Raw genomic sequence first — 72,089 nt, 5'->3', positions numbered from 1 at the left:
CTAACATCACGAGGCACCGACTTCTATAAAATGCAGTCCTCAGGAGCACCAGTCTTCATTGGTTCCAGGATTAACTCCCGCGTTCATTGCTGTGCAAATGTTTCCATTGATCAAAAGCCTCCCTGAAGGAGGATGATCAACGTGGGGAGATACATGGTGCTTCTGGATTCTACTCCACTGCTCCTCCCTCTCAGACCATCCTGCACCCCTTCCACATTCCGAGGTGATTTTCAAGAACTGGGCCTCCTACCAGGGCCTGGCATCTCCAGTTCTTTTGTGTCCTTGTTTTGGTCCCTTGTCAATGGGGACCCTGCCATTGCCTGCTCTCATTTTACCCGTGTCCTTTGTGTCCCGAGTTGTGTGAAAACCTTTAGCCACACGGTGGCCAGGAGGAGCCCACCCAGTCAGGAAGACCTTGCCTGTGTGTGACCTTAGGGCCTGCTCAGGGCCCTATGTCCTGCGCTGCAGGTACAAGTAGCTCAACCTGCATTTTGTCACTTGGACCAGGACCCTGGAATGTCAGCCCAGCAGAACAGAAGTGCTGTATTTGGATCGCGAACAGGAGCACGCCTGGACCCCCAGAGGTCTCCAAGGCTGAGACCCTGCAGGGCAATCTGAAGAACTGAGGTAGAGGAAGAGCGTCCTGGGCTTCACAGGGCAAGCTGGGGACTCACATGACACCCCTGGAAACCACGGCTGCTGTAGGCCTGTGAGCCCCTCCTGGAATGTGCACACAGACCTGAGGGCCAGGGAGCGTCTGAATAGTCACCTCCAAAAGCTAATGCTAGCTGCTCTCATGGGGGATCCACAATTTTATCTCCCACCTGAAACAAAGAGAGCACCCTGGGCACTCCCATCCTCCAGTTGTTATTTAGCAAACTTGTCAATCAAATGTGTGTAGAAAGGGACCCATTTACTAACAAGGCTGAGGTCTCTTCTACATCTTCTGGCCCTGTATGCGTTTGCCTGTATACAACATTTAAATAAAAACTAATTAAATACACTAATCTATTTATTTCTAGTTTTTATTAGTGCATTGAATAAATCTTTCCCTATTCTGAATTCCAAAAGAAACTCAGTTATTTTTTTCTATGAGAAGATTGGCAGTTTTGTTTTTGCCATCATTAAATAAATACATTGGGAGCTGGTTTTGTCTATGGAGTGAGGTAGGGGTTCATTTTATTTTCCATTCTGCTTACCAACAGCCCCATTTTCTCCTATTTATTAAGGTGCTCCTCCTATCATAATCTGAAGCTTCATTTATATGAGTTTGCTTCTGGGATCCATATCTTATGTTCCCTCCCCCTCACCCCCGTGACTCCTTACCAGAATATTAGGACTTTCTGTAAAAGTGGAGGAAAACAAATCTGTTTCCTTTCCTCGTCCATCTCATTCAGAATCATCCTGGATTTCCTATACCTTTACTTTTCTGTATGAATCTTAGCATCATCTTAAAGTTCTATTAATATCCTTTTTAGGTATTTGGGGAAAGTGATTTGAATCTAAAGATCATATCACACTAGGAATGATTGACAGCTTTATGCTGGTAGATCTTCTTATCCACCAGATGGCATTTTTAAAAATAAGCCTTTATTTGAAAGCAGTGTTTTTTTAAAGAGAGAAAGGTAGAGAGATAGATAGAGTATCGGCAGGCACAACATCTTTGTTTGTATGTGGTGCTGAGGATTGAACCCGGGCTGCATGCATTCCAGGCGAGCGCGCTACCACTTGAGCCACATCCCTAGCCCCAGCAGTTTTAAAATTTATAGAAAAATTGTGATTTTAACATAGCTTTCCCTATTGCTAACATCTTATATGAGTGGGGCACGTGAATGACCATTAATAAACAAATATCAATGCTTGATTATTAAATTTTTCAACTCAGATTTCTTGAATTTTGTTGCTAAACCCTTCTATCATTTTTGTGCTGGTTGGTATTTTCAATATAAAACTGAACAGAAGTGTTGGCAGCTTTTATATCTCATTTTTTTCCCTACTTCAAGGGACTGTTTCTAAGCTGCTCCACCTTAGATTCATTTTTTCTGGGTATTTCTAGTTTTTTGTTGTTGTTTAATAAACATTCTTGTTTGGTAAAGATGCCCAGTTATCTTCTGAATTTAGGAAATGCTTTCTGACATAAAGAGGGGTTAACTTGTCCATGAACTTTTGAAGTCTGGCACCCACACAGAAGGGGGATTGGAACCTAGATGCACTGCTGCGTGACCCTCCACCAGCTGGATGCCCTCCTGCAGGAGTCAGCACTGAGGTCAGGACGATGCGGGTCCCTGCCTCCTGGGGAAGCCCACTTCTGCCCACTCCATGGGAGTTCTGCCTCTCTGTCCTTTGTGCCCTGAGGTTTCATCCAGCACGAGCAGCTGAGGTGCTTTGGGCATCGTAGGCGAGGGCTCTCCTGCTCCGAGCACTCCATTGTGCAATACACGGAGCGTGATGTTTCCTTTCCATTATTCATGGACATCTGGGATACTTCTAGCTCGAACATAGTGAATAATGCCGGTACAAGCTTTTGATGTATCTTTTGAAGAATCTACGTGTGCACGTCTTTGAGGTGCCAAAGGAGGAATGAAATTTCTTGTGTAAGATATGGGCTTGTTGAGCTGTGGAGAACTTCAGCAAAGATTCTCCCAAACAGGCTGTTCCCAGTGCATGCTCACCAGCAGCACATGAGCCTCATCCACTCCGCGGCTAGGTCAAGGCCTGCTCCTGCCCATCGTCCACATTTGGACCTCCTGGTGGACGTGCACTGGCTTTGAATGATGGCGTCATTTCATCCCTCTGATGACCAACGGAGTGCAGCAGACCCCCGTGTGTGTTTTCGACCATTTGGATGTTGGCTTTCATGAAGGGTCCCAGGTCGAGGACGTTCTGAGCCACCTGCACCTCTGACTGACTCACACACACTCCACCTAGGACCTGGGCACATGTGCCATGTGGATTCCACTCTTTCCTGCCTCACTGTGTGTGTGTCTTCCACCACATGAATGCGTCTTCTTGGGAATGGATGCTCTTAGCCGGGAAGTGGTCAGACCCAGCTCTTCTCTATCCTTCATGCTTCACGATTTTAGCACCAAGTATAAGGTTTTAGTTACTCAGAGCCCCATGAAGATGTCCTTCTAGGTTCTGGGTACCAGTGCATTGCTAACCTGGGATATTAATGGTAACGTCCCTCTTTGGCTGCCATTTGCATGTGGAGGGACGCACCACAGGAGCCACTTAGGGCTGCTACTAGACCATGCCATTTGCTCCCACTCTGCATGTGCAGTGTGTCTTTTGCTGTAGTCAGGTGGTTGCACAGGTGTGGGCTTGTCTGGAGAACCTCAGTTGTGGTCCTACTGCATCTGTCCAAACTGGCAGCCATGTCCTGTACAGCCTTTGATAAAGAGCTGTGCCTCCGTGGTGCAGGGAGGCCACTGTGGCTTCCCCCTGCCTAGGCTCTTCCCTGGGATCTGCATTTCCACATGACCTTCAGACTCAGGTCTCAATTTCTACACACTCAAATATGCTCTTGGAATTTTAACTTAAATTACATTCAATCTATTTATTAATTAAAGGAGGACTGTCATTTTTATATTAACAAATATGGATGTTTCCTTTTGTAAGTAGGACTCTTCTAAAAAAATCATAATTATTTTCAAACTGTCTGTGAAGGACCCACTTTGGTTTGGGTTTTTCTATTTCTAATTTAATGTGTTCGTGAAAGAAAATAAAACGTGGGAATGTTGAAATTTCCATAAAAGTTTCTATGTGCCTATAAAAATTTTATCTCACCATAACAGTTAACATTTTACCACCTGTGCTTTGTGTTGCATTATCATAAAGGTCATATACATCTTTCATTACATTAATTTCTAGGTATTTGTTTATTTGATGCTATCAGAAAATACATCAATTTAGTATTTTTGTCATGCATTTTTTGTTTCTGATACGCCAAGACATATTGAATTTTATTATTTGTTTTATATTATTCTTGCAATATTTATTTACTAATTCTGACTATTTGGACTCTTGGATTTCTAAACCCATAAATTATATCATCTGAAACAAAAATTTTGTATTCTCTTTTTAAGCTCCTTTGGGCCTTGTCACTTGTTTTCCTTGCCATATTGCACTGGCTGTGATCCACTTTGCATTGAGTTTGCATTGAGTTTGCTGCATGGTTGTAGATAGGTGTATTCTTGCTGTTGCCAAGGGCAACATTTCTCAGAGATCTCCTTGTCTATTTTAGGCTGTCTGCTCTGCTCTGACCCATGTTGATGAAGAAAGTTTGAGTTTCAGAGGTCTCAGCTTATGGGAAGCCAGCTCCATTGCTCTGGTCATGATGTGAGAAAAACTATCATGGAAGAAGGGTAGTTTGCAAGAAGCCTCTAAACTCATGGCTTCTATGAAGCAGAAAGAAAGGAGGACCAAGTGACAAAATATAATCTCCAAGGACATGCCCGCAGTGACCTCCTTCTTCCAGACACGCACATTCTCCATTTACCAACCAATGCAGCACTTCTTCCAAATTATGAATCCACCCAATAGATTCATTCATGGATTATGGCACCAAACTCATAATGTGATAATTTCACCTCTGATTATTCCCACATTGACTCACTTCAGCTTTTGAGGTACACTGAACTCCAAAATTTTACATGCCACCCATGATCCCCCAAAGCTATTAACATCTCACCCTGGAAAATGTGTGCAGTATATTTCCAGTAGATGCCCAAATCTAAATAGTTTTAGCATTGCCCCAAACTGCAAGTTCAGAGTCTCTTCTGGGACTCAAATTAGACTTTTGGTTTTCAGACCTTGTAGGAATCAAAATCAACTCATGTATAACTAAGGTACAGTGGCACAGAGTAGGTATTTCCATTTCAAAGGGAGAAATAGGCACACAGAAAGTAAAGCTGGCTATGATCAAAACCTAAATGTGGTTGGGCTAACAAGTCCTCTTTCTCCATGCTCAGCATCTGGGCACATGTTGTGGACAGTGGGCTCCAAAGGACTTGGGCAGCCCTGACCCATGTCCTCTCACATAGGCTAACTGTATCCTTAGCCAGAAATCTCCTGACATATAGTCCACATTGCCAGCATCTCTTAGTCCCCGGCGTCACTACTGAAGCTTCAACTTCCTTCTACAACTACACACATGATCCTCTCAGGGCCTACTTACATGAATTCTCACTTTGTTACACTTTGACCTTCCAGGCCGACTTTTGCAATCCTATGGAAGCCTTTATGACCATCTAACTCCAGGATTCTGCATTCCTTCAGAACCAGCACCACATGCTTGAAGCCAGTGTCTGTCCCCATCTCAAGCAGTAGCCAAGCCTCTGAGGACCATGGAAGGGGCAAGTTTTGTGTGGCTGAGTGAGCATGGAGAACAAACTTCCTAGTAGTTTCTCTTCTCAGTGGAATTTGTATATTCATAACTTGTGAACATGATTTGTGAATCTGGCCAATTCCTGAAATGACCTTAAGCTACTTCTCTACTGTGTCTGTGTAATTTTTTAGAATCTCTTTGGTGACTGTAATGCATTAACAACCACAATTCCTGAGGCCCAGAATTACTCCCCCTTTTCTGACCAAAATGAAAGCTTACACTCTTCCTTGTGCTCCACTTTCTCCATGAATAAAAGCTGCTAGAGACATCCATATCATTGCTTGAATTCTGTGCTTCCTTGACATTTCTTCCATCAGAGTAATGAGTATATCACCTCTAAATTTAACCACAGGAATGTGATAGGACATAAGCATAAAGTAGACAACATCTTTGCCAGAATGTAACATAAATGTCTTCTACTCCCTTTTCCAGCAGAATCCTCCTCCTGTGCAAACTCATGAGCACAGTGTTTCCTACCAACAATCCTATCAGCATTGTTGTTTAGAGCTTCCACCAGAATCATATGATAAGTTCACTAACAATGTTCAGAGCTTTTCCAGCTTACATCTCTAAACTATTCAAAGTATCTATCCCAATTACCAAAGTCCCCACAAGTTTCTGAACCAAATATTTAGGCAAGTCACTGCAAACAACTCACCTGTTGACACCTATTTCTATTCTAGGTGGCTTTTTTTTATCTGTATGAAAGAGATGACTAGAATAATTAGAGGAGGAAAAATTTATCTTTCTTGGATTCAAAGGTAATTCATAGTCAGCTGTGTTCCTAACTCTGGGCACAATATGAGGCCAAACATCCTGTCAGAAGAGTGTTGTTTAAGAAAGCAGCTCAGGAATGGCCACTTGGAAGCACAGAGGTGGCAATTCACCAGGCACAAAATGGAAACCCTAGGCATGTTCACATGGAACTACTACTTCTAGCCAATACCTACCAGCTTATACTGGTCTCTCATTTAATCCTATGCATGCATTAAAGCTCCTGTAACTCTATCCTTTCACCTCAAATATTTCTTGCATTGTCTCACACAGGAGCTTGTGTGGGACACCTCATATTGAAAACTGTAACACTTTATAGTGTCCTGTTCAAATACGATTTGTCCTGTGATGCAAAAAGTCCATTGAAATCATGCTGAGAGCAATAAGAATGGTCCCTTGAGTGAAACTATAGGAGGCCAGACTAATGGAAAGATTTTGAATAAAATGTGTCCTTTCACAAGTTTTTGCTTTTTGCTGGAATCTTGTGTCACTCTATATCCAAAAGCAAAGAGAGTTCAGCACCCCTGTGTTTGCCAACTAAGATAAATGGAAAAGACAAAGTTCTGACCTGGCACTCATATGGGTTATTTCTACTATGGACCAGTACAGGGACATGCTCCATGGGCCCTATTGCATGGTGTCTGTTGTCCCTGCTGCATGCTACATCACTGACACCCCCTCACAGCTCTGATCTCTACTGGGACTGCACTACAGTGACCTACATATTCTGCCCTCAGGGAGCATGAATGAGAGAAGGCAGGCTGAGGACCTTGAACTATACTACAGAGCAATAGTGACCCAAACAGCATGGTATTGGCATCAAAATCACCTCATAGACCAATGGTACAGAATAGAGGAGACAGGGAGTAACCTACATAATTACAGTTATTTTATATGAGACAAAGGCACCAAAAACATACATTGCAGACAAGATAGCCTCTTTGACAAATGGTGCTGTGAAAATTGGAAATCCATATGCCACAAAATGACATTGAACCCTTATCTCTCACCATGCAGAAAACTCAATGCAAAGTGGATCAAAATTAAACAGAGACTGCATCTACTAGAAGAAAAAGTAGGCAAAAATCTCCATCATGTTGGATTAAGCACCAGCTTCCCTCATAAGAAACTTATAGTGGAACAATTAAAATCATATAAAAGGGATCTATTGAGCTAAAAATCTTCTCAACAAAAGAAAAAAAAATCAGCAAGGTGAATAGAGAGCCTACATCTTGGGATCAAATTTTTACCAGTCACACATCAGATAGACTCCTAAACTCTACAGTATATAGAGAACCCAAAAAATGAAACACCAAAAAACCAAATAGCCCAATCAACAAATGGGCTAAGGAACTGAGGAGACACCTCTAAGAAGATGATATACAATCAATCAACACATGTATTTTAAAAAGTTCTACATCTTGACCAATTAGAGAAATGTAAGATTTATACTCACTCTAGTCAGAATGGCAGCTATTAAGAATACAAACAATAGGTGTTGGCAAGGATGTGGGAAAAAGGCACATTCCTACATTGTTCATGGGACTCCCAATTGGTGTAGCCAATATGGAAAGCAATATGGAGAATCCTTGGGAAAATGGGAATGAAATCACCATTTGATCCAGCTCTCCCACTCCTTGGTCTATGCCCAAAGGACTTAAAAGCATCATACTATAGGGACAGAGCCACATCAGATATTGTGAATTCTGCTGTTTCTAGCAGCAGAATTCACAATAGCTAAACTATGGAACAAACTCACATGCCTGTCAGGAGATGAATGGGTAAAGAAAATATGGTATTTGTACACAATGGAATACTACTCAACAACAAAAGAGAACAAAATCATGGCATTTTCAGGTGAATGGGTGGAGTTGGAGAATATAATGGTAAGTGAAGTTAGAAAATCCCCCCAAAACCAAATGCAAAATATATTCTCTGATATAAGGAGGCTGATTCATAGTGGGATTTGGAGGGGGAGCATGGGAGGATTAGATGAACTCAAGATTGGGCAGAGGGGTGGGAGGGGAAGAGAGGGAGCCTAAGAGTAAAAAAGATGGCATAACGAGATGGATATCATTACCCTAAGTACATGTATGAAGACACGAATGGTGTGGATATACTTTGTATACAACCAGAGATATGAAAAAATGTGCTCTCTATATATGTGTGATATGAGCTGTAATGCATTCTGCTGTCATGTATAAAAATTAGAATAAAAATAAAATAAAACCTGAAAAATAATCAAACAAAAAATACCTTCAATTGACCCCAAGTTTATTCAGAACAAGGTCAATGGCATTATGGCAAGCATTTACAGAGTGGCCTCTTTCTACTCCTTGTTTATGTTTCTACCTCTAGTTTTGCATTTTCTCCTCCTCTAACATATGTTATCAAATAGTATTTTGTTATCTTTTAAGCAACCTGAAATATTAGGGGGATGAGATGAGAGATAAATGTAATGTTTTTGAGAAATAGAAAGCTGCTCTACTCCAGGTTCTTCAATATAGAGAATGTGAAGCAAAGCAAAGCATAGTGTACAGAGTCATGGAAACCGGCACCTCAGGGTTCTCATGAGGACACACATCATGGAAGAGTTTCATGGTCAAAATCATGGTGCTATCAAACTGTTGACAACTTACATAACTTCATTGCTGCCCTGTTTCTGGCCTGGTCACGTTTCCTCCTGCAAAGCCCAATTCTGCTTTCTATGTAAACACAACATGCACTCATTCTTCATCAGTTCCAATCCACTGTGATTTATGCTTTATAGTCATTTTAGATGTTTTCTTTTCATTCTGCAGGATTTTCAAACTTAAGAATTCCAGAAGACTGTTAAGAGAATTTTTATAAGGCCTTTCCTAATTGATATAACCAATCTTATTGAACCAATCTTGTTGAGCAACAGCTTTTAAAGATTTTAATATATCATTAATGAGGGAGACAGGTCTATATTATAATAGTTGGAAGATTCATCTATACATGTGAATTATTGAAGTCACTGTATTTGAAAATGAATGCCAAACTTTTCTTCCTAGTGGGGGAGGGAAGACCCCTGAAACTTCCTGGACGAACTTTATTTCCTGTCTCTCCATGAGAGTTATTTGGAATTTCTAGGAGGAGTCACAGACTTTTCACATTTTTCCACATGTACTTTATCTTGCCTCTTTCCCTAATTACACTTTTCCCAACAGTTTGAGAAGAGTATGTGTGTCTCATACCCCTGTACACTTAATGCTTTACTCTGCTGTGAATTCTCCAGGACAGCACATTCTCTCCCATAACCCTGGAAAATTCCTACATTCAGGAAACTAACTTTGACACAATACTTTACTCCAGTCTATAGCCCAATTTCTTAGTTGTCCTGTTGTCATCCTCCATGCTTGATTGAAGTCCAGGCTCCCACAGTTCATACACTTACCACATCTCTTTAGTCTCCTTTATGGTTTTAGAAAATTTTCAAGTTTGCCTACTTCTGAAACTTAGAGGCAAAGACTGTGGCATTTCTGTGTGTGTGTGTGTGTGTGTGTGTGTGTATACACACATGTGCTGCTGCATTGGTAATTATGCCTTCAGCTATTATGTCAAAAGCCAACATTTGCAAAGCACATTTTACCTCAAAAGTAACATTGGGAAGAAATAGCAAGCAGAAATCAAATCCCAAATATGTGGCACCAGGCCTACAAAAATAGAAATAGCTGTCGACGTGTCTGCCATGCTTACCAAATTGAATCAGTCTAAGAACTTGGCAGGCAGGAGGTGACTAGAACATGACAGCCTTCGAAAAAGGAGTCGTATCCATGGGCTCTTCATTGGCAGCCTGGGAGGTTGGTGGTGCAGAGGCCCTCTGTGTCAGGGTGGAGGCCGGTAAGTGGACCTTCACTGGCAGCATGGTAACCATGGGTGCATTGGGAAGAGAGGCTCTTTGCTGTCCAGGAGGGTTACCAGATGTAGGCTGAGGGGTGGATGGTGGGACAAAGGAATGGGAAAAATTGAGGTTGGGTTGGGAGAACTGAAGGGTTGGGGGGCCTGGGAGGACTGGTCCCTTTGCTGGCTGCCTGTGCTGCCTACGGCCATGGACACTGCGGTGTGGGCCAGAGTTGTCACTGGACACAGAAGATTTGAAAATGACCACCATGGAAGGGGGGGTAGTGTCCATGGCCGTGTCTTCAGGCAGCACAGCGGGATTCTGGGAAAGGAGAGAAGATGACATGGCAATGAGGGTTGGAGGGGCGGAGTGTTGGCCCTGGGTATTGGGGTTGTGGGTGGAAGGGACAGGAGTGTATCTTAGGAAGGAATGAGGAGAAGGAGGAAGAGGGGCAGGAGGAGGACCAGCCAAAGGAAAGGGAACATTAGGAGGAGGAAGAGGAAGAGGAGGAGGAAAAGGAGATGGAGGAGGAGGAGGAGGAGGAGGAAGAGGGCCAGGATGAGAAAAGAGGAGGAGGAAAAGGAGGAGGAGGAGGAGGAGGAGGAGGGGAAGGAGGGAGAGGATGAGAAGAAAAAAGAAGATGTTGAAAAGGGAGAGTGGGAGGGGGAGGAGAAGGAATAGGAGAAAGAGGGGGAGGAGGAGAAGTAGTAAGAGTAGCAGAAAAAGGAGAAGAAGGGGAGGGGGCGGAGGAGGAAGGGGAGAAGGGGAAGGGGGAAGAGGGCGAGAGGGAGGAGGAAGAAATTGAGGAGGAGGAGGATAAAAAGGAGGACAAGGAGGGGGAGGAGGATAAAAAGGAGGAGGAGGAGGAGGAGGAGGAGGAGGAGGAAGAGAAGGAGTGGGAGGAGGAGGAGGAAAAAAGGAGAAGGAGGGGGAGGAGGAGGAGGATAAAGAGGAGGAGGAAAAAAGGAGGAGGAGGGGGAGGAGGAGGAGGAAAAAAGGAGGAGGAGGGGGAGGAGGAGGGGGAGGGGGAGGAGGAGGAGAAAGAGGAGGAGGGGGAGGAGGGGGAGGAGGAGGAGGAGAGGGAATAGGGAGAGGGTAAGGAGGGAGAGGAGGAGGAGGAGGATAAAAAGAAGAAAGGAGGAGAATCAATACACATGGGGGTTGGGGATTCAGTTCTGGAAGAGGTAGGATTGGAGGGGAAAGGGACCTGGGTATGAGGTATGGGGAGGTGGAAATTGGGAGGTATCACAGGTCTTGACAGTTGTGTGGTTGGGTGAAACACATTAGGGGTAACTCCAACTTGGGGACTGGGGCTGAAGGGAGAAGGAGGTTTAGTGGGAGGAGGCAGAGGAATGGAAGTTGGGATTTCCCCCTCATCTTTATTACATGAGGGGGAAGGTGGAGGGATGGGTAGGTTCAGGGGCCCAGCAGGCTGGAATTCCAACTGCCTGCTGGCAAGGATGGTTGCTGTGGGAAAGGGGTCAGTGGGTAGGGGGAGGGCGCCTGCATTCCAGGCAGGGCCTGCAGGTGGGGAGGATGAATGGACAGTGGTGGTGCAGTCCTCCAGATCCTCTCTTCTGCCCTGTGAGACCTCTGCCTCAGGCTCCACGTTGTTACTTCTGGCACTCTGAACCCTCCTCAGGGTGCCTTTTGAACATAAAAGTGGCCGCTTTGCAGGTGGGGGCAGCCCATCCTGATGCCAGGCAATCAGTGATGGCAGGGCCACTGGCATGAGCTTTTTTTCTTTTATTTGGCCTCCTGGAAGCAGCAGTTAGTGAGGGCCAAGTCTGGGATAGAACACAGGTCGGCTTTAGGCCCTGCTCTCCCTGGATGGATGCTTGGGAGGCTGGAGAGGTGGGCAGATCCAGTTCACCTACAAGCTCCTGGGCCCACTTGTCCAGTGTTAAGAAGCCCTCAGCTTTAAGCAGGACAAGCACTCCTTGAGCAGGGCGGTGGGAGCTGCAGGTGACAGGGCTCCCATATGTCAAGTTCTTGGGAGACACCTGGGCCCTCTCTGGAATACTGTTTCTCTCTGTGGGCCAAGAACTGGGCTCCAGGGCACTGAGGTCTCCCTGAGTGTCGAGCTCGTGCTCCTCCTGCTCCTCCTGCTCCTCCTGCTCCTGCTCCTCCTCCTCCTCCTCCTCCTCCTTCTCCTCCTTTTCCTCCTCCTCCTCCTTCCCCTCCTTCTCCTTTTCCTCCTCCTCCTCCTCCTTCCCCTCCTTCTCCTTTTCCCCCTCCTCCTCCTTCTCCTCCTCCTTCTCCTCCTCCTCCTCCTCCTCCTGGTGGATCTTGCCTTCTTCGAGCTGTTCCTGGGCCCTGAGCTCAGCATCCTTAGATGCACCAGCAGGGCATCGAGCAGCTCTCATGGGCCCCTCAGCTTGGTGGATGAGCTGAGGAACTGAAGGCAGGAGGAGTGGTCTGCGCCCAGGAGGGCGCATCCTTACTGCTATTTAGGGTCAGAACATCCGCAAGTTCTTCCAGGATAGCACTGGTTTTTTTTTTGCAGAAGGACCCCCAGGACACGGGCAGCAGGATCCCCCAAGAGAGGAGCGGGCCTCTGTCCCTGCCAGCAGCAGGAGGCCCCTGAGGTCGGGGATCCTGGAAGAAACTCCTGCTGGCAAGGCTGAGTGGAGAGACAGGTGCAGCGGGGTGGTCCCTGTGAGGAGAGGGAGCCTCACAGGCAAGGCGGAGGGGAGTCTGACGGCCCAAGAGAGCCCTGTAGCGTGGCCTGCAACCGCACTTGGTCAAAAGACTGCCCGCTGAGGGCACCTTTGGCTCATCACTAGGCAGAAGTCCACACTAGTCCAACGCTGGTCAGCACAAAGCAGCTTGGCTGAGAAGCCAGCTCCTCCTTCGACCAAAGGCTGAACTGGAGTTTAGCCTTTGTGACGTGTGGCTGGAACACATGACGCAGGAAGGACTTGGGCCAAGGCGGTTGGTCAAGGAAGGCTCCAGGGTGAAGAGACCCCCACCCCCAATTGGTCTGAGCTCAGGGTTCTCCCGACTCTGTGCTACTTCTTCTCCCACACCCACCATACAGTTATCGTCACCCTCCAGAGGGTCATTCTGAGGCTGCTTTCCTTTGGGTTACTTAGGCAGTCATTCCACTTGGCTCCAAATATATCTCCATGGTTCTACTGGACATGACTGTAGCCATCCAGAGTCAAACCACCATCAGTTGCCCCCAAATAGCTCTAGTCAATTTTTCCTCTATACTTTCCACCATACTATCAATTTAGAGAACCATTACAGTGGTCCCTGGAACTGTCCCACAGGATCCTTAAGCCAGTAAGTGCCTGACTCTGGTATTATTTCAGGTAAAATATGTGTATTTTGTTTGAGAGGAGTTCCCTCTCATCCTGACCAAAGCACATACATATCCTTCTCTCTACACCACATTGAAAGTGTTCAGTGTTCTTCCTGTTGCCTAGCGTTGCATTTTCCAGAGATCTCAGTCCATGTTTGGCTGACTGCATTGCTCTGGGGCTAAGGTGATGCAGAACATTTCATGTCTCAGAGGTGTCAGTTCATAGGCAGCCAGCTCCATGGCCCTGGGCCAGAGGTAAAGCAGAACAGTAGGATACAAGGACAGTTTGAAAGGCAGCTGCTCACCTCATGGGGGCCACAAAGCAGAGAGTTAAGAAGGAACACCTGGGTTTTAGTCTTGATTTGGTCCCATCTCTTTTTTCTATGTACCAATTTCTCCCTTTTGGAATGGGAGAGGCAGCACTTCCAAACTCATTCTATTAGGCCAATATTACCCTGTTTCCAAAACCAGGCAAAGACACAACAAAGAAAGAAAATTTTAGATCAATATCTCTAATGAATACAGATGCAAAATTCTCTATAAAATTCTGGCAAATCAAATACAAAAACATCAAAAAGATCCTGTACCATGATCAAATGGTATTCGTCCCAGGTATGCAAGGTTGGTTCAACATATGGAAATCAATAAACGTAATTCATCACATCAATAGACTCAAAGATATGAATCTTATGAAAAAGCAATTGTCAAAATATTGTCTCCAAGAGCATGCTACTAGTGGCCTCCATCTTCCAGCCACACCCCACCTTTCCACAGTTACAACCCAGTACAGTGGTCCTTGCCAATTATCAATCCACCCAAAGGACTTATCTATTGATTAGGTTACCATGCTTATAATGAAATCATTCACCTCTGAACATTCCTCCATTAACTCAAATGAGCTTTTCAGGCACACCTAATCTCAAACCATCACATGCCACGCCTGATCTAGCAAAGGTTATGTCCATCTCACTGTGCATAATACACTCATTGCATCTTAAAGAGTCCTCTTATCCTTAACAGTTCCATCATTGCCCAAGACTTCATGTCAAAAGACTCCTCTTGGTTGTGAGTTCTTGTCTCTCTCTCTATACACACACACACACACACACACACACACACACACACGTATGTAAGTATGATCTCCAGTATACATGGCACAGAATAAATATTCCCATTCCAAAAGGGAGAAATTGGCACATAGAAAGAAGAGATGGGACCAAATCAAGACTAAAACCCAAGTGGGCCAACAAGTCTTATATCTTCATGTCCTGTGTGGGCCACAGGGTTGTATCTTGTGTGTTCTAAAATATTTGGGCAGCCCTGTCCCATGGCCTCTCAGATTTGCTCTATCCTCAGCCAGCAACATTCCTTGGCTCATGATCCTCAGTACTGACATCTCTTAATCCCAGGGGTCTCTATGGCAGCTTCAGCTTCCATCTCACAGTTTCCCCACATTACCCACATCAGGGCCTCTTACAGGGATTCTGAACTTGTTATAAGTTGAACTGCCAGGCCTTTATTTTAAATCTTGGTGGAGGCTTCCTTGACCTCATCAATAGACTCAAAGATAAGAATCCTATGAAAAAGCATTTGTCAAAATACAGCACTCCTTGATGTTCAAAACACTAGAAAAACTAGGGATAAGAGGAATCTATGTCAACATCCTAAAGGCTATCTATGCTAAGCCCCAAGCCAACACCATTCTAAATAGAGAAAATTTGAAGGCATTCCCTTTTAAAACTGAAACAATTCGGGGATGCCCTCTTTTACCACTTCTATTCAACATAGTCCTTGAAACACTGGCCAGAGCAATTAGACAGACAAAATAAATTAAAGAGATACATGTAGGAAAAGACGAACTTAAATTAGCACTATTTGCTGACAGTATATACCTAGAAGACCCAAAACGATCCAGAGTACTTCTAGAACTAATAAACAAATTCAAAAAAGAGGCAGGTTATAAAATCAACACCCAGAAATCAAAGGCATTTCTGTGTATCAGTGATGAGTCCTCTGAGAAGGAAATGAGGAAAACTACCCCATTTACAGTAGCCTCAAAATAAAAGAAGATACTTGGTAATCAACTTAATGAAAGAGGTGAAACATCTGTACAATGAAAACTACAGAACCCTAAAGAAAGAAATCAAAGAATACCTTAGAAGATGGAAAGATCTACCTTGCTCTTGGATAGGCAGAATTAATATTATCAAAATGAGCATACTTCCAAATGCACTATACAGATTTAATGCAATTCTGATCAAAATCCCAATGGCATTTCTCATAGAAATAGTAAAAGCAATCATGAAATCGATCTGGAAAAATAAGAGACTCAGAATAGATAAAGGAATTCTTAGCAGGAAGAGTGAAGCAGGTGGCATCACTATATCAGACCTTAAACTCTTCTACAGAGCAATAGTCACAAAAACAGCATGGTACTGGCACCAAAACAGACTGGTAGACCTGTGGTACAGAATATAGGACACAGAGACCAATGCACAAATTATAATTATATAGACAAAGGCACCAAAAATATGCATTGGAGAAAAGATAGGCTCTTCAACCAATGGTGTTGGGAAAACTGGAAATCCATATGCAACAAAACGAAATTAAACCCCTATCTTTCACCATGCACAAAACTCAACTCAAAATGGATCAAGGATTAGGAATACAACCAGAGATGCTGCTTCTAATAGAAGAAAATTAGGCTCTCGTCTCCAACATGTGGGATTACTCCCCAACATCCTTAATAAGAGTCCTATAGCGCAAGAATTAAAATCAAGAATCAATACATGGAATGGACTCAAACTAAAAAGTTTCTTCTCAGCAAAAGAGACAATCTGTGAGGTGAATTGAGAGCCTACAATCCTGGGAGCAAATTTTTACCCCTCACACATATAGATAGAGCATTAATCTCTGGGGTGTATAAAGAACTCAAAAAACTAAGCACCAAAAAAACCTTACAAATATTCCAATCAGCAAATGGGCCAAGGACATGAACAGACACTTCTCAGAAGAGGATAATCCATCAGTCACCAAATATATGAAATAATTTTCACCATCTCTAGCAAATCAAAACTACTCTGAGATACCATCCATCTCAGTTCAATCAGAATGGCAGCTATTATGAAGACAAACAACAATAAGTTTTGTGAGGATGTGGGGGAAAAGGCACACTCATGCACTGCTTGTGGGACTTCAAATTGGTGCATCCAATATGGAAAGCAGTATGGAGATTCCTAGGAAATCGGGGAATGGAACCACCATTTGATCCAGCTATCCCTCTCAGTCTATACCCAAAGACTTGAAAACAGCATACTCCAGAGACACAGCCACATCAATGTTTATGGAAGCACAATTCACAATAGCTAAACTGTGGAGCCAACCTAGATACCCTTCAGTGGATAATGGATGAAAAACAAATGTGGCAAACATACACAATGGAGTTTTACTCAGCAATAAATGAGAATAAATTCATGGTTTTGCAGTTCAATGGATAGCATTGGAGAAGACAATGCTAAGTGAAACTAGCCAATCCCCCAAAACCAAATGCCAAATGTTTTCTCTGATATAAGGAGGCTGACATGTAGTGTGGTAGGGTGGGGGAACTTGGGAAGATTAGATGAATTCTAGATTGGGCAGAGGGGTAGGAGGGAAGGGGAGGGGTCAGGGGATTAGCAAGGATGGTGGAATGTGATAGGCCTCATTATCCAAAGTACATGTATGAATACATAAAAAAAAAATCAAACTGGGAATTAGATTTGATGGCATCAAATAAAGCAGTAAACAAAAGATGGACTATTGAAACATGATTATTGTATTAGAAAATCTGAAATGAAAGATCACCCTTCGTAGATCCCCAGAAATCCCAAGAACACTCCATAACTTCTATCCAAATTTGCTTCCCTAGAGAGAAAAGAAATGTACATTCTCCATAAGAAGATACTCTACTCTTAATACTGTCAGGACAATACATTATTGGCCAGCCTCCAAGCATGCTTCGGAAATTTTGTGGGTTTATATACATTGGTTTGAAAAATACTTCAAAATCCTTTCATGAAAGAGGTAGTCAATAAACCATGTTAAACGAACATGTCACTGAATCTGGGGATGGAAAAGAGGCTTCATTCCATGTCTAAACCCTGAAAGTTGCTATGGAAGCTTCTGGAAAGACCCTGTTAGACATTTTCACTTATATGCAATTTGGCCTCTTTGAGAGGAAAGGTTTTATTTTTAAACTCTAGAATTCATGATAGAATCTAAGAATCAAGCCTCTGCTACCTAAATTGCCAAATAGAATTAGTGTGACAACCTAAATTCTTGTGATTGTTTCATTTCAACTCTTCAGTTAAAATCCCAGATTATATTAGGATGGCATATTGAGTCCCACAAGCTTTATTTCTCACCACTTTTCGATATGAATGAAGAATCTTAAACATTTCAAACGTCTTGCACTGGAAAACAATGTTTCTCAGGAATTTTTTAAAGAAATTAAATATGCTGTGCTTGTGGGACTTAATTAAATTAACTTAAATTAATTAAATTAAATATGCTGAGCTTAGGAAAAAACACTCTTCCCTTATGGTAAGTATCCTAGGGAAAGCCACCAGCACATCTTTCCCCACTGGGCTACCTGCTTCCAGGCAACATCCCCATTGTACTAGGAATGGGCCCCTTTGAATAAGACTCTCCTACTGACCACCTCCCAATAGCTTTTTGCACTTTTGTAATGCAGGGTGATAACCTATCATGGTCTTCTCATGATACTTTATGAGCTGTCCTGGAACAATTAGCACCCCCCCCCCATTTCTTAATCTTGACCATTCATGTAGCTCCAGCCAAACTTTGTCCTGCTGTTTCCTCAACTGCAAATAAGTCAAGTTAATTCTGTCCTCAGAGAATTAACATTTTCTATGGCTTCCATTCAGACTGCTCTTACTTCAAAAATGGACTTTTCCCTCAATCTTTTTAGATCTTGTGTCAAATGTCCACCTGAGTTCTCAGCAATGTCACTGACCAACTTATCAAATGCCCTGTCTCTTCCTTTGTCCCTACCTTGCTTAACTTTTTATAGGACCTATTAGTATCTAACATTAGATTATATCTTTGTTCATTTTCAGTCTTCTTCAGCACAAGCAGCTGATTCATAAGAGGAAAGACTGTTTCTCTGTCCCCAAATGAAGGATTTACTCCTGCAGGAAGAATTCAGCCTCTGTGCAAAGACAGCCAACAGTGCAAGGTGTTTCTGGGAAACTAAGACAGCACATAGCTCTAGCCCCTAGGTCCAGGTTTTATAGAATCCTCTTAGAGGAAACAAGTGAATATAGGTTGTTACAGATTGCTTAATGTGAGAAATACACAAATGGGGAAAAGCCAGTTCCTGAAGGAGACCCTTGCTCTTTCACAATAAAAAATCCAGGGGTTTCACTACGAACCTCAAAATGCTTTGATAATACTTTCAATTTGTCATTACTTATTTCTATGCTTTTTACTTTCATAAAAAGCTTTTAAATAGAAAATTAATTTGTGAATATGTGAAAGTTATTGATTATCTCTTGAATGGAAATGGAATTAATGCACTTAAATCCCTTAGAAATTTTGAAGCGTCCTACAAAGCTGTGTTTGGCAAGGGGACGGGGTTGGACAACTGAAAATAGGACAACCCAGGGTTGATGTAATGTTCTAAAGGAAACCCTAAGGTCTGTGCTTCTCCTAGCCCATCATTCTAACATATTATTCCTCAAAAAGGTGATCTATGACCACTGAGCAGCCTGGAAACTTTTCAGGGAGTCCATAAGATTGCCATGGTAATTTCATGATATCACCAAAGTCTTGTTTACTTCTTTCATTGTTTTTGACATAAGCTTACACTGGCATTCACCAGAGGCTACTTGGTTTGTGAAATGTAGAAGCAGATATGAAAATGTAGGTATCTTCTATTCAGCCAAACGTTAGAGATATTTGCAAATATGAAAAACAATATCACTCTTCTCACTGAATAGTTTTGTCTTGGAAATGCAATTTTGGGGGAGTTTGTGTGGCTTGCACCCTAGTAATTGAACCCAGAACCTCACCCATGCTCAGTATGTGCTCCAAAACTGGGTTTTACCTTTAGCCCCAGAAAATGTACTTGTATTTAAAAAAAACATTAGTTGATAGACATATAATGAATATGTCATTGTCATTTTTAAATGAACTAATAATTAACAAATTACTTTCATATTTAACAACTTCTGAATTTTAATTTGTAATAAAATAAATATCTATAGATAATCTTCACATAAGCAAAGATTTGAGTGCTGAATAACTTTTAAAAGCAGAAGGAAGGTCACAAGTTTTAAGAACTACTGTTCCTAAGACATTAAGCGGTCAACAGATACACTCTTAGTGAATATTTTATAAATTAAACTTTAAAACAATGAAGACGTAGTGATACTTTGATAATTTTCATTAGCTGATTAATTTTAATTAGCTATATTTCTCTGGACTCCAAGATAATTGTGATTCATTTTTGTATTCATTATGTCTTCCTCTTTCAATAAAGGTTTTTACTATTTGACATTTGTTTCAGCTTGTCTGTACATTGGTATAATACTTGGCTGAAATTTGTTAGGTCAGCCCAACTTCCTTTGTTGTGCCAATGCTGTGCCTTGTCCTATACTGGAGAAAAAATATTTTATGTAGCATGCAGTTATTGTTTGCCTGGGACAAACTTTACCTTTTGGCTCTATCTTTATTGAAATGTATTTCATTTTCACATCTATTATGTCTATGGCTTCATAATGCTGGTTCTGGCTATCCTTTGCATTGTTACCATCTATGTGATATTGTGTGCACACACTTCTTGCTAAATGGGATTATAGGTGGCAGTGGACAAGTTTTCTCTCTGCTGAATCAACTTCAATCCCTGTTTACACGTATTCGCTTTACTAATATTTTTTTTTGAAACAAAGATGTATGGCTTACTTCAAACATTTTACTTTGGATACATGGTGGTATTTAGCACAGCCTTGGGGTAATGTGTGGAGCACTTGTTTACATAGGAACAAGGGCCTTTGTCCAAAAAAAAAAAAATCTATACTAATGTGAAAATTGATTAGAGGCACAAGAAAACCTGGAACTTTGGATCAATTTCTCTTTTATATGGGTAGAAGTCAGTGCTGTTTTCATCTAAACCCTGAAAGGAACTCAGAAAGGGAAATGGCCTTTCTGATAATAGGTGGCTCGTCCATGATCTCCACAAGTCAACAAAAGCACTCCTAATAGAACGAAAACCTCAGGCGGGACCACATGGTGGTCATATCCAAAACTATGTGGAGACTGACTCTGAGGCAACAGAAATTACTGAGCCAACCTTTTTCTTACCAGGCATTACCTACCCCAGGTTTGCCCAGAACAAGGGGAAATGGCCATTTAGGGAACAACCTCTTTCCCAACATGGACTGTGACTCTCCAGTAATCTTCCCACCCCTGAGACAAAAGTAGTTAAGATGCTCAATAACCAAGCTGCCTCACTTCTTGACCCTGTCCTGAATCACATCTTGGAGTCATTGAATAGAAGACAGAATCTTCTAAGGGTCACTGCTCCATGTTTCTTTCTGAAATGCTTCTGTGTGGCTGTGGAGCCACCAGAAATCTAGGTAAACTGACTCTGACCACAGGTGACAGCCTGGTGAGCTTCAATTGGTGGACATTAGCATCATGATCTTGTTTCTAATGTTGTTTGCCTCAGGTCCCAATATCTACTTTAAAATTCAGAACTTTTTTCAGCATCACAGATTACTCTGAACAGGTCTCTACATCCAGCTGACATTTTGCAAGAGATATGGAAGAAAGAGAAAGGAAGGTGTGTACAATATTCTAAATATGAATTAGCAAAATCCAGATGTGAGGACCTCCATGGGTCCCAGGGCCTGCCACTATAACAAAGAGACCAAGGAAAAGACACACAGGGCGGGGAACCTGCAAACCAAGAACTGCACAAAGACATACCAAGTGGTGCATGGGGTGTCTGTCTTAGCCCTTGAGCTTGTGTGCCCTGGTGCTGGTTACTTCTGGAGGGAGGAGGGACTAGGGCTAGGATGCAGCCATGTGGGATGCTGACAAGGTGCTGTTCTTGACTTGGTTCTAGGGTGTTCCACATAATTTTTCACTAAGTTACACTTTTTTCTCTGTGGTCCCCTCCCCTGCTTTGTACTTGCATTGGCTTCCATTACTGTGACAAATATATGAGGTAATCAGCTTAGAAAGACAAAGGTATATTCTGGCTGACTTTTGCAGGCTTCACTCCATGGTTGGTTGCCCTGTTGTTCTTGGACCTGGGGTGAAACCACATATCACCCTGGCAGTGCATGGTGGCAAGTGACTCACTTAATGGTGGCTGGGAAGCAGAGAGTGGGAAATTAAGAGACCAGAGTTCCTCAGTCCCCTGAAAGGAGGCCCTTAACAGGAAGCTCCCCACTAGCCTCCCCCTTAAAGATCCCACTTCCTCCCAATAGCACCTGTGGCTGTGATCAAAGCTTTCTCACCTGGGCCTGTAGGGATCATTCCAGATTCATACTTTAGTAGTGGCAGTGCTTCATTTAAAAAGGAAAGGATTGGAAGTATACCCTCCACTGGTCTTTTCCTACAGATAGAAATCTAGAGGTGGAGAAGCCAGGAGCCCACTGGGGTCATCCCAGCCATCAGGAGAGGCCACAGCTTGACCAGGGAGGCCAGAGCAATGGAGGCCTTGAGTGGAAGCCAGGTTCTGGATGCACTGGAAGTAAGAACCAGCACAGCTGCTGACTACTGAATGGAGCATAAAGAAAGAGAAGATGGCACCGGGGTGGAGCTCAGGGGCACAGTACTTGCCTGGCATGTGTGTGGCCCTGGATTCTATCCCATGCAGAACAAGAAAATTTTTTTGAAGAAATAAATAGGAGACACAAGGTCAGGCCTCTGTTTCTCCTTCCTTTGTTGCACAACCAGACAATACAAAACTCTTTCAGCTTAGGATATTATTGGTCACCACTGGGGAAAAACAGCAAAATGCAGGGAGATGTCAGAGAAATCTGCTTTGCAGCAATAACAGCCCCAGTTCCCCTGGCCTTCATTCTTGTCCCTGACAGGGGACTGTAACTTTGTTTCTGTTATCCCATTAGCTGAGGATGCCTGGCCAGGGCCCAGCAGGCAGCATTTACCTGGTCCAGGGAAACTGTCAGTCTAGATCCCAGAAGAGTCCTGGTTCCCCTGTGTCACCAGATCACCCACTGGGAAGGTGCTCTTGGAAGGAAGGCTGTCTGCAACTTCAGTTGTTACAGGGTGGGGACTGGGGAATCTGTAGCCACCTGCCCTGGGATTGAGGGAACTGATCCCAGTGACAAATGCAGATGCCTCCTCCCCCAACTCACATGGTTAGTTGATTGGTGAGACCAGAAATCTGCTGCTTTGGGAAAAGAGGGAAAGCGAAATCGTTTCTGCTTTAAGAAACTGCTGATTCCCAGTTATCTTATTTGTTATGAAAAGGGGATTTACTTTTCCATGTACTTCTGCATTTAAATCTACATTCAGAGCCAAGGAAAAGAGTAGCTCAGATGGGGATCTACACCTTATCCCAAAAGACTTGCCCCTGAGGTAGAAAATCTCCTGTCTTCAGCGGCAGTTGTCTTGGTTTTCCCAGCTCCAAGTAACATACTGTATGCACTCAATTAAAGTTAATTTTGCATGAGTCAATGAAGACTAATCCAATAATATTTCTGAAGCATCCTTAGTATCAATATGTAGCCTGTGCTTCATGATGCTTTCCTTACACAATCTCTCTTACTTGCAGGTCACCTGGCAGAATTCCTTATCTTTATTCACCAGATCCACATTTTAGAGTTGTAGTTAGTTTTGCATTCACTCACACAACCATTTATACTGTAACCACTATTTATTTGCCAACCACTGTTTCACAGTAGCTTATGATACATCAATAAACAAGAAAAATAGTCACCTGCCTTGTGGGTGCCATTCTGATGAAGAGAAGCAGACAACAAATAATAAATACAATAAATAATCCAGTAATTCAGAAAAAGTAGATCTATGGGGGTTCAGAGTATCACAAGGGATCTGATGCAGGGAGAGGGACTGACTGTGTCATCCTAACATCTTATCATAGGAACACAATTTCCAGAACCTGTCTTATATGTCTGCTGAAGAGCAACCTTGACTTTAATTTCATTTAACAGTGTGCCAAAATATATTAGATGAGAATACCAAAAGCCTAGAGAAAATACAGAAGTATTACTGAGCCTATGGAAAATGAAATAAAAATGAGAGTGCCTAGGATTCTCAGAAGTTATTTATTCATAAATAACTTTTTAATCATGTTTTGTTTACAAAACTTCAGAGAATATGGAAAATATTTTAAATTTGTCGCTAACTGATATATAAAATGTAAAAATTCTATGTATTTAGGAGTACCTTGTGATGATTTGATACACCAAATAAGGTACAATGTTTATATCAGGTTAAAGACACCTACCTCCTTAAACATTTCCCCTTTTTATATGGTGAAAACATCTGGGCTCTTTTCTTCCACCTTGTTGAAATATACCATATCTAACTGTTATCAATACTCACCACTTTACTGTGCAATAGCATTCCAGAAAATGTTTGCTATTGTTTTTCATTTATTTATTTATTTATTTGCCAATGAGCCTTAATTTTATTTATTTATTTAAATGTGGTTCTGAGATTTGAACCCAGTATTTCAAAGGAGCTAGGCAAGTGCTCTGCCACAGAGCTAGAACTGCAGCCCTGTTTGCTACTGTTCAGCTTTACTTAATTCTGCAGCACCAGGGACTGAACCCCAGGGCCTTTTGCACTGTGTAAGTGCTCCACCGTAGAGCTACACTCACAACCCAGCAGAAAGCATTTCTGGAAGGAGTGAGAGGATGGACTGAATCCTCTCCTGAAAGGAACAAAATTGGGCTACTTCAATTATTTTTTTCAACTTGGTCTCATGGCTTTTCAATTACAAAAGCCATGCATACTCTTTGTAAAAAAAAAAAACAAAGATACACACTGCATAGAGGTTTATCAATTAAGTCTAAATCCTCAGAGAACTGAGAAGAGTTCTCTTATTTTGACTTTCCAAAAGTATAAGTATGTTAATACATACCTATATTTGTTTCAAAAATATGGAAATGCGTATTTCCTTAACAGATATTAAATTCAGCACAATGGCCTATGGGCAGAGAAATGAAGGAGGTTCTCATTCTCGTATTTTTTGTTTGTATGTTGACATTGAGGACTTTACATGTGTATACTTAAAATCTGATTAAAATGAGAGATATGCAGTGATATTTTATAAACTATAAACTAACCAGTGCACACTATGATAGTTAACACCCAGTGAGCTAAATAGTAAGTACTAGTTTTCCCCTCCAAACTCATGAAAGAGTAGAGTTTGAAACCTAGTTTGAATATCCAACTAATTACCTGGGGATTGCCATTAGGAAAAATTCAGACTTCCTTCCTCTATCAATATGTCAAGAAGAAAGCACTTTTTCCTGATTCTACCCACCAGCCATTGGTCTAATGCATCTTCCATGGCATCTCACACAATGGTCCAACCCAACCCTAGCCAGGCTCTCCACCATCCCCAAGTCTTCACCTGTGGTGTCCTCAAGCTGGCTTTGGCCAGCTTATCAGTTAGAGACCACCAGATGCAGAGGCAGCACAGATACTAAATCACAGAACCAGAAGTGATTGCTCAATATTTACAGTCATGGTGGAGTCCTGTTCTGACAACTGATTTGATATGTGTCTCTCTCTCTCTGCTGCTTAGCCTTTTTCTAAAAATCTGGGTCCCTCTGAACAAAGCCCAGGTCTTTATTGGCTGAGGCAGAACAGCCTTAGCACAGCATTCATTAGGAGCAATATTTAAAGGAAATGTGTAATTTTTCCCTCATTAAAGACTAAGGAAATGTGCTGTGTCACAACAAGACAAATAACTGAATATGTGTTTCTACATCTCTCACTTCATGTGATATATTCATGATCCCCAGCTAGAGCACAGTGTGATCTGACAGTGACAACCGGATCCCAAGCAGAAATTGAAAAACTATTCAATTTTATGTTCTACTTCTGTTTTCCCTTCATTTTTTTAACTCTCCGAAATCCATCCAGAATTACTTGGTTTTAGTGTGCAGGATGTTGTTTTACTAAAATGAAGAAGTTTGATTGTGCATGTGTTTCCCTAGGAGGAATTGGTTTCTCTCCAGACTATCATTGCCTCCAACCCCTAGGTTTTCCTAACCATATGGTCATGAAGTTTTGGGTCATTTTTCAGACCAACTCTCAGCACCTTGCTAAGTGCTGTAAGGAAGAGGACACAAAATGAATGTGGTATGAGCTTGCAGTACACCACCATCTGCAAAAAGCACACTCACAGCCAGTAATAACAGGACCATGTGAAGAGGACACAGAGAGTGTTCTGGGGATTAGGAAAGGCCAGGCCCCTCTCCAAGAGCTCTGAACAATTAAGGCAAAGTCTAGAACATTCCCATCATAAAACAGGGCCTTCCAGCTAAATGGCAGCCAGTGAGTGTGTGAAGGAAGGAGATGAACTGATTGGGGGGAAGTCAGCACCATATGGATATGTCATCTATGTGAGCTGGAGACTCAGACTTGGCCTGCTGACTATGAAGCACTGGCTCTCATGGTTATAGGAGAAGCTTCAAGGGTCTCCAAACCTGTACTGAGTAAGCATAGAACTGTGTGTCTGACCTGGAGACAGGCAACCCACAGGGATCCCTGAAGTTCACAGGTTTCAGATATAAACTGTGCTAAATGTCTGTTTTTCTCACGTGGGGGCAAGCCCCAAATTCCTTAATAAGACACCTAAAGCACAAGAATCAAAAAATGGGATGAATTCAACCTAAAAAGTTTTTTTCTCAGCAAGAGAAATAATATGTAAGGAGAATAGGGAGCCTACATCCTGGAAACAAATTTTCACCCCTCACATCAGATAGAGCTCTAATCTCTAGAGTATAGGAAGAACTCAAACATTTAAACAACAACAACAAATAAATTAACCAACCAATCAACAAATGGGCCAAGGACCTGAAAAGATACTTCTGAGAAGAGGATATACAATCAATCAACAAATACATGAAAAATGCTCACCATCTCTAGCAAATAGAAAAATGCAAATCAAAACTACTCTAAGATACCATCTCATTTCAATAAGAATAACAGCCATTATGAAGTCAAGCAACAATAAGTGCTGGGGAGGATGTGGGAAAAAAGGTACACTCATGCATTGCTGGTGGAACTGCAAATTGGTGCAGCCAATTTGGAAAGCATTATGGAGATTCCTTGGAAAGCTGGGAATGGAAACACCATTTGACCAAGCTATTCCCCTTCTCGGACTATAGCCAAAAGACCTAAAAAGAGAATACTACAGGGACACAGCCACATCAATGTTTATAGCAGCACAATTCACAGTAGCTAGACTGTGGAACCAAACTAGATGCCCTTCAATAGATGAATGGATAAAAAAATGTGGCATTTATACACAATGGAATATTACTCAGCACTAAAAAATAACAGTATCATGGCATTTACAGGGAAATAGTTGGCATTAGAGCAGATTATGCTAAGTGAAGTTAGCCAATCCCTAAAAAACAAATGCCGGATGTCTTCTCTGATATAAGGGATGTGACTCAAAATGGGATAGGGAGGAAGAGCATTGAGAAGAAGGTTACCACTAAATAGGAAAGAGAGGTGGAAGGGAAAAAGAGGGAGAAGGGGAATTGCACGGAAGATGGAAGGAGACCCTCATCATTATACAGAATACATGTATGATGTTGAGAGGAGAAAAAAAAAGGAAGTATATCACATTAGATTGGGTAGAGAGATTTCAGGGGAGGGGGGGAAGGGGGGATAGGAAGGGCAGCAGAATAAAATAGACATTATTGCTGTATGTATATATAGGTGTATGACCAATGTGAGTCTGCAACCTGTACAATCAGAAAAATGAGAAATTATACCCCATTTGATTCAAATGTACGAATTGTCAAGAGAATTGTACTGTCATGTGTAACTAATAAAACAATGTCTGTTTTTATTACAGAAAAAGTAACAGCTTTATATTGCTCTGACTTCCCAGACAAAAACAAGGTGGTGCCTCATGAAATCGTCTGTGAATTTCCTCAACAATATTACAGTCCTCAGCACTGCAGTTATTAACAGACATACCGTCTTCTAAGTTTCACAGTAACATTGAGGTAGATATAGATGCTATGATTATCCTACAAACTTCATTAAGTGCCATGGAAGCAAGGACTTGGCCTATTCACTCTGTACTCCACACCTAGTATAGTGCCTAGCACACAGACATTGATCAAGCAAAGTGGTTAAAGGACCCAAAGAAATTTTCAGACACAATTAAGTTTAAAAAACCCAGAAAAGTATCCCAGGTTGTGTGGTGGCAAAAGTGTGCCTGAATCTAGAAGTCAGCACCAACATGCAGAGTAGACTCAACTCTAAGACACCATTAACACCGAAATGCAACAAGTAACCTCAGCTTAGCCACCACCCAGTGTGCAGGAGATAGTAGCTGGCTCAACAGACACCAGTGACCAGATAGCTGTCAGGTCCATGGTGAACTGGGATTCTTTTTCATAGTTTTAACTAATTTGTGCTTGGGCATAAATTTTAATGGAATTCATATTAAAATCCCAAAGACAATTCTTCACAGAACTAGAAAAAGCAACCATGAAATTCATGGGGAAAAATAAGAGATTCAGAATAGCCAAAGCAATACTTAGCAAGAAGAGTGAAGTAAGACACACCATAATAGTATAGCTTAAACTGTACTGCAGAGCCACGGTAACAAAAAACAGCATTGCATTGGCACCAAAACAACACAGAGACCAATGAACAGTACAGAACAGAAGACACAGAGACAAACTCACAAAATACCGTTATATCATACTAGACAAAGGCACCAAAAACATACATTAAATTTAAAAAGTCTATTCAACAAGTGGTGCAGGGAAAATTGTAAAGCCACATAAAACAAAAAAGAAAGTAAAGCCCTCTCTCTCACTCTTGACAAAACTCAATTGAAAATGAATCAAAATTTAGGCACTAGAACAGAGAACCTGTGCCTAATAGAAGAAAAAGTAGGCCCACATCTTGACTATGACAGCCTAAGACCTGACTTCCTTAAGGAGACTCCTACATTCCAAGAAGTAAATTCAAGAATTAATAAACAGGATAGATTCAAACTAAAAAGCATATTCTCAGCAAAGGACACAATCAATAATGTGAAGAGAGCCGACAGAATGGGAGAAAATCTTCCCCACATGCACCTCAGAGCATTAATCCCTAGGATATATGCAGAACTCAAAAAACCTAACACCAAAAAAACAAATAACCAAATCAATAAAGGGCTAAGGAACTGAACAGACACTTCACAGAAGAAGCAACAAATACATGAAAAAAATGTTCAACGTTTAGCCATCAGAGGAAAGCAAACCAAAACTACTCAAAGATTTCATCTCACCCCAGTCACAAACATGATTATCCAGAATGCAATCATCAAGTAACGATAAATGTTGGTGAGAATGTGGGGAAAAGGGTGCATGCTTCTGGGACTGCAAATTGGTGCAACTGTTATGGAAAGTAGTATGGAGGTACCTCAGAAAACTTGGAATGGAACCAATATCTGACACAGCTATCCCTTTCCTCATTTTATACACAAACAACTTAAAATCAACATATTACAATGGGTGTAATATTACATATTACAATGGGTGTAATATTAAAAGGGTGTAATATTAAAAGGGTGTAATATTAAAAGGGTGCATGCTTCTGGGACTGCAAATTGGTGCAACTATTATGGAAAGTAGTATGGAGGTACCTCAGAAAACTTGGAATGGAACCAATATCTGACACCGCTATCCCTTTCCTCATTTTATACACAAACAACTTAAAATCAACATATTACAATGACACAGCCACCTTATGTTTACAGCAGCTCAACTCATAACAGCTAAACTATGGAACTAACCTAGGTGTCTTTCAACAGATAAATGAATAAAGAAAATGTGGTGTGTATGAGTATACATATACGTGTGTGTCTGTGTGTGTGTATATATATATATATATATATATATACACAAAAAAACAATTTTACACACACATATATGATGGAATGAAATTATGACATTTGCTGGTAAATGCATGGAGCTTATCATGCTAAATGATAAGCTCATCCCAAAAAACAAAAGGTTGAAAATTTTCCCTGATATGCTTATGCTAATCAGTGTATGAGAAGGTGGGGGAGTAGGAAAGTATACACTTACTTTAGATTGCATAGAGGAGTGAAGAGAGGGGAAGGAGTATATTGGGTAGAATGGATAGTAGAATGAATCAGACATTATCATCCTAAGTACATATACAAATACATGACTAGTATGATGCTACATCCTGCAAAACCAGAAACATGAGAAATCATACTGTATTACGTATGATATGTCAAAGTGCATTCCATTGTCATGTAGAACTTAAAGTTGATTAAAGAAAATATACCAATTTGCAGAAAAATATGACTATAGTATCTGCCCATAAATGGATTCACCTGGAGACAATCATGCTAATGAAGCTAAACCAGTTTACAAAAAACAATGGACAAAGGTTTTTTTCTGATATGTGGAAGCTAACTCACAACAGGAGCAGTGATAGGAACAGAAGTACAGTAGATTAGATGATGGGGAAGGGAGGGAAAGGAGAGGGCATAAGCAAAGGAAAGACAGTGGAAAGACTGACACAGCTTTACCATGTATACATAAGGAAACAGTGAATCCCACCTCCATGTACATCCTAAGAATGCAACTCTAAAAAGATAAAGTATAATTATACAAATAGGGACTATATCAAAATGAGTTTTATGGGCCAGCGTTGTGGCTCAGTGGTAGAGCACTTGCCTAGTATGTGTGAGGAACTGGGTTTAATTCTCAGTACCGCATATAAATAAAATTAAACAGTCCATTAACAACTTTAAAAAACTTTAAAAACGGATTTTATAACTAAAACAACCAATAAGTAAAAATTAATAAAATGAAACATTTCCTCGGTCCCTTTAAACAGTTTAATAACACTCAAATCAACATCAAATAAATGGAAAGTAAAAGGGCTTTTAAGAGTGGGTATACTCTCTCCTACTTTTCTGCCAAATGACGACACAACTATTGGGACAGACTTTTTCTGGCTTCTTACCTCCAGAACTGTGGGAAGTAATATTCTATTCTTTATAAATCTCATAATTTTCACTATTGGAAATTAAAATTTACAAATTACAATATTTAGACTAATTATCTAAAATGTAACAATACCTTTGAAACCGGAGTTCGAAGACGAGGCTCCATGGCTTCTGCTGGCAGGTAGGCGCTGCCCGCGAGGGGCAGGGAGGCCTCTGTAGCAAAGAGGAGTCCTAGCTCTTCATGGCGGGCCATTCCATCCAGGGCTGCAGCAGACCCCAGCAGATCCTCAACCATTTCTTCTTTCGGCAGCCTCTACGAAGTCGAAGAACCATCTCCGGGAAAAAAAAGCACGCTGGAACTTCCTCGGGACTCCGGCGAGGCGAGGCTCCGGCGAGGCGAGGCCCCGGCGAGGCGAGGCCCCGGCGAGGCGAGGCCCCGGCGAGGCCCTGGCGAGGCCCCGGCTCCGGCTCGGCAAACCGAGGCTCCGGTGAGGCGAGGCCCCGGCGAGGCGAGGCCCCGGCGAGGCGAGGCCCCGGCGAGGCGAGGCCCCGGCGAGGCGAGGCCCCGGCGAGGCGAGGCGAGGCAAAGCGAGGCTCCGGTGAGGCGAGGCGAGGCCCCAGCGAGGCGAGGCCCCGGCTCGGGCTCCGGCGAGGCAAAGCGAGGCTCCGGCGAGGCGAGGCGAGGCCCCGGCAAGGCGAGGCCCCGGCTCGGGCTCCGGCGAGGCAAAGCGAGTCTCCAGCGAGGCGAGGCGAGGCGAGGCTCCGGCGAGGCGAGGCTCCGGCGAGGCGAGGCGAGGCTCCGGCGAGGCGAGGCGAGGCTCCGGCGAGGCGAGGCCCCGGCGAGGCGAGGCGAGGCCCCGGCGAGGCGAGGCTCTGGCGAGGCGAGGCTCCGGCAAGGCCCGGGCGAGGCAAAGCGAGGCCCCGGCGAGGCGAGGCCCCGGCAAGGCGAGGCCCCGGCGAGGCGAAACGAGGCCCCGGCGAGGCGAGGCGAGGCGAGGCTCCGGCGAGGCAAGGCGAGGCGAGGCGAGGCGAAGCTCCGGCGAGACGAGGCTCCGGCTCCGGCGAGACGAGGCTCCGGCTCCGGCGAGACGAGGCGAGGCTCCGGCGAGACGAGGCGAGGCTCCGGCGAGACGAGGCGAGGCTCTGGCGAGACGAGGCTCCGGCTCCGGCGACAGGAGGCTCCGGCTCCGGCGAGACGAGGCGAGGCTCCGGCGAGACGAGGCGAGGCTCCGGCGAGACGAGGCGAGGCTCCGGCGAGACGAGGCTCCGGCGAGACTCGAGGGCAGCAATCTGGACGGCCTCACAGCTTCTCTTCCCAGAACAACCTTCAAGGGGTTTATATAGCACTTGGTCCAATGCTATTGGTCCAAACTTATGCTAATTAGGACTTGAAGGAAGTACCAATGCTATTGGTCCAAACTTATGCTAATTAGGACTTGAAAAAAGTACCAATGCTATTGGTCCAAAGTTATGCTAATTGGGTTGGACACATACTAATGCCATTGGTCAGTCTCTTTTTAATATTCATAGTAGATTCATTCATAGAATCAGCCCCAAATTCCCACGCTAACAATGAATGAATGGCTGGGAAGCGATCAATGGCAAAGCCGCAAAGTGCTTGCCTCTCATTCCCAAAGCCATGGGTTTGATCCCTGTTCCAAAAATAAAAATGAAAAACAAATTACAGATAAATCTACATCAGCAAAAAGGAAATAAACAAACTATCAATACATAAATCTTATTCAAAAACATACCTGCTCTGAATTCTGCAGATCTCTGTCAAGTTTCGCCTTACCCTTTACCTCTTCAAAGCAATTTTTCCCAAAACTTGAGAGTCATGGACCATGTCTTAGTTATGTCTCTTTTGCACCTATGCCAGAGGCGACGTGGATGTGTGGGATGTAATCCTGCTGAGGATCAAGGTCTGATTTGGGGCCAGCTTGGGAAGCATTACTGGTGATATCAAATAATAGTTATTTATTAAAATTCAAATTCATGCATGAAAAAAGTGATATAGAACAAAAAGATCGTATGATTAAAGGTCAACAAGAAGCAAATAGGGCTGAGGTTGTGACTCAGTGATAGAACCTTTGTCTCCCACGTGTGAGGCACTGGGTTTGACTCTCAGTACCTTCTATGAACAAATGAATAAAATAAAGGTCCAGAGATACCCACCGGAGCTCAGGCCCTTCCCAGATGCACTGGAGCTGCAGTGGGATGCTCAGGCCCAGCCCAGAATGCTTCTACTCACCTGCAGACACCAACCAGAGCTCATGTACAGTCCAGATCTGCCCCCGCTGACCTGGGCAGGAGGCCAGACACAGGGTAGGCCAGTGTCCATCCCTCAACTGGGAGACCTGCACCGAGCTCAAGTCTGGCCCAGGACCACGTCCCCACACTGGCAGACACCTGTTGGAACTCAGGCTCTGCCCAGATCAGCCTCACAAACCTGCATGGAGCCCAGGAAAGGGTAGGTCCAGGTCCATCCTAACACTGGCTGACCCTTCCCAGAGCTGAGCCTTGGGCCATGACTGCCTCTGCCCACCAGCAGACCACTGCAGGAGCTCTGATCCAGTCCAGAGTCACCGTGAGGACCTGTGCAGGAGACGGGGCCCAGGGTAGCCCTAGTCCATCCACTCATCTTGAGACTGGCACCAAAGTTCAGGTTCTGCTCAGGACTGCCTCCACCCTCCAGCAGCTACCTCCAGAGCTCAGGTTTGGACCAGGACAGACTGCCCACCAACAAACCCTCGCTGGTGGCCAATCCTGGCCCATTTCAGCCTCAACGACCTGAGTGGTAGCTGAAGCCCAGAATAGGCCCTGGTCCATCCCACCACCAGCAGACCCCTGCTGTATCTCAGGCACCCACCAGATTAGCCTTGTAGATGGGCAAAGGAGCCCAGGAATAGGGTAGCCCTGGGAGCATATGTCCAACGCCACACCACCACCAGAGCTCAGACTCGGCTCGGGACTCACTCTGCCACAGGCAGAACCCTGCCAGAGCATATACAAGTCCCAGATCAGCCTCACTACCCTGCACAGGAGCCCAGGCAAGGGGAGGCCCTGTTGCAACCCGCCACCTGCAGAACCCCACCAGAGCTCCAGCTCTGCCCAGATCCAACTCAAAGACCTGGCAGGACAAAACCCGAGCCCAGGGTTGGCCTGTCCTTCCAGTCATCAAGAGGCTTGCATTGGAATTCAGGCTCTGCCCAGGACCGACTCTGCCCACTGACAGACAGCTGCAGAACTTCAGCCCCAACCAAGATCAGCCTCACTGACAGGCACGAGAGCCTAGTCCAAGGTAGACCTGGTACCAGCTGAAATAAGCAGGCCCCAAGAAGAGCTCAGGCCAGACACGGGACCACCTCCGATCAACAAGTGGAGCTCAAATTCGGCCAAAATTGGCCCCGCTGACCTGCTTGAAGGCAGAGGCAAAGATAGGCCCAATGTCATCTCGCCACATGCAAAACCCCACCAGACCTCCAGCTCTACCCAGATCCAACTCCATGATATGGCAGGAAATGAAGTCCTAGCCCAGGGTAGCCCAAGGCAATCCAGTAACCATAAGACTAGCAGTTTCTGCCCAAAGGCCTACCCTACCAAAAGTCATTTTGGCAGCCACCCAGATCAGCCTTGCTGACAGGTGCAGGAACCTGGCCCAAGGTAGGCCTGGACCCAAATGCCACAAGCAGGCTGTGAGCAGAGCTCAGGCCAGAAACAAGACAGTCTCTGCCCAAAGGCCCACCTCTGCCAGAGCTCATCTGTGCCCCAATCCAACTTGCTGATCCATTGAGAAGTCCTGACAGGGTAGATCCTGTTCCTCCTGCCAAACAGCTGACACCCTGCTGTATCTCAGCATCCAACCAGTTAACCCTTGCAGATGTGCACAGGAGCCCTGGCACAGGGTAACACTGGGAACATATGGCCACCACCAGACCTCCACCTCTGCTCAGGCTTGGCCCAGGACCGACTCTGCTCACAGGCAAGACACTCTCCAGAGCTCATTCCCAGCCCAGGTCTAGCTGGAGCATCTGCAGCAGAGCCAGGGAAAGGTTAGGAATGTTCCATTCCTCTACTGTCTGAGTCCTGCTGGAGCTCAGGCTTGGCCCAGGACCACCACCACCCTCATGCAGTCCCCTGCTGCTCATAAATAGCCCATATTTTCCTTGCTGACCTGCACAAGAGCCCAGGCAAGGGGAGGCTGAGCTCCATCCTGACAGCTGCAGACCACCACCAGAGCTCGAGCTCTGCCCAGATCCAAATCGACAACATTGTAGGAGACAGAGGCAGAGCCTAGGGTAGCCCAAGTCCATCAAGTCACCTTCAGACTGGTACCTGAGCTCAGGCTCCTCCCAGAAATGACTGTCCACTGTCAGACAGTCACCAAAGTTCAGCCCCAGTCCAGATCTCCCTCTGACAGGCAAGCAAGCCTGCCCCAAGTTAGGCCTTGGACCAATGCCACAAGCAGGCCCCAAGCAGCCCTAAGGCCAGACACAGGACCGTCTCTGCTCACAGGCAGAGCTCAAACATGGCCAAGATTGGCCTTGCTGACCTGCGCAGGATCCTGTGCAAGGGGAGGCCCAGTTCCACCCTGCCACCTGCAGAATCCCACCAGAGCTCCAGCTCTAACCAGATCCAACTCAGTGTCCTGGCAGGAGACAAAGCCAGAGCCCAGGGTAGCCCAAGTTGATCCAGTCATCATGAGACTGGCACCAAAGCTCAGGCTCTGCTCATGAATGACTCTACCCACTGACAATCAGTCACCCAAGTTCAACCCCACCCAGATCAGCAGTGCTGACAGGTGTGGGAGCCTGGTCCAAGCTAGGCCTGGGATCAACTGCCACAAGTAGGCCCCTGGTAGAGCTCAGGCCACAAGCTCTACAGCCTCACCCCACAGGCAGACACTTTCTGGAGCTCTGGTTCTTCTCTGATCAGCCTAGTCCACCTACTTGGGAGCCCACACATGGATAGACATAGTGCCATCCCCCCAGTGTCTGATCCCCGCTGGAGCTCAGACTCAGCCCAATACCACCTCTATCTATGGTCAGATGCACACCAGACTCAGGCCTGAGCCAGGACTGCCTCTGCTCACTTGCTGACTAATGTTGGAGCTTGGGCTCAGCCCAGATTATCCTAATACACCTGTGGGAGTCCAGTAGTAGGACTGAGATCATTTTTTCACTGCTAGATAGCAGGTGGAGCTTAGGCTTGGCTGAGGATTGCCTCTCCAACCTGCACGGGAACCTTGGCAAGTGTAGGACTGGTTCCATCCCACCACCTGCACACCTCACCTGGACCTCAAGCTCTGCCCAGGAGCCAGGCCCCAGGGAAAGCCCTGGTTCTACCTTCCACCACCTGACATCTGTGGTTCTTAGGCTCAGCCCGGTACTTCCTCCACTCATTTCCAGACATCTTTGGGAGCTCAGGATCACCCCAGATCTGTGAGGACGACCTGCAGTGGAATCCTGGGCACAGAATGGCCACAGGTCCATTCCCCCACCAGCCAACCACTGCAGGAGCTTATGCCTAGATCTAATCTGCCTGGCCAAACTCTCCTGAGCTCATGCTCAGGGTAAGCCTAGGAACATCCCGCCACTGGATGACCTCTTCTGGAGCTCAGGCTCTGTCCAGATCAGCCTATTGCAACCGTATGGGTGTCCTTACCTAGGGTAGGCCTGAGTCCAGAAGACCCTCACCAGATTTGAGGCTCATCCCAGGACTATCTCAGTCCACTGGCAGACACTTCCAGAACTCAGGCAAGGCCCAGGACTATATGCACCCATCAGCAGACTCCCAGTGGAGCTCAGGTAAGGCCAAATCTGCCTCATGGATCTGCATCGCTGCCAGAACCCTAATTAGATATGGATCAATCCCACCAGGGGAAACCCCCCAGGAACTGATGAATAAATAAATAGCCAAAACAATAAATAAATAAAGGAAGGAAGGAAAAAGAAAGAAAACTAGTTCATTCATATTCTTGATTTTATTCACATTTACTTTCAGTAGGACATCATGGATTGACTCTATTCTTCAATGCAAGAGACTTAGTTATATTACCTAAGCCTGATTTGGGTGACCCAAATGTTATCCATGTAAAAATTAAAAATGATTGTAAAATATTGAAGATTTCTTCCCTGAATTTCACCAATATCAATCATATTCACCAGAATACCCCATCTGAAAAATTTGATTTCACATCTGAAATTTGGAAATAGAACCAGAATTCCCAAGCTGGCAAAGGGCTCTCTGCATGAGGCAAAATTGTTCCCAGTTGGTAGAAATCAGTATTTTTGTGATGTTTCTTTGGGTTACTGAACAGTTCACTAGAGGTTAATCATATATGGAGCTCGTAAAATTCAAGAAAAAGAAACAAACACCTTAATAAAAATGGGAAAAGACAAATGTAGGCTGTTTATAAAATATCACATACCATACACTTGAGATGGCATTTCATGTCAATATGGTAATCCAAAGAATATATAAAGTACATTTGTGTGTGTGCATATCACATAAAAAGAATAAAGAGAATGAGAAAACTTAATGTTGACAGTGTTGGAAAATGGAATTGTCATGCTCTGATAATTGCAATGAAAAATTGTCATAACCCTTCTGCAGAGAAGTTTACCAAAATTTGAAGTGCACACTTTCCTTTAACCCAAGAATTCCAACTCAAATAACCTATGTATAGTTGTTGTGGCAAATTTTTAAATTTTACCATGAAATTGATCATTGTAATCAAGGTCCCCATTGGCTGGGGATCAGACCTCAGGTCCCTGGGGAAAGTCATTAGGCACCATTGCATTGCTCACACCCATGCCTTTCCTGGGGGTGGCTTACAATCATAAACAGATAGCCCTCCTTCCAGAGATGTCTCTCTCAGCTCTTGGGCCATAGTTTCACTGGATTGGTAACATTTTTCCCATTAAACTCTAGGACATTCTTATATATTTTGGAAATTCAGATTCAAGTGTTTTCTCACATCTACAGGTTGTCTCCTGCGCTGATTTTTGTCCCCTTCTGTAGTATGGGCAGATATTGTCCATTATCTATTCTTGCTTTTGTTGTCTGTGCTATAGATGTTGTATCAAGAAAGAAAGAAAGAGAGAGAGAGAAAGAGAAAGAGAGAAAAGATGGAAGGAAGGAAGGAAGGAAGAAAGGAAGAAAGGAAAAAAAGAAAGAAATCAAGACTAATGAGAATGACTGGACAATGAAGGCTTTTTTTCTCCTGTTTTTTTTTTCCAGGAAATTTGTAGCCATAGGTCTCACACAGGTCCACTTTGCCAACCTGCACAGGAGATGGTGCCCAGGGTAACACAGGGTCCATTCCTCCACCAACTGACCCCTGCTGGACCTAATGTTCTGCCTAGATCTACATTGCCAACATGCCCAAGAGCCAGGGGATAGGGCAGCCCAGGTCCATAAAACCTCTGTGAGATCTCCACCAGAGCTCAGATTTGGTCTGGACAACCTGCACCCACCAGCCAACCATGCTGGAGCTCAGGAATGCCTTTGCCCACTGGAACTCTCTCCAGAACTCAGGCATGAGGCATGACCCAGGATCTCCTCTGGCCACAGACAGACACCTGCTGGGGCCCAGATAAGAAGCACAGGGTAAGCCCTGGTCTTTCACACTACCTGCAGACCCCAGCAGGAGCTCAGTCTCTGCCCAGATTGACCATGCAGATTTGCAAGGGAGCCTCAGCACAGGTTAGGCCCAAGTTCATCCCGCCAATAGGATACACTGGCTGGAGCTTTGCATCCACCCAGGATCACCTCTGCCAACAGGAAGACATGTTCTGGAGCTCATACACAGCCCAGGTCCTCCTCAACAACCTGTGCAGGAGCAAGAGTTCAGTGTAGGCCCAGGGTTATCCCACCACCTGCCGAACCCCAAAGGAGCTCTTGCTCCTCCTAGATCTGACTTTCTGACATGCATGGGAGCCCATTGCACAGGATAGCCCTGGATCTATCCCGCCACCAGGAGATCCCCTGCAGGAACTCAGGAATGGTCCAGATCTTCTTTACCAACCTGCATGGCTGCCAGGGCTCAGATAAGGTGCAAGTCAATGCCTCCACCAGGAAAGTCCCCAGAAGCTCAACAAGAAACAGATAGCCTAGATAGATAGATAGATAGATAGATAGATAGATAGATAGATAGATGAATCTAGCTTATGCATATTCCTGATTTTATTTGCATTTCCTTTCAGTAGGACTTCATGGATTGACTCTATTTATTATTCAAGAGATTTATAGTACCTAATCCTGAATTTGGTGGGCCAAATGTTGTCCATGTAAAAATAAATCATGATTGAGAAATATTGAAATTATCTTCTCTGACTTGTCAACAATATCAACCATATTCACCAGAATATCTCATCTGAAAAACTTGATTTCACTCTGGAAACTTATAAGAAGAACCAGAATTTCCAAGCTGGCAAAGAGCTCTATACATGAGGCAAAACTGTTGACAGTTGCTTGAAAACAGAATTTTGGTGATGTTCATGTGGGTGTCTGCACAGCTCACTATACCTATTTTTGTTTCAAAAACATGGAAATGCATATCTCCTTAACAGATATTCAATTCAGCACAATGACCTATGGTCAGAGAAATGAAGGAGGTTTTCATTCTCTACTTTTTGTTTAAGTGTTGACATTGAGGACCTTACTGTGTATACTTAAAATCTGATTAAAATGTTAGATATGTGGTGATATTTTATAAACTAATCAGTGCACAGTATGATAGTTAACACCCAGTAAGCTGAATATTAAGTACTAGTTTTCCCCTCCAAACTCATGAAAGAGTAGAGTTTGAAACCTAGTTTGAATATCCAACTAATTACCTGGGGATTGCCATTAGGAAAAATTCAGACTTCCTTCCTCTATCAATATGTCAAGAAGAAAGCACTTTTTCCTGATTCTACCCACCAGCCATTGGTCTAATGCATCTTCCATGGTGTTTCACACAATCATCTAACCCAACCCCAGCCAGGCTCTCTACTATCCCCAAGTCTTCACCTGTGGTGTTCTCATGCAGGCCAATGTCAAAAGCCAGCTTATCAGTTAAAGACCACCAGGTGGAGAGGCAGCACAGATACCAAATCACAGAACCCAAAGTGATTGCTCAACATTTAATCCTATTCTGACAACTAATTTGATATGTATCTCTCTCTCTGCTGCTTAGCCTTTTTCTAAAAATCTGGATCCCTCTGAACAAAGCCCAGGTCTTTATTGGCTGTGGCAGAACAGCCCTAGCACAGCATTCATTAGGAGCAATATTTAAAGGAAATGTGTAATTTTTCCCCATAAAAGACTAAGGAAATGTGTCACAACAAGACAAGTAACTGGAGATGTGTTTCTACATCTCTCACTTCATGTGATATATTCATGATCCCCAGCTAGAGCACAGTGTGATCTGACAGTGAGAACCGGATCCCAAGCAGAAATTGAAAAACTATTCAATTTTATGTTATACTTCTATTTTCCCTTCATTTTTTTAACTCTCTGAAATCCATCCAGAATTACTTGGTTTTGGTGTGCAGGATGTCGTTTTACTAAAATGAAGTTTGATTGTGCATGTGTTTCCTTAGGAGGAATTGGTTTCTCTCCAGACTATCATTGCCACCAACCCCTAGGTTTTCCTAACTGTATGGTCATGAAGTTTGGGGTCATTTTTCAGACCAACTCTCAGCACCTTGTTAAGTGCTATAAGGAAGAGGACACAAAATGAATGTGGTATAAGTTCGCATCATGTTCATCTTTAAAGAAGCTGTTTGTGTTTTTAAACAAACAAATGACATAGCAGTAAATTTCATCTTTCTTGCAAGTATAGAGGTACAAATGAATTAGTACACAGATAGAAGGGTTTTGTTTGTTCTTACAGTGGCAAATTGTTGCTAAATGGTACAAAGGTCTGCTAAGTCTCTAAAAAGAAAATATATGCCTTTCAGTTTTTGGTTACCTGTAACCTAGGAAAGTTTCTAAATTCAAGATATGGGAATGGTGACAGTGTGCTCAAAGTTATATGTGTTAAAACATCTACATTGTACCCTAAGATAAACTTAACTATGCTGAATTGAACTGATAGTGGTCTGATAGGTGTGCTGAAAGATCAAGCCACACAACTCAACATGCTGTTTAATCAAACTTGTGATCAGATTTTTAAAGAAGTCCATTCTTCCTTACATGTATGTATAATATACATGTAAGCAACATGTCTGTATATACACCTGGTATTTATTTTCATTTATATTTCTAGGCTTTGTTCTAAGCCTTGTCATTAACAGCATATATTTGATTAAAGAAATATGTGGCTAGGTAAGTCCTATGAATGGTATATATTGAAATTCACATTGTCTTGATTTAAAAAGGCTAACTCAACAAGGATGCATACCTTAAGATGTCTGATATATGTCAATCAACAAACTATTGTTAGAAATTACATATGACACAAAAATTCTGAGTAAGTTTTAATGATTCCATTGTGATCACACCTATTTTTTCCATCTGCTACATATAAAAGTATGTACCATACGTTCTTACCACAGAAGCAAGTCAGGGTGGTATATGGCAAAATTATTCCAAGCTGCCAAAGGAGTAAAATACTTCACTGTTGTAGCTTTACTTTCCTACAGATCGGTCCATACAACGCTGTTTTCATTGTTGGGCTAAAATCGCTTTCTTAAATACTTACATCTTAAATAGCTACAATATATTTTTAAAAATCAAAAAAATCTTTTCTACTCCATTAGACCCGTACGAAAGGAAAGAATACACCGAGTCCTGATGCAATTCTTAGGTGATAGAGAAGTGGGAAAAGGCCAGAAGGTCTCAGAACAAGCAGGGAAGTCAGTGAAGCAGAAAGTAAATTCAAATATTTGGCCAATGACAAGTAAACTAGAAAGGAGACACGCCAGCCGTTCACCCTGGAAAGTTACCGAACATTTATTCTGATCCAAGTTTTATTTATTATTCGAAAAAGGAAAAAGTTTTCTATGGGGGTGGAATGTCTTACTCCTTATTGGATAAATAAGGAACTAAATTTCCCTGTAGATCGATATTGCCTTAGGGGTTGCGTCTACAGCCCCCTTTCTTCCTAGGAATAATAATGTAATCCCCATGTGCAAATGCTCTGGTGGGACCTCCGCCTTGGGGACATATCCCCCAGACACCTCTCCTCTAGCGGCTGTGGTGTGTCTCCTGTGCTCAGCCTTTGTAGTCCGGCCACACTGTTGGCAAACTCTCCTCTCAAACTCCATCTTCTGGAGCAGGGTAGTGAGCTGTGCCGCATCTTCTTTCTTGCTTGCTACCTCTGAGCAGCTGCGGATGGTGAGGCTTAGGCGGCCAACACAGGCAGCAAGTGGCGCTGGGCACTGAGCACCCAGCCAATGCTGTTGTGCCTCTTTCCTTCAGAAGGCGGCGGTGCAGAGCCCAAGCCCGAGGCCGAGCCCCAGCGGAGCAGGAGCAGGAGCTCCAGATCAAGCTGGAGTCCAAACCCCAGCCTGAGCCAGAGCCCAAGCCCCAACCGGCATTTGAGCCCGAGCCGAGCCCCAACGGGAGCCAGAGCAGGAGCCTGAGCCCGAGCCCGAGCCGAGCCCGAGCCTGAGCCCGAGCCCGAGCCCGAGCCGAGCCCGAGCCCGAGCCCGAGCCCCAGCCCGAGCCCCAACAGGAGCCGAGCCCAAGCCCCAACCGGAGTTTGATCCCGAGCCTTAGCCCCAACAAGACCCGGAGCCGGAGCCGGAGCCAGAGCGGGAGACCAAGCCCGAGCCCGGGCCCGCCTTTCTTGGAAGCCTTCTGAGTCCACAGGGTGACGTCGCTCGAGGCAAAGTAACTCACAACTAAGAAGCAGCCTCTGCTAAGTGAGCAGTGCTGTGGCTGTGGCCAGCCAGTGGCACAGAAGACCCTTTGGGCCCCGAGGTAGTTTGGTTTCTGTGAAGAGGAAAGAGGGTTGGCGGGCAGCTGTGGAGGCTCCGCCCTAAGCCTGGGAGGCCCAGTTTGCTACTCCCTGGTGGATTCCACAGCCACCCCCCTGCAGCTCTTTGCAAAGCTGCTAGAAAAGTCTCCTAAACTCCACAGGGATTTGGCGGCGGTGGCACTGCCTGCTTTTGTGGCGCTCTTGCTCTTCTCCTTTTGGCCACTTCTGGGGCCAGACCAAGGCCAGTTCTCTGCAGCTGAGTGTCGCTGGTGGCTTGCGGGTGGGTTGGGCGTCTGGCGCCCCGACGAATGACCCCAGCCCCGGGATTGTGCAATGTGGAGCTGGTTCCTTGTCTGGGCAGGGAGCAAGGATTTGGGGGAAATTTTCGTGGCCCTCTGAGGTGAGGTGGTCACAGAGTAGAAGAGATGACCTGGATTTTGTGCCACATGGGACGCGGGACACTGAGCTGGGCTGCACGTGGCAGAGATGACTTTGGTCTTTGCGACCCAGTGTTCTTCCCTGAGGCTCTCTCAGGGAGCAGGTTGGCACGACTGTGCTGTAGTGTATGGAGACGTTGCTTTTCTGGGGGAACTAGTGGCCTTGGTGTCCAGTGCAGGCTGCACTAGGTTAGTGGGGAAGAGAGAAAGAAAGAATAGTTAGGTTTCTGGGGACAACTGCTCTGTTGCTCGCGGTGCTGGCTTGTTGCTGTCTGCCACCAGAGTGTTCCAAAAATTCTCAGGGAAGCCATTGTCAGAAATGCTTGGCGCCCTTTGTCAGGTGCTTTTTGTCCTGACTCTTGTCCAACTACTTCCCCATCTCTCCCCTAGTCCCCATTCTCCTCTCCCAGTGCTGCATTGCTCCTGGGTTGGTCCTGTGGGTTCGGGCACTGCTTGGAATATGTGCTTGTTGGCAGAGTCTTTTAAGATGTTTTGATTCTAAGGATCTCTGCAGAATTGTCCTGTGCAGCCAGGCCTGGGCGCCTAGTCCCAGGATCCTGAGCCATCAGTGGGAGCCTGCTCTTCTGCAAAGCCAAGGAGAAGCTGGCTCTGCACCTCTCAGAGCCAGCCTGTTTGATGGTGGCTCTAAACAACTACTCTTCACTTGGGAACCTAAAAGAGGGATGAGAGTGGTCTTTCATATTAGCCCTTTGGGTTCTAAGGAAAGTCATTCAAATGAGTCCTTGACCTCTGTTTTCCTGGACCCGTCCTCTGTTCTCTGCCAGTTTTGTTATTCTTTCTATTGGTTGGTTGCTTCTATCCTTCTCTCCTCAGGGGGGTGGCGGCCCTGGAATTTCACCAGGTGGACGCTGGGGAGTGGGCTCCAGGGCACTTCTCTGCCTCCCACTGATTATGACAAGTTTTCTGGCTAACCCACTCAGCTCAGTTTGGCTGGTGGGTGCATCTGCTGCCTTGGTTCCAGGTGCAGATGGAAACGCAGCAGTGGCCAAGAGCTGATGGTGAAGAAGGGAAAAGTGACAGCCATGCTCCTGGCTGAGCCTAAAGGATACAGAGAAAGAACTTATTTTGTCCTTGACAATTTCTCTCATTGTTGTGGCTACCCGGTTTCCTGGAAATAAATTCACATTGTTTTCCAGAGCCATCATTTATTTACTTTCCGTCCTTCCCCCCAGTAGAAAAGGAGTAAGACCACAACCTGAGTCTGATCAAGTGGCAGCATGTACTGTCCACCCAGGCAGCGGTTCTGAAATGATAGCATGCAGAAGGAAAGCCATGTATATATTCGATGGGCATAGAGGGCAACATCTCTATGCAATAAGTGATCCGGTGGTTTAATTAAATTCTCTTTGGACTAAGGGTTACTGCATGCATCATTATTCAATGCCATGTTTGGAACCATGCTTGATGTGACTCATTATATGTGACTCATTATATGCAGGCAAGTTGGAGAGAACATTGATTTGTGCACACTGTTTGTCGCTCCACGGAGAGCCTAACTTGAATGGGCATGTAGTTTGTTAATTGAAAGTTTGAATTCTACCAGTTATATGATTAAACTCACATGTATTCAAGAGTTGTAACTTAATGCCCCAACAGCTGATGGACACTGTTTTGTAAAGAAACTTTTTAAAAGTGTTATTAATCCTTTCATGAACAAGTAAATATTAAACTTCCTCCAGCACAAAATGCAGATGTGCTTTTCTAATACCTGCAGGTTAGATTTCTCAAATGAACAACCAGATTCTTAGACCTTCAGTTCTAAGTGATTTAGCTAATATGACTGGATTTTCTTTAGTGGCAAAACATAACATTTGACTTTAAGTTAAATTTTATGCACAGAATGTACAGTCCTAACAAATGCAATTCTCACAGGATTTGCCAATACTATATACATATAGATCTGTATATGAGTTAAGCCTGTAGAAGGGTCATGGCAAATTTTCCTCATATTATAACTATGGAAAAAAATTAAATCACTTCTTTGGCCTTTAGTTCAACTGTTTATCCAGCTTTTTCATCTTTGTGTGGAGAATAAAATGCAGCTTTTAGATGCAGTCTTCTCAATGACCTAGAGAGGGACTATTGTCTCTTTAGTGTGATGCAAGTCTGGAAATGCAGCTCAAGATCAGCCTTAGATGCCAGTTCCTGGCTCGTCCCAATGCTGATCCCTGAGGACCTTGCAACTCATTTAAGCAGTGCCACTTCCCTTGTTCCTGACTCCTTGTTATCTCTGACACAAAATTAATTGCTCTTATGATTATTTCCTATTAGGGAGAGTCACTGTAGCTTGTTTGTTTTAAGGTTTGCCTTTTACTTTTCTGGTTTTGATTGGCCAGCATCCTTGGTGCCTCCATGCCTTCAAACTCCAAGTTCTAATCACTTGTAATGATATGTAACTGCACATTTCTGGGACTGGTTTTCCTCTCCCTAGTTCCCTTATATCTGACTGCTGATTTTCCTAGATTGTGAGATGTCATTTGTGTCTGGCCTCCCCAGATGGAAAGAGGCAGGTTGGGCTGCTCTTTGGGCATTGGCATGTGTGCAGTTGACAGCTCTTCTCTTTGTGAATTTGAAAAATAAGTCAACCCCTCTGCTACTCCACCCCTCTCCCACACTTCCTCCTACTCCTCTAGCAACAAAAAGTTCCACATACATCTATACAAACTTACAACTTTTGTGTTTTCTTTTGGAGCCAGATATATCTTAAAAATTGGCAATAGGACTGTAAACTACCCAAAGCGAATACCAATTCTCCCACCCAATTCATATGTTCAGCAGTGATGGTCAATTACATATTTTATAGTCTTAAATATGTAGTCATGCAGCATAATTTAATATAGAGGAAGTGTGTTGGTTCCTACTAATATTTTTGAAATGCATTGTACTAGTTTACTCCAGGTGTTATTAAAGAGAGTGAATCACACTAAATTTGGATCTGTGCTGTTCCCATTTCTCTTCTTCGCTCTTCATGAAGGTCAGGAAGAGGAATGTTGGAAGGTTGAAAACAGGAAACATCAAGGGATTTTACAGATTATCCTTACAGACAAAAGAAAGAGCACAGGGAATGTGTGTGTATATGTGTATTTTTGATCTCTTAATTTTTGTTAAGAGGGAAAAAAGTCCTATTTTTGACTTGTGTATTGGGATCAGCTTTTGCCTTTGTCAAAACAGATTTATTTCTTATTCTGTCAATGTAAAAATTTCCTCTGTGTATTCCTTTCAGACTCTCCCCTTTGATCATATGTATTTGGTCTGTGTTCTCTTATCAAATGATGTTTCTCTACCTAACAAGGTTGTAATTGCTTTTGAAACGGACTTGTTTTTTCATCAGAATTCATGCTGTTTGCCATAGTTACTGAAAAATAGTACAAGACATATCAATTTATGATATATCTTTAAATGGTATTTGATAACAAAGTGAATAATACATCAGACAGGCTACTTTTTATTTCAGCTGAAGTTAAAAGCAAATTCCACATCTATGAAATAATATTTTAATGTCATAGAATGTTTATTTGTTATGCTTACCTGTTTGTAAATGAAAGAGAGACTTTATGTTTCATTTTTTTAAATGGGAGTGGAAAACTAGAGTACTACATTGGCTGATTATTTTTGAAATAAGTGAAATAAATTACATTAAATGAAATAAGTTACATAAAACTACATTTTGGAAAACTTCTTTAAACTTTTTTTAATATTTACAGTGAATTCTGAGGTATATGTTAAAATGATACTTCATTTTAGTGCCAACGTGTTTTATGAAAACATTCTTAAGCAGTGTAGGTGCACTAAAAAGTCTTGTAAGTTCTGTGAAGACTTTGCTTTCAGATGTGTGTTTATTTTCCTCTTAGATTCTTGCAGCAATTCTTTTGATTTGCAGTTAATATTTTGGTAATAAAAACTGAATTTACATAATTAAAAACTTGGTTCTTTGAAGTTTTCCAGATTGTTGAGACCAGGCCTGGAATGTGAGGCTTGCATTGATTCTGTGGTGGAACATTGGCACTTCTCCACTTCACTCTGGTTGAACTTTTTGGTGCTCTTCTTTGTGTGTTGATAATCCATAAAAATTCCAAGTGGCTTATTTTGCCACATACAGTTGTTTTAGGAGCAAATTATGTCATCCTAAAGAAATTTTTTGTGTTTCTGCTTGAATTGTTGAGTTCTGTTAATAAAAATGATGTGGGCAGTGCTGAGTCAATTATTCAGGTGTCATTCTAGCAATTTTAATAAGAGAAATTTGGAAATAAACCCAATGATACAGCATATAGTTATTGCTTACATTTATTTTGTTGAGAAAACTGAAAATTGATTGTATTTTTAACAGTGATAGTATTTCATAGTCGCAAGTTCTAGGTTTGAAAGAAGTTACAGGCATTGAGGGATAGGATTCAAACTTTGTTCTTATATTATTGGGAATACTATGAAAAATAGCTCATTATTTTTCTATAGTTGGAGAAACTGAAATGGAAAATAAACTGTATAGAATCTATATAGTCATCCTTCCCTACCACAGTCTATATTCTGCTTTTTTTAAAAAAATTTTAGTTGTAAATGGACACAATATGTTTATTTTTCATTTATGTATTTTTATATGGTCCTGAAGATTGAATCCAGTGCCTCATTCATGCTAGGCGAGTGCTCTACCACTGAGCCACAACCCCAGGCCTATCCTCTGCGTTTTAATGAGAGAACAATCAATCTTCTTTCAGATTGGGATCTATTTATATAAAACCTTCCAAATTAATTCTATTCCTTAAGCAGTAGTTCAGGCTGATTCCCCAAACCCTGTTCAAGGCAGCAGCTGATCAGCCACAGAAATCCTCCTAATCCTAGCTGGACAGTGAGTGACCCAGCAGCTTCTTAGGTGGTGTTCTTCTCACAGCTTCCTGTAGTGATTTGCCTTGGGTCATTCAGCAAATTCAAAAGAAGAGAAGAAGCCTTTCTATGGTCCCTACTATCATCCAGGGAATGTTGGCTGACTGCATTATGGCCATTGGGTTCCTGCGCTGCAAAGTGCCCTAGGGTTTTGCTACTTGGAATTTGGTCATGGACCAACTGCAGTAGCAGCACCAGGGAACTTGTGATGATTTGTGATCAGAACCAATGCCAGACCTACTGGTCAGAATTTTTGTTTTAGTAAAAATCCTCGGGTGATGTTTTTGAATATTTAATTTAATTTTTTTATCAACAAGTTAAAGAATTTTTTTTTAAAAGAAATTATGTTTTGGGCTGGGGATATAGCTCAGTTGGTAGAGTACTTGCCTTGCATGCACAAGGCCCTGGGTTGAACATTTAATTTTGAGAATCACTGCTCTAGGACAATGTGAGCTTAAAAAGATGGCCACATGCACTTTGTTGTAGAACTGTAAGACTGTTGTGAAAGATAAATTATGACATGAAACAAATTTCCCTGTATTTATAGGTCTCATCAATGTTTACTTTATTATAATTTCACATTTCAGACACATCAGAACAATATCAGATAGGCTTTTTTAAAGAAACCTCAGACAATATGAAGTAAATATTTTCATAAGAAAAGAATAATAAGTCTAAGTAGTTTGGGTTATGAGTTTTTTGTATAAGAATGTTTAGAGTAACATACTATCTAAGGAACCAAATGAGCTATATGCAAATCATTTTTACTTAGCATAATGTTATGTTGGTACAGGAAAAAGCATTGCCTTTTGACATTGTTAAGTCTTTTGATTTATAATACTTTTTTTCTTCCAAGTATAATCTAAGGCCTTTTTAATAAGGAGTTGATTTATAGGAGAGTCAAATTTAATGAAAGAGCTAGTAGGTAGAATGCATTAAATATCATAGCATTATTTTTATTATCTTTTATGCTCGTATTTAAGTATAGGAATTCTTGTCAGTTTTCTCAAGAGAAAAATTATGATGTAATAGACACTATTCATATCAAAACACAATTTTGCTTGCATTTAATAGCTTTCTTTACCATTCTTTTAGAAAATGAATTTTCCCAGAAGACCTAATTGCCTTCTTATTAATGAGCCTGTAAGTGTTTTTTGTTATCCATGTCCTATTCTAAGTGTATCTACTTGTTCTAGCTGTTTCAGCAGGGAGATCTCTGATAAGTCACAATTGGTATATTTGTTTTTGCTATTCACTAGTGATTCAGAAAAATACTGGCAGAATGACATGGCTATTTCAGGGACTACTAAAAGGCAAGAAGTATAAATTAATGTTAACCCACAATAGTTGGTCACATTTTTACATAAGCTGAATTTGGGTGCAATATATGGCTGTATTCTCTGTATTTTTATACTATCATTGAAAATCTACTTACTTTGCACAAAATTCAAAGAACATAGTTTTTAGATTCATAAATAGTCAACATGACCCCTGTATTTACTTAATTCTAACACTCATGTTTGAAGAAAGAGGTCTCATTGAAGACAGATCACTAAAAGGGGAAAGTCACTTTCATACATCCCCAAGAGTTATAGTGTTCTGACTTGCTACTTTTTAAATTTTACTCCAAATTCTAGAGATTGTCCTTTTTACTGCCTCTACTTTTATTCCTGTCAACAATAATTAGGGTTATTTGTTCTTTCATGTGTTAAAGAGGACAGTTTTTCCCAAGGAGATTGCAGAAACAGTGATAGGAACTACCATTTATGGTGAGCCTGGGACCTGCCAACCCTTATCATCAATGCCTTACACATTTTCCATTCCTTACAATAAAACTTTCAGATCAGAATCATCTCCATTGCAGAAAAGGCTGATAGGGGGAAGTAATAGCTGGCCCTAATATGCTGTGTGAGGAATGGATCAAGTCAAGCTTCCATGCACAAATACTTTCATGTATACTGAAAGCAAAGTTTTATAGACTCCCAAAACTCTAGAGTGCAGAAGCACTTACTGCTGTACTTAATTGGTCTCTAGCACATCTTCCAGATTTATTTTAACTTTTCTTTTTATTGTTACCAGATTTATATTTAGATTAAAAAAGGCATGTGGAGCTGAAGATGGATCAGGCTTTGCTACTGTTGGGAACAAACTTGACTGTTTACTGGAAATCGAAACGCTGTTACGGTGTATGTATTGTGTTCAATCTCATAGTTTTGTTTTCCTTGGTGCTTATTTAGTATGATCCTTAATGCCCTCACATCTAAGGCCCTTTACAAGTTACTTTCAGTTTTTATAGGTAAGGAAACAGACAGGTTATAATAAGAAGTTAGAAGAAATGTAATCAAGGGAGAGTCATCTCTGAGGACAAGCATAGTGAGAACAGTAGGAAGGTGCAAGTTGAGGGAAAGAGCATTATTGCAGGTATCTGCCACTCTGAAAATAAAGATTTATGTATGTAGGTGTGTACTTATTTATTTATTTTTGTGTGTGTGATACTGGGATTGAACCCAGGACCTCATATATAGTAGGTCCTAGTCTACGACTAAGCCACATCCCTAGTTCTTTTTAAATTTTATTTTGAGAGAGGGTTTTCCTAAGTTTTCTAGGCTGGCCTTGAACTTGTGATCCTCCTCAGCTTCCCTGGTAACTAGGATTCAGGTATACACCACCATGCCCGACTGTAAACAGCTTTCCAGAACCAAAATCGTCAGTACAGGCATCAACTGAAAAGATGATGGAACACAGTACACAATACCCCTGTATTTGAAAAATATATGAAAAAAAAACCTGGAATAGTTAAAAACAAAAGTAGCTCAAGACAAAATTTATTAGCCAAGAGCTGTGTTGTGATGCAGTGGTAGAGTACTTGCCTAGCATGGGTAGGGCCCGGGGTCCTATCCCTAGCACTGGGAGAAAAAAGTTTATCAGCCTATAAAGAGCCTAAAAGGAACCTAAAAAAAGCTGAAATTATAGTGACAAGAAACATAATTCAGAGAATGGGCAAAATTTCTTCTAAAAGATTTTAAAAGTCTAAAGTTCCCATATTCAGAGTTTGGTGATGGGAAAATTAGGAAAGGGGGAGTTCTAATTGCATGAGTTAATCTACAAAGCGGCTTTCTTTTGTCACGGAGAAGGGGTCTCATATTACCAGTATAGTGGAAGGGGATGTCCTGACCTTTAGGCTTGCTTCCTTTTCCCACTGCCTAAGAGTCTATTTTCTGTGTGTGCCCATTTCTTTGATGGCTTTATGCTCTTTGTGAAAGTTGTATGATTCATTGCTAAATCTTTAAATGATAAAAGTTCAAAAAGTAAAGTATGTTACCCTTGAACTCACCACCCTTATTTAACCATTGTCAGCCCTTGTGGTGAATGTCTTTCTGGATATTTTCCTGTACCTATGAACCCAGATAGATATATGTATAGATAAAAGTGACCAAATATAAGTGCTGTTCTATATGCTGTATTTTTTCACCAAACAATATATGTTGTGAGCTTCTATGTCAATAAATATATCAGCATCTAAAAAAAAAAAAAAAAAAAAAAAAAAAAAAGTCTAAAGTTGGGCTGGGTTGTAGCTAAGTGGTAGAGCACTTGCCTAGTATGTGTGAGGCACTGGGTTGGATCCTCAGCACCATATATAAATAAATATAATAGAGGTTCATTGACAACTAAAAAAAATCAGAGAAAACAAGTTGTTGGTTGTGGGTTGGTGGGACTGTACTGTCAACATATGAGATGTAGGACAAGTAAGAGCATTATTAGAATAAAAAGTAGCCAGGCATGTTGGTGCATGCCTGTATTCGAAGTGACAGGAGAGGCTCAGGCAGGAGGATTGCAAGTACGAAGCCAGCTTCAGCAATTTAGCAAGGCCATAAGCAATTTAATGAGACTTTGTCTATAAATGAAAAATAAAAAGGGCTGAGGATGTTGCAAAGTGGCTAAGTGCCCCTGGATGCAATTCCTGTAAAGAAAACAAAACAAAACAAAAACATCAGTCTTACTGATACAAAACATTAAGTCAGGTGACAGATTAAAGAACCTAAAAAACAGAAGGGCTGGGATATAGCTCAGTGGTAGAGCAACGTGCCTGGTATGTGTGAGGCCCTGGATTTGATCCCCAGTACTGCACACACACACACAAATTAGTAATTTATTAAAAGGGCTTAGAGATCATTGTGTCTAAGGAAAATGTGTAAAGGAGTAGGACAGAGTTAATTATTATAGTAAGAGAATGTCCTGCAATTGAAAAAGAAACTTATGACCCTTTAAAGATTAAGCAACCAGAGAATGATATCTGTACTTAAACTGTTTTAAATTTGGAAATCTTTTTTTTGGGGGGAGGGGGTACTCGGGATTGAACTCAGGGGTGCTTGACCATTGAGCCGAAACCCCAGCCCTATTTTGTAATTTATTTAGAGACAGGGTCTCACTGAGTTGCTTATTACCTTGCTTTAACTGAGGCTGGCTGTGAACTCAAGATCTTCCTGCCTCACCTACAAAACTGCTGAGATTACAGGTGTGTGCTACCATGCCCAGCTAATAATTTGGTTATCTTTAAAAAAATATAGATCAAAGGAAAGATGTGTATTCAAAAGAATTCAAATTATTATAACTTCATATTTAGTAGCACAGATAATAAAAACCTGGGAATGATAGACACATATTTTTAAGATATTTAAAGGTGAAGGCTTGCCTTAGAGACCAATTACCTAGTTGAGAATTTTCTATACCCTTTTCTTTATCTCTCTTTCTTTAAAGTAGAAAGACTTTTATAGATCTATAAACATAGAAAAAATATGTAGATCAATTTTTACAGCTTAACAGGTCTTTTTATTTTTTATTTTTTTATTTATCTTTTGGTACAGGGGTGCTTAGCCACTGAGACACATCCTCAGTAATTTTTTTTTTAATTTTCTATTTTGAGACAAAATCTTGGTAAGTTGTTTAGGGCCTCACTAAGTTGCTGAGACTGGCTTTGAATTTGTGATATTCCTGCCTTGGCCTCCTGAGTCACTGAGATTACAGACATGTGCCAACATGCCTGGTGATGGACAGATTTAAGACATCAAGAAACAATTATATTGCCAAGTTCTTTTGACTAGATAACAAGATCTAAAGAAAGTTTGATATTGTATTGTTAGCAATGAACAACTATTATAATGGACTGAATTAAGATGTAACTGACAAAAAGACATTGAAAATTGCTTTTAAGGATACTAAACAATATTTCTTCTTAAGGGATCTGGAGGTAGAAGAATGGAAAAGAGGGAGTAGAAGAGGAATATAGAAATTCTGTGCTTTTATTGCATTGAGGGAATTCAAAGTGGTTATCTATTATTTTTGACTGATTATTATTTTCAAGCATAAACTAGAATAAATAACATTTTGTAAGTAGACATGCTATAAGTGTGATAAATATACATAAGGTTGCTGTATATTTAAAATATTTCTAAAGAAAGAAAAATATACAAAATAGAAAACATATAAATGGAAAAAGAATAAAAGCAGAGGAGGAAATTTGGGAGAATTAAAACTAGAATAATTATAACAAATGCAAATGTACTAACTTCTATAAAAATAAGACTTTCAAGGGTTGGGGGTGTAGCTCAGTGGTAGAGCCTAACATGCACAAGGCACGGGGTTCAATCCACAGCATTGACTGGAAAAAAAAAGACTCTCAGATTGTATTGAAAATCGTGTGGATGATTTAAAGTCACTTTTGGAAAGAGACAGTGAAACATACATAATATGTTAACCCTACATAAACAAATATTGATAAATAAAGTGTTAAAAACCAAAACATGATATTGTACTTATAAAGAATACATTGAAAACAGAAAGGAAATCATACTTTTTGATGAGGTAGATATTGGAGTAAAATGGAAAGTAACTGTAGGCAGAGGAAGTAGGTCCCTGGAGGCATGCCCTACATCTTGTTCCTGGCATCTCCCTGCTCCTTGGCTTCCCAACTGTACCTTCCCTCTGCCACCCACGTCCACCATGTTCTACCTCACCTCGGGTCCACAGCTATGGAGTCAGCTGACCATGGACTGACACTTCTGAAACCATGAGCCCGAAACACACTTCTTCTCTAAGTTATTCTTGTCAAGTATTTTGGACACAGCAATGGAAAGCTGACTAATGCACTCTCCCACCAGAACTGTTTGTGAATCATTTTCTGACCCTCCTTCTCCATGCCCCTCCACTTCTGAAAACACCTACTGGGCTTTCCATAAACAGGTCCTGCCTTTCCTACACCTTCACCTCACCCCATTTCCCACTTGCTGTGCATCCCAACAACATCGAAGTCTCATGTGAGGTCACCTCTCTGTGGCTGTGCCATGTGTTTTTCATGGGCTGCAACAGTCAGCAAACTTTTTTTTCTTGAAAAGAGGGCTGGGATATAGCTCAATGGTAAAGAGCCTTCCTTAGGAGCACAAAGCCCTGGGTGCAATCCCCAGTTAGAAAGAAAGGAAGGAAGGAAGGATGGAAGGAAGGAAGGAGGAAAGGAATGAAGGAGGGAAGGAGGGAAGGAAGGAAGGAAGTCAAAGCTTTAGCATTTACATAAGTGATAAAGAAATATTAATACTAAAATATGGATAGCCTAGATAAAATGTCTCCCAATTTATGCAAAAGCAAATAGAAAATAATTGTAGAAACTGTGAAACAAAGTTATAGAGACAAATGACAAGATACATTTATCAGACTGTGATAGAGCAAGCTGATTGGGTTTCTTTAAAAAGTATTTTTTAGTTGTCAATGGATATTTATTTTATTTATTCATTTATTATTATCATTGTCATTGTCATTGTAGTCCTTATTATTATTATTAGGTACTGTGCTTTGAACCCAAGGATGCTTTGCCACTGGGATACATCCCTAGCCCTTATTTTATATTTTGAGACAGGGTCTCATCTGACTAAATTGCTTAGGGCCTTGCTGAATTGCTATGGCTAGCCTTGAATATGTGATCCTCCTGCCTCAGCCTCCCAAGTTGCTGGTTTACAGGTGTGCACCACCATGCCTGGCCTCTGTCACATTATATGTGTGTGAATTTGAGTATGGCAGATACCTTCTCTGTGCCTCACTTTCTTTACTTGCAAACCTGAGGGTAAATTGAAACTTACTTATTTTTCCTTGTGAACATTTCATGACTTAGTGTATGTAAATTGAAGTAGAATAAGGCCTTTTTATCTAAGTGACTTATTGGCAATAAACAAGTGACACTTACCACAGGAATTAAATAGAAGAAAATAGATAACTCCAACAATATCTGTATTTATTTCACAGTAACATTGATTATGTGTGAGGTCAAATGAGATGAAATAGATAGCAAAAGGAGGGATTATATATGCCACATTCCTTTGCACAATAAAAGACAAACTAAGGAAATAAGGGATATAATACAAGTATTTCATTGAAAAATCTTTAGGCCAGCCCAAAGCAATTCTTAAAAAACATTATTCTGATTTTTTTTCAGGGGCTTACTGGGGATTGAACTCAGGTTTGCTTTACCACTGGGCTACATCTTCAGGCCTTTTCATTTTTTATTTTGAGGATCTTGCTAAATCATTAAGGACCTTGCTAAGGTGCTGAGGCTGTCCTCAAACTTGGAATCCTCTGTCCTAAACCTTCCAAATCCCTGGAATTACAGGTGTGTGCCACTGCACCTGGCTTACTTAAATATTTAAAATAATAAAGATGATGATAGCTACTGTTGACTGAAAGCTTACTCTGTTTTTTATATATCTCAGTTAATCCTCACAATAGTTGAATAGAGAGGATTTTACAAATGGTGATACTAAGATTAAGATACATACAGTGACTTTTTGTGTTGAGAGGCTTTATCATAATTCTGCTTTATTAACCAGAAGTATCAATTTCAAAGTTTTGGAAAGCAAACATCCAACACACACACAAAAGGAAAGAATAAAAGTAATAAGTATATAAATTAGAAATGAGAAGATTGAGAAGAGTCAAGAAATGTTAAAAACTGAAAAATCACAGAATTCATAAATTTAAAGGAACAATGGGAATTAAAAATATTAGAAATTACAATAAATTTGGGGAGGGTTGTGGCTCAGTGGTAGAGTGCTTGCCTCATATATGTGAGGCACTGGGTTCCATCCTCACCTAAAATAAATAAATAAAATAAAGGCATTGTGTTCATCTACAACTAAAAATATGTATTAAAAATCACAGCCTCCAGATAAAAAGAAGAAATGACAATAAATATATAATCTGAAATTTAAAATATTATGGTCTAACATTTTTTTCCAACAAATATTCAAAACAAAAAAAGCAGAATTTTTTTAACATGTTAACTTTAAGATTCAAAAATTTATTTTCTTATTCATGTATGGTGGTACATGCCTGTCATCCTATCTTCTCAGGAGGATTGTAAATTCCAGGCTATTCTGTGCAACATAGTAAGACTCTGTCTCCAAAAAAAGAAAGTAAAAGAAAAAAGAAAGAGAAGAAAAGAAAAAGAAAGGGATGAGAATGTAGCTCAGTGGAACAGTGATGGCAGGCTTGGAGATGATGGTACAGAGGTTCTGCCTCCTAGGAAGGAGGCCAGTGAATGTGACAGGGAATCCATGACAGGAAATGTAATGAGCAGAAAGGTGTTGCAGACAGGCTCTCCTTAGTTCCTCACAAGGGTTCTCAGATGTGGGCCGAAGAGTGTTTTCTGAGACAAAAAGATGTGGTTGGGTAGGGAGAGCTTGATGTAGTTGGGCCAGTAGAGACTCTTCCCTTTACCAGCTGCCTGTTCTGCCTGGGGCTCTGGACCTGGGGCAATGAGCAGGAGCTGCCATTATAGCCCAAGGAAGATCTGAAAATCACAACTCTAGAAAGGGAAATAGTGTCCATGGTAGTAACCTCAGCTGGACAGTTGGCTGCTGGGCCAAGTGCCCAGATACATTGTCTCTAATGGTGGGAGAGAAACTTGCCAGATTATTGGCTGGATGATATACTACTGGGGTTGCTGGTAGAAGTGACAATGAGAGGGCTGGTACAAGAAAGAGGAGAGGAAGAGGAGAATCTCTTCACTTATGTTTTTGGGATTTAATTCTGTGGAGTCAGACATGAAAGGAAAAGGCTGTAGGATAGGAGGAGTGGGGAGGTAGGAAGTGGGAGGTGCTGTGGTTCTTGCCAAGTAAGTAGAGTGTTGATATGCACTAACAAGAGCCCCTGTATCATGACTAGGCTAGTGGCCGGAGGTGGAGGATGACATCTAGGGATTCCCACTTCATCACTATTTGGTGTGGGAAAGGTAGAGGGACCCAGCCATCTGGTTCACAAATTTTGTGGTTGCAGGAATAGCTGGGATCTTGGAGGTGTCAATGGGTGGGGTCAGTGACTCTACAGACACTTAGGGTTGCGGGGGGAAAGATAGGTCAAGATGAGTGATGGAGAAGGCCACTGCATTCTCTGTTTTACCCTCCAAGGCCTTTGTATCATTCTCTAAGGCCCTGCTCTTCTTCAGAGTTAGAACCGTTTTTGGCAGAGTGCCTAAGTCTTCATTCTTAGAAACAAGAGGATGCTTAAATGGTGGAGGCAGCTCTCCTCTGTGCCACAGCAGCAGGAGTGTCATTGGCATGGGCCTCTTTCTTTTTGGGTGCCTCCTTCTAGTAGCTATAGGTGGAGGACAATTCCATGATGGGCAGATGATAGACTTTCACTCTGTCCCCCCTCTCTTGACTCCTAGGAGAGTGTAGAACTGGGATGATGGTGTTTGTCCAGTCCTTCCTTGGTTCACATTTCTGGCAGCTTGGAGCAAACTGGGCCTGGCTCAGGGAGCATAGGTTCCTATTTATCAGGCTGAGCCAGAGTCAGCCCACCTGCAGCAGGGCTGTGCTAGCTGTGGATGGTAGGGCCCACAGAGGAGAAGTTCATGGGAGACACCTAGGTCCAATCTTGCAAGGTATTTTGTTTCTGAGACTCAGGTGATGGCTCCGTGGTAATTGAGTCTCCCTGGGTCTCCAGAGCTTTGGAGGTACTAGTTATCAATTGCTTGGGGGCAGCTCTTTACTGATCCACCTGCCTGTCTTTGTGACACTCCTCTGAACCTCACACAGCATCAGTTGCTCCTGCTGCTCTTAGAACCTCACCTCTGTCTCCTTAAGATGAGGAAAATGGAAGTTGACCAAGTGTCATGGACTCCACAGCCTGGTCAACCTGTTCAGGACTGGACCTCCATAAATGGGATACTTGTGAACCCCATACCTCTGAAGAAGTGGAAATGGACTGAATGAGTCAAATAAGGTATCAGTCCCAAAGGGCATATTGATCATGACTGAAAAGGGAAAGACAGATTAGCCAAGGACTGGGAGTGGTGGTTGAGGATCTGCCTCCTCCCCACCAACACATGCGTATCTCCATGAGAGATTACACTCTGCTTTGGGGAATTAGTCAGAAAGCTATGGGAAGTGTAATAGAATGGGTATTATGGATTTGAGACACTGGTGCTGAAGATGTACTCTTTTAAAGGAATGAAATGTATAATATCACATCAGTCATCACACACCCTACTCTACAGCAATGTTTATATTCAGCTGTGAAAGAGGACCCTGCCCTCTTTATTGTCCTGGCTGTGAGATGCCTATAACAATGCATAGCACCCATGTGATGACAATTCATGGAAGAACTTTAAAAATTCCTAAGGAAGTTAGGGATGAATCAGTCCCTTCACGCAGCAATCTACACTGGTCCTGATAATGAACAGTTCCCAGCTGAAATGAAGGACCTTTCTCTAAGCAGCACCGAGGCAGGGTTATGGAGGTCTAGGGCCAATTCTGAACACTTGAGTGGGACTCCTTGTTTCTCAAGCCACACATGCTGTGGCTGTATGGGATCCACTGAAAAGATGAGGAAGTGAGGTTATACAGAATATATCTTAGAAGGTGGAAGAAGTAGAGGGCTAAGGAAATTCAACAGGTCTAGTGAGGAAAAGCAAGGACAATTTTCTTTCATATGTGAAGGGAACAATGGATTTTGTTCTTCCACAAGTGAATTTATGTAGCCTGATCCTATGTTATGGCATGGTGGGGGCAATTCTGACCTGAGAACAAATCCAAACCAGTGCAAATGTTTGATTATATCAATGATGTGGCATTAACTTGTGAGTATGTTTTTTACCTAGATATAGCAGCTCAAGCAGTTTTGGCACAGTTCCAAGATAGAGGATGGATATCAACTCCTACAAGTTGCAAATACCTGGACTGTCTGGCAAGTGTATGTGGGTTATCTGGGTGGGCCCTATGTTGTACATAGATTCCAAGGTTTCCCAACTCCCAGTCGCAAAATGTTGAGATGTTGGCATCACTCCATTCAACACTTAGGACTAATATTAAAACCATTGTATAATTTGGTAAGTGCTTGGTTGGCGGAACTGGGAACTTGAATATCTCAAGCCATTTTTCCAAAGTAGAAAGCATTGGAGAGTAACTACAAACTTTGGACATATTAGCCCAAGAATAGCCCTATGAATTGGGTGTTTTCAGGTCGCCTGATGGGTTTGAGTGGGCCCTATGACAAAAAAAACAGGGCAATAAATGAGCTCTTTAGTGCCTTGGTCAGAGCTATATAAGTGAGTTGCAGAATTAACTGCCACATTTGCAACTGACTATGTATCATGTGGCGGCCCACAACCAAGCTCTTCCATCAGGTAATCAGGAAGCAGACAACCTAAGTGAAGTTAGATGGCTGGAAATGTGCTAGCTAGAGATGTGGCTGTTGAACTCTATAGAAAGACAGGTCATAAGAAAAAGTCTCCACCCAGAAAACAAAGAATAAAGAGCTCACTTGATAGCCAAACAATATATACGTGTTTGAGGCTTCCTCTGCCTGTTGCTAAAGGCAGCTATGACCTGGCCTCACATGATGGGAGGGCAAGTCAAGGGAGGCAACCTGTCCAACAGTGGCAGGTGGACTTTACCCAGACCTTTCCCTTATCAAAACTTTTAAGTTTAGCCAGGTGTGGTGGAGCACTTCTGTAATCCCTGTGGCTCAGGAAGCTGAGACAGGAGGATCACGAGTTCAAAGCCAGCCTCAGCAACTTAGTGAGGCCCTAAGCAACTCAGTGAGACTCTGTCTCTAAATGAAATTCAAAAAATGGGTGGGGATGTGGCTCAGTGGTCCAGTGCCCCTGAGTTCAATCCTTGCTATGAAGAAAAACAAAGTTTGCTCTAAGTTTTGTGGATACACACACTGAGCTGCCATAGTCAAGTACTTGCTGAAGGGCCTCACTGTAGGCTAACATACAAGCATTTACTTGCTTGGCATTGTTTATGTTGCTCCTGTGGACATAGAAATTGTGTGAGTTAGTCCAACAGAAATGGACAAGGGACTCTACAGGCTTCATGGTTCAGTAAGGAGCTGAGAATTCAGACCTACATTGGCATCTTCACTGACCTTATAACTCATCTTCAGTAAATTAATTTCATGAGTGAATGCCCACCAAAATATCAGCTAAACATGGAAGATGTTTGGCAGGGTGAACCAAGTGCCTAAGGATGGCTCTGAGGATATCCATGAATGAATATGACTGTAGCACAAGCCCCAGTGCCTGTCTGATATTCACACAAGAACCTGAGGAGATGTGGATTCAAAGGTGCATGCTTGAAAAGAACACCTGCATTGCACACAAGGGAACACAGGGCCAATTGCTGTTGATGCTGACACAGGACCTGCCACAGGGCCCTGTAGACTCTGTTGGTCATGGGAATGGCAAAAGGGCCTTGATGGTGTGGGTTCCTAGGTTCAAGGTCAAAAGGAGTAGACCACGATATAGAAATAGAAAAAAGTACCACACAGGAAATTTCATCTCTGAGTGAGAATGTCTCATTTCATTATGTTCTGTAAGAATCTCACTGTTTTCATACATTTCTTTGCCAAATCCACAGGGACCACTAGTACCACAAATATGGGATTGTAAACCTGGTGATGGGACACAGGCTGATACTATCAAGTCCAGAAGAACAGGTTACTTATGTATTGCTGAATAATCCAATTTGTATGTCTTAACACCTGTTATATTTTATCTTTAGAACTCATCTGCTTGTATAATAGACAAGGAATATCACAGAGATGCAGAATAAAATGATTCCTGGTTATGCAGGGAGCTGCCCCTCTCTATTCCTCCACTCAAATGCTTTGGCACCTTCTCTCAGCCACCTTGGCACAATGGAAGCAAATGTTGAAGGGAGAGCAAGAGCTGCAGCCCATGGACACCTAGCTGGACAGCTACCTTATGGACTAGAATGTAAATTTACCTTCCTTTAAAGAAACCCAAACAACATGGCTTCCATTTAATGTGGAAATTAATAACTATAACTACAACACCTTTGCTGGGATATACCATGTTTGACATCTTGGGGTGACTGGGTGCAACTCTGGTACAAATGAGAAGGAAAGTTCAAAATGAGAAGGAAAGTTCCTCCATGTATAGAAAGAAATAATGCAGTCACACCTCTCTATCCTCTGTAAGAGTGGACTCTAGCCTTGTTCAACAATGTAATTTAACCACTGTCCTCACAGACACTGACTACTTAGCATGGCAAAGTCAACAGTATCTGTGGGATTGTGTGATGCCCTTGAAAACAACTTAAATTCATATGAACACTCCCACCATGTCTCCAACACCCACTAGTTGCAATGTGACAAATGCTTGGCACAAAGTGACCTAAGCTGGCCTGCTGGCTTTACCTAAATGGTATGCCTTCTACTCATCGAGCAAGGATTGACAATGAGTTCCAGGTCAGTGTTCAAGCATCTGGTTGCCGTCTTCCATAATCCAAACCAAGATTGCTTAATAAAGAAACTATGCAAATGTGGAAGGCAGGACTTCAGAGTAGAATAATGCTCACTGCAGCATGGCAGGCACCTGTGCCTCATCAATGCAGAATGTTGGCATGTTTCTCTGATGAGTAGCATTAAGTGTCTTTGGCTCCACAAAGCTGTGAACCCATGTTAATGCCATTGGTAAACTTGGTATTGGTCCTGTTTCTACTTGCTTACAATGTTTCCCTGCATCTGGATATATGTTGTATTGTATTCAGTCTTCCTGCTCTTATCACATTCTGCTGCTCTGTGAATTGCTCTTGTGGCATTTGGTTACATGGTGCATCCTAATGTGCTGCCTGAGGGACATTGCGTAAGATAGGCGGGATAAGATTGTAAGGGCATACAAGCACATGGGGTGTGGAGTATATGCCATCTTCCCTAAAAACTAGTGGGACAATAAAATACCTTGTCCCCAAATTTCCCCTTTTCATTCCCAATGACATAACCATGTTAAGGACACAGTGAGATCAGGCCTGGGACAGAAAATCCAGATACATGTCTTGAAGGACACTGGCTTTCTCTTATGCACACTAGGACGAGGGCAAGTTACAGTTACTGTTGAAAGCTACTTTCTTTTACAGATGCTGGGACAGTTGCTCCTTGGGGTGTTGGCCATACAAGCAAACTAAGTAAGCTAATGCCGATGATGTCACTGCTTCTATGGCCTAAGATGTAAGCCTCCCCCTGAGTGGTGATGGGTAGGGAACTGAGGGCACTGAGGAAAAGGTACTTGCCACTTGTCTAGCCAGCTGCCACTAGACACAGACAGCCCCATGAGGGATGGAGGTGCTGCTTGGCAAAGCACTGGGAGGAAAGGAGGTGCTACCTGTCAGCCTATCACCACTGAATTCTTCTTGGTGCAGTCCCTGGTCTCTTGTAAGCTTCCCCCAATAAATCATATGTCTGCAACACTGTCTCTGTGCACTTTATTTGGCTTTCTCATAAGATTTCCCACAGCTCTGGAACAGCTGTGCTATGGATAGGACAGGTGGGAAGAGGAAAGAGTGGAAGGAAATGGAGGGAGAAGGCTGGTATAGCAGTGGGTACCTGTAATCCCAGCAATCTTTGAGACTGAGGCAGGAGGATCACATGTTCTAGGCCTACCTCAGCAATTTAGAGAGGATCTGAGCATCCTAGTGTCAAACGATGAAAAGCACTGGGAATGGGGATGTAGCTCAGTAATAAATCACACTGAGTTTCAATACCAACATACTCACACACACACAAAAAAAAATTCCAACAAAACCACAGAAGATGGAGGAAGGAAGGGAATGAAAATAATTTGCATCAACATTACCTTGCTGTTCTGAGATTGAGCCTGGCCATATGAAAACTCAAAGTGGGCAGCAGCATCTAATCATCAACCCTCCATTCATTTGGTGACTTTTCTCATATGCCAACTCTTTTGTCATTTAAAACATGTTACAAAGAAAAATGTAGAGATGAATTTGTTTCACTTTCTGGTAGGAAAGTGAGTGTAGTACATGTGCCACTTTTGAATCATTTATAAGCAATTCTCAAAGGTTATTTCTACTTTGAAAGATCTTGTTTTCAACCATCAAAATCTGCTTAATCAAAACTTGATTAGATCACGATTGTATTTGAAAAAGTTCTCTATTCGAATTTTTCCTACTCAATAGATTCAACATGAGTCACCTTGTCCTGTTATCTGTTTCTAAAGTGCCTCTTTTTATCCCTTCTCCTAGGCACTTACTGTATTACCATCCTTAACACATCTCACCAGGCCTGCTGCTAGATCCTGAATTACTTTCTGTCCCCATCTCTCCTAATTATTTCTTTAGCTGTTATGAGGACTATGTGAAAATGGTGATAAATCATGACTTTTTTTCTTCCATAACATTTCATGGTATAATTTCTTTTCATAATGCACTTTATACCACCTGGCAAACATCCAAGCTCTTTTATCAGTCCCTCTCCAACACCTTCCAAGCCTCGACTTCTCCTGCACACCCACTGTGCATTATATTTCTGTACCATTGTGTTCTACAGGATGCACCAGGGCTGTCACATTTCTTTACCATTGTTCTTGTTCCTTCCTCCTATGAAAAGTCCTTACTAAGTTTCTAAGTTTGTTTTCATTAAGAACATGTCACAACTGTTGTTTAGTAGACAGGTTAAGCATTATGCATTTGGAAAAAGATTTACTGGAAACACTACCTCACTACAAATTCCCCTCTATGACATTTTGGGTGTGTTCCCAGCTAAGGGTAATTGTCCTTTTCTCTATCTTCCATGTGGAGTAAGTGCACACATGAGAGATGGAGAAAGAATTACCCTCCAGTCAAAGTCCATTCAGAGATGTAATTTAGTCTTCAAACAACTATATAGGGTAAAGAAATGTCTATTGGCTTATGCAATTGAAAACTCAGTACCTGAGCTGCCTGAATACAGTATGAAGCTGATGTCCTTAGGTATCTACCTCTCAGTTATTTCTTGGTTCTGATTTCCTCCATATTAATTTCACTTTCAAGCAACCCCTCCACTAATGCATGGTGGAAAACTAGTTCTCAGGAGCCCCAGATTTTCACAGTGTGTTTAGTTCTTGATCTCAGAAAGAAAGAAATTCTCTTTCATAGCCTTCAGCCATAGCAGGACTTGCAATGTTTGGGTTTGGAGTATGTCTCCACCTTGAGCCCCTAGTTATTTTGGGGAAGTTTGAGTTCTCTGATTGGCCAGTTTAGGTGGTAAGCTCATTCTTATGTCAAAGGAGTAAAGTAATTTTTGTTCATTGTATTCTCTATTGGGTTCTTGCCCCATTAGAGCTAACTATTCATGGATATTCTGTGCTTTAATTCTAAGCTTGTTGAGAGCAAATATTAACAAATGTTCAACAAACCTTGTCTGAATTCAACAATGGTGAGCTGATTGAAGAACCTTCAGGAGATGATGAGTGAAACAGCAACCAAGGCCAGCATTATTAAACTTAAATTCTTTTAGACCCTTTCACAGGTTCACTAATGAACCTTGATATTTTTCAGTAACTTAGGAAAATTGAAGTTCTCTAAAATGATAGACAAGGTCAGTGCTTATGATGGGATCAGAAAAGAAGGGACAGTGTGAGTATTCAACATGCAATCAACTTCTTTGAAATAGCAGACCCAAAATGCAGTTTTAATTTGAATAACAACAATTATGAATTAAAAATTTTACTCAGAAAAAATTATTTAGTAAGAAAATGTTGGTGTACTATTTTGCTATTGCTGAACACAAACAGAACTTAAAGCTTGCATTTTCAAATTTATCACAAGTTGTCAGTGAAGTTTCTTCTATAGGCTTTAAGAAGTATGGGCCAAATAAGTACCATGTGCTAACCCACTGCACCACTGGAGCTTCATGGGCCTTGCCAAGAGTTTCAAAATCCTCAAAAGAAATTATTAACATGTAGTTCCTTTTCTTTTCTTAGTAACTTTAGATTTTCTGTGAGAAAAATCCCTGCTTTGCCTTTTTTTGTGCTAAATAGTTGACATGATTTATTTCTGCTAGTTATTTCATTGGCACGGTGCTCACAACCAGTTGGCATGTGTGGACACCACATGGATGGTACATATTGAGACCTGTCAATTAGTGATTTTTCCTTCAGAAACCTCTTAATAAAGCAGTCTCTAAGCTTGTTTTCATCATGACCATGTTGTAGAGCTTGTTTAGTACACAGGTTAAGGGGGGAAGAGGGGCCTGAGGAGCCTCATGCTTTTTCTCACACTCAGGAGGCACAGAGGCTGTCACTGTAACATATTCCAGGAGAGGAGAGGCTCTGGGCCCAGGGAGTCCTGTTTCCTCCCTCAACTCCTCTGCTGGGCATGCTTGCTGGGCATTGGAGGGCACCAGTCTGAGAACCATCCCTGTGTCAAGCTTTGGGAGTGAGCAGGATGGCTACATGTGCCTCAGCCCCAGAAGGCCTTGGCCTCACTTCTCAATGAACTGCTCATGCGCCACAACACAGCTCTGGTCCTCCAGGCCCAGGTCCTGTGCAGCTAGTGAAACTCCTGCTCCAGGGGCAATTTCAATGTCAGGGACTTCCTCACCTAAGCGACAGTAGTGAAGTCATGCATTTTGGTAGCCTACAATTCTTGGGTGTGCAGGCACAATATCTCAAGGTTACTTTCTGCCTTATTTTTCTTTTACCTGGTCATATGTGGTCACTTTCTGCAAAAGTTTTGAAGCCAAACAGGAAGACTTGGACCCTCCTGACACTGTTTGTAGATCTGATGGTTGATCTCCACTGGGCTGAGATTGGACCCATTTTCTTCCAGAGGCTAGACCTCCAGTGCTGAGTGTGAGCTCATTATGGCATTTTGGTTGGGGCAGGAGCTCATTCAGTTGGTCTACGGCTTCTGGTCAGATCTGTTTTTAGAGGTTTAGGGGTAAGGTTTCTCTGCAGACTCTCAGGCTTGGGCATGGAGGAAAATAATTCTCCATGGGCCACTGGGGTTTAAAAAGGGACTGTGCTCCCTTAGATGCACTGGAGTCCTTCCTCTGATAGTCCTGCTTCTCCATGACTACCGGGCTGCTTGTACTCAGACATTCCTTTCCTCCTGTTTCTGGTGGCTCTGAACATAATGTTCCCCATGCAGGTATCTTTGGTACAGCTGGATGATACAGTATGCAAAAGTTAACTGCCTGCTCTTGGGTCAGTCAATTTTCTCCTAAAACTGGCTGATCTGCACGACATCTTAGAGTTCTGAGCAGACAATACCAGCTTCATCTGATGAGATTAGCAGATGGAGGCAAGAACCCCCAGAATGGAGGACAGTGTCGGTAGGTTCTGGAAATCAGCCACTGGAGACACTTTGACTAGTGTCAAAGTTCATGTAAGCTTTCCGTATACCTGTAGGATGACCTGCATGTGGATCCCAGACCAGTTGAAAGCTGTGTGTTCCCAGGAAGCCAAGGGAATTAGGCAGGCACAGTGATTGGGCTTATGGCAGTTTAGCTCTTCTGACACTTCTGTGGCCTTTAGAGCTGGGGCCAAGGTGAATCACGAAGTTTGCTCAGTGACAATCCCATAGTCTTTGAGTATTTCTTGAATGAACCTTGTCATTAGTTTTGGTTGTTCTGGGAATAATAATAAAGGCCCCAAACCATTTCACAGCCTAAATAGAGTTAGTATTTTCCACAGCACAAATGCCCAAGGAAACCTGAAATTTTCCCTTAACTTTACCCTAGGGTCCTGTCATTCACTTTCTTAGAGTATTAAGTTAAAAAACTCAAAAATATAAATCCTTTTTCTGCTCCTAAACAATGTAAACTTTCAAGTCTGAAAGCCAGAAATATCTTTCTAAAAGCTCCGGGGGACGTCCCTTGGAAGTACACTCATGGAGGAAATCAGTAGTCCTGTCTCCCAGTGACTATGGTCCATGAGAGACTAACTTCAGTGGCACCAGTTAGTGAACAGATGGCCATGGCCTATCACAGAGAGAAACACTTGCCAATTCATGAAGAGATCAATGTGCTAGACACACACAGCATGGACTCACCTCTGTCCACACATCCTCTGTTGCTTCTGCACTGGCTCCCATTTGTGCGTGTGAACACTCCTGCTTGGTTTCAGTGCAGAGGAGCTCAGACTGGACTCTAGCCTAGTCCCCTATGGCAATAGTCTTTATTCACTTCTATTCCTTGTCTTTTTCACTTGTCCATTCCAAGTTTGACTTTGCATCAACAAAGGGAAAAATCAGAAGCCTTACAAACCATACAGAACCTTTCCCCCTATAGTTTTTATATTATAGTTTCACTATGGTGTTACATAAGTGTAATTTGAAACCACATTCTTAAACCAAGGTATAATTTTTGAATTTGATGTCAAATGCATATCAGACAATCAAAGAGGAGAAAATACAGTTATCACCTTTCCCCAGATAATTACCATTTTAGTTGCTCTTCTTTTACTTCTGAAGACCATCTCCCCATTCCAAAACAGCCTGATAATTTCCATTCACCGTTTTTTGTGGTGTCTCTTTGTGGGATCTGGTTCCCACTTCTCCTAGTTTCCTTCCCTCTTCACCAGCCTATGAATTGGTATGTTTTTTTCTTTTAAAATCCTTCATTTATTGCTTTAAAAACATTTTACTTGATTTTTTAAAAGAATAAATGACAGCGGAATGCATTATAATTTTTAATACACCTATAGTGCACAATTTTCATATCTCTGGTTGTATACAATGAATATTCACACCAATTCGTGTCTTCATACATATTCTTTGGATAATGAAGTCCATCACTTTCCAACATCTTTGCTAACTCCCTGCCCCCTCCCTTCTCCTCCCACCCCTCTACCCTATCTAGAGTTCATCTATTCCTCCCATGGTTTCCCTCCCTACCCCACTATGAATCAGTCTCCTTATATCAGAGAAAACATTTGGTACTTTTTTTTAATTGGCTAACTTCATTTAACATTATCTTCTCTAACTCCATCCATTTAGTTGCAAATGCCATGATCTTATTCTCTTTTATTGCTGAGTAAAATTCCATTGTGTATATATGCCATATCCCACATTTTTTATCCATTCATCTGCTGAAGAGCATCTAGGTTCGTTCCAACAGTTTAGCTATTGTGAATTGTGCTGTCATAAACATTGATGTGGCTGTGTCCCTGTAGTATGCTCTTTTTAAGTCCTGTGAGTATAGAACAAGGAGAGAGATAGCTGGGTCAAATGATGGTTCCATTCCCAGATTTCCAAGGAATCTCCATACTGCCTTCCACATTGGCTACACCAATTTGCATCCATCAGCAATGTATGAGTGTGCCTTTTTTCTTACATGCTCGCCAACATTTATTGTTGTTTGTCTTCATAATAGCTGCCATTCTGAATGGAGTGAGATGATATCTTGGAGTATTCTTGATTTGCGTTTCTCCAATTGGTAGAGATGATGAACACTTTTTCATATATTTGTTGACTGAATGAATATTCTTTTCTGAGAAGTGTCTGTTCATGTCTTTGGCTTTTTGAGTTCCTTATATACCCTGGAGATTAGTGCTCTATCTGATGTGTGATGGGTAAAAATTTGCTTTCAGGATGTAGGCTCCCTCATGGGTCTCTTTTTGAGACTACTCATGTGACTTGAGCACCCTATCTTGCCTGGAGCTTTCCCAGTTCCTCTTCTCTCTGTTAGGTTCCAAACTTTAGCCCCATCTCCCTCTCCTTTAGCAGTTCCCAGTTGTGGGACCTCTCACACCAGGGCTCCCATGGGCAGTGCTATGGTCACCTGCACACCTGTCCAACTGACAGCTGTTTTATGTTGGAAAAGTACTGTTACCACCTCTGGGGAGACAGGGAGTTGGAAACCTGGTACCTGGCCAGATGAAGATGGCGGGAAAGGTGAGCCAAGATGGATATACAGTCTGGTTTCCAGCACTGGGGAGTCTGGTAAAATTGGGGGAGCCAGGGGATTGTGTTGTGCTGTGGGTAGGTAGCAGCTGAGTAACCTGCATAGGAGCAGAGTGAAGTGTGGGAGTTTTGCAGAGGTTTGATGAGTGATTCTGTTAAGGTGCTTGTGAGCCCTGCATGGGTTAGAACTTTGGGCTTTGGGTGTAGGGAGCCAGGAGTCCAGAGTCCTACTTGAACGCTGAGCCCAGGAGCCCTGCACAGGGGGCTGGGGACTTCTGTGGAAAGCAGCTCTACAAGGGTCCTCTAACCCTCTCAGTATTCTGACTAGGTAAGATCTGGATATGGAGAAACACAGAATGCTGCCTCCCTCTGGCCCGCCATCTTCTAGCCCCAAATTGGTATTTCTTTCATTCCTTCAGGGTGTCTGTGCTGCAGCTGGTATCCTGGATCCATTGCTCTTTCCTTTCAATACTTACAGAGTATTTTTTCCAATTTCCTTTGTTTTTCTAGTATCACTACACACATGGATAATATATTTGTAGTTGGAATCTAATTGAACTTGCACTTCATATACTTGCTGTTTATCTGAATTTATTGTAGAAATATGACCACAACAAAAAAGTACACCTTTGGCCATATTTTAAGGCCCAAGTGTGCATAGAGTAACTCATCCTGAAAATGATCACATGCTTGCCCTGTTCTTTCATCTCTGTATGGTTGGCTGGTCCTAGAGTACTAGCCTTGGATTTTGACCAGGGTCACAGCCTTTGCAGAGCAGTCCCTGTAACCGGAAGCAATAATTAGTTCCTCTGGAAAAAAAAAAAAAAAACAGCCAAGAAGAAGACCGCAAGCCAGCAGAACTGAAGTCCTGAGCTTTCGACTCTTTCCCTTCTAAATCTCAGTTTGTTTGGGGAAATAGATGTTCTCTCTCGTTTTCCAGAACATCTATTTTTTTTAACCTGCACATACCACAAAACCTCAAATACTCAGAATATAACTTTTATATTACCTAGTGACCTAGTGAAGGCTTAAAGTGAAATGTAAAGATACAATTCATTTCCATTGCCTTTGGTGTTCAGAGGTGGCTTTTAAAAACCATGTATGCTGGGACATTCATCAAAACCATTTTCTAGGAAAGCTTCGTGAACTGCACTGTTTTGGGGGGTCGGTGAATATTAGTGTGGGGAAGAGGGGATGAGGGCAGCAGGGACAGACAGGTCATTGAAGGACATTTGTGGCTATGGGGAGAAGGTTCTAAGCACTACCTTATCCTTCTAACCCAGGGGATTTATTCTGAGAAGTGCATGTGAAGATGGTGGCCACTGTTATATCTAGATTGACAAGGTGTTAATTACTCTGTAGGTTGTAATTTTAAAAATAAATTATTTAAGGTTATGCTGCACCAGTATTCCTTAGAGGAAATTGTCCTTAAATCTAGGAAAGAGAGTAGGCATGTTTTTGCTAAGGCTGTTAAGTACAAGCATTGGAGTCTCTTATGCTAATAGTATAAGTGTTAAGACTGCTTTTCTTTGTTTGCATGATTATGCATACTTAGAGCACTGTATATTCTATGTCATTTGTAAAAGAAACTAGCTTCCTCCTTTCAAGTGTCTGTTAACTATCAGAGGTATATACTTTAGTCATTTGTATATCTCTTTATACTATAGTGGTTTCTCCTTTTGTATTGACTGATACAGTATCCTGATTACAAGGTTATATTGCCTTGTCTTAATTCATTGTATATAATAAAAACTGGTGAAATATAAAATCAAAGTACCATGTAATAAAGTACCAAGTGATGTTTTGATGTACACATATCTTGTATAATGATGATTATTGTAATCAAGCTAATTAACATATACACTTATGTGTGTGTGTGTGTGTGTGTATGTGTGTGTGTGTGTGTGTGTGTGTGTGTGTGTATGTGTCTCTGTGTGTGGTGAGAACACTTAGGAGCACCACATTCTAAGCATACAACAGAGTGTTACTCACTGTAGAGCTTGGCTGTAGGTTAGATGTCCAGAATTAACTCATCCTGCATCACTGAAACTTGTACTCTTTGGGTAACAACTCCTGTTTTCCTAAACCCCAAGCACCTGGCAAACACCATCCTGCTCTCTCCTTCTAGAGAGCAACTGGCTTTGATTCCACAATTAATGTCATATAGCACTACCTTCTACATTTGCATAATGCACTTAGAACATTGTCTCCTAATCTCATTAGGGTTTCAAATGACAAGATTGCCTGCATTTTGAAGGCTGAATAATGCTCTGAGTGTCAAATGGTTGGCATGTTTTGTACGTGGACATAATCCTCAAATACCAGTTAAGAAAATTAATGAGATTTTTTTTCAGAAGTGATTTACAAAACAACATTACATTTATTTATTTTAGTACAAAGATTAAACTCAGCGTTGGTTACTACTGAGCCCTATCCCAGCCCTTTTTGTTTGTTTATTTATTTATTTTTATTTTGAGACAGGGTCTCCCTAAGTTGTTTAGGGACTTGCTAAATTGCTGATACTGGCGTTGAACTTACAATCCTCCTACTTCAAACTGCAAAGCTCTGGAAAGCAGTATAGAAATTCTTCAGAAGACTTGGAATGGAAGCAACATTTCACCTAGTTATCCCACTCTTTGACATATACCCAAAGTACTTAAAATTGGCATATCATACTGATGCAGTCACATCCATATTTATAGCAGCTCAATTCACAATAGCTAGGCCATGGAATCAACCTAGGTGCTATTCAACAGATAAATAAAGAAAAATTTTTATACACACACGAATATTACTCATCCATAAAGAGTGAAATTATGACCTTTACTGGTAAATGGATGCCACTGGAGACTATCAAACAAAATGAGATAAGCCAATTCCCAAAAAACAAAGGTTGAATGTTCTCTGATATGCAAGTGCTGATACACAATAAGGGGGTTAGGAAAAAATAGAAGATCATTGGATTAGACAAAGGGTAATGAAGGTAAGGGAGAAAGGATGGGAAAAGGAAAGAGTAGAATGTATCAGGCATACCTTTCCTATGTTCACATATGAATACATGACCAATGTTAATCCACATCATG

General features: G+C 42.3%; 1 long non-coding RNA gene across 2 annotated transcripts; it reads left to right on the top strand.

The window, feature by feature from the left end:
* Nucleotides 1–42,001: 42,001 nt before the first annotated feature.
* LOC144372466 (uncharacterized) lies at nucleotides 42,002–62,569 on the top strand. Of its 2 annotated transcripts, XR_013432470.1 has the most exons (6): nucleotides 42,002–42,481; nucleotides 48,911–48,958; nucleotides 49,895–50,001; nucleotides 57,895–58,081; nucleotides 58,959–59,050; nucleotides 60,865–62,569. It is a non-coding gene; the product is annotated as an uncharacterized LOC144372466 (long non-coding RNA). The 2 variants fall into 2 exon arrangements; XR_013432469.1 differs by having other exon boundaries at nucleotides 58,959–62,569.
* Nucleotides 62,570–72,089: the final 9,520 nt, after the last annotated feature.

This window comes from Ictidomys tridecemlineatus, unplaced genomic scaffold (assembly GCF_052094955.1).
Source record: "Ictidomys tridecemlineatus isolate mIctTri1 unplaced genomic scaffold, mIctTri1.hap1 Scaffold_108, whole genome shotgun sequence".
NCBI lineage: Eukaryota > Metazoa > Chordata > Mammalia > Rodentia > Sciuridae > Ictidomys > Ictidomys tridecemlineatus.
The sequence above is the reverse complement of the archived record's forward strand: the minus strand, read 5'-3'. Positions and strand labels throughout refer to the sequence as shown.